This window comes from Prunus mume, linkage group LG7, assembly GCF_029339155.1.
Source record: "Prunus mume cultivar Tortuosa linkage group LG7, ASM2933915v1, whole genome shotgun sequence".
NCBI classification, from domain to species: Eukaryota; Viridiplantae; Streptophyta; class Magnoliopsida; order Rosales; family Rosaceae; genus Prunus; species Prunus mume.
This window is the reverse complement of record NC_142704.1, coordinates 18,600,608-18,661,555: the sequence shown is the minus strand read 5'-3', so window position 1 is coordinate 18,661,555 and position 60,948 is coordinate 18,600,608. Positions and strand designations below refer to the sequence as shown.

Below are 60,948 nucleotides of genomic sequence, written 5' to 3'. Positions count from 1 at the left end.
TAGTTTATCTTATGCGTCAGAAGCGTTACAGATGTCGTCGTAGTAATTTTAAGTAATAAGTCGGTAAGTTTATCAGTACTAACGTATTTACTTTCTACGTCAGTTACTTAATAGATTCTGTCGTTGGTTTTTCGCTCTGAGAATAAGACGACGCATTTTATTTATTGGAATCGTTGTGCCTCTAAAAAACCGCCCTAATATGTCTTTACTACGTTGTGAAACTAGAAGAACTGACGTTGTTATTACTTTATACGTCTAAAGGGTTGGTACGAACCGACGTAGATTCCTTTTGTTAAACGACGTTAGGTGTAATATAACCGATGTGGATGTTAATTTTTTTTTTATAAATTGATTTTTTTTTTCACGAGTTCTTTCAGTTTTAGTTTTTAATTAGGGTTCCAACTTCGTCTTGCCCTAGGCTCTGTCTCACCTCTTTGTAGGAAATTGTTTGGATGTTGATGTGTGTGTGCATTTGTGTATCTGAAAGACACAAACACACACACATCATCAACTTTGTCTCTCTGAATGCAAATATGTGGCTGTCGTCGTCAAATTTTAGAGGCAATTGTTTGGATGTTGATGTGCGTGTGCGTGTGTATCTGAAAGACACAAATACACACACATCATCAACTTCCAAAAAATTGTCTCTCTGAATGCAAATATGTGGCTACTGTCGTCAAATTTTAGAGGCAAATTTTTGGATGTTGATGTGTGTGTGCCATTGTGTATCTCAAAGACACAAAGATATACACATCATCAACGTCTAAAACATTGTCTTTCTCTCACATTCTTGGTTCGATTATGATGAGGAACAGAGTTCCCTCTGGTAAGATTTTGTATTTCTTGGGATCTCAGAAAAATCTGATTCTGTAGGCGGATTTCTGTATAAACCCTCATGGTTATTCTCAATTCTTGTCATTATGTTGATCTACCGTCGAAGGATACCAAAATCCAAGAATTAAATAGAAAAAAAATTAATATTAAGACGACGGTTTAGATATAAAGTTAGACATATAAAGTGAATAAATATGACTGTAATTTTAACTTGACGACGTGGTAAATTAAATATACGGCATTAATTGAACAAACCAACGTGGTTAGAGTTATAGATACTGTCGTAGTACGCTAAAAAAATAAGTCAATGAATTTATCTTTACCGTTGTTGTATATTTATTTAATACGGCGGTATTTTTTAATATACCGAAGTCGATTTTTTTAAAATTATATGGCGCCGACTACAAGAACTTGGTCGTGTTTATTACGGAATAAAAACGGCGGATGTTGTTGTACATCGTCGTCTTTACTTTCTACGTCGGTGGATTCATACCTTCTGCCGTTGTTTTTGGGCTTAGAGTTTACCTCTGAGGAAAACATTTTCAAAAAGATGACGCTTTTTTAATTTGGTGCGTCGTTTTTTAAAAACACCCATTGGAATCTCCATTTTTTAGGTGTTTAAGTTAATCATATACGTCGGTTTTATAACACCGTCGTCTTTTCAAACACAACGACTATTTTTCGTTAAATCGTCGTTTTTTTCTGGTCGTCTTTTTCACTTTTTGTAGTAGTGCTAGTTATTACCACGCAACATTCTTATGGGTTTAATGAAATACCATTTTTTCTTTAAAAAAAAGGTTGATAATTTGGTTATCTTCATTTTTCTGGGAAACAATGTATTCATTTGATAATAGTTCAATGACTAAAACTATAATCAATCTGGAAAAAGAAAAAAAAAAACAATACACCTATCAAATCATCATATTGCAAGAGAAGTGTTCATATTTCCTCGATCAATCATTTCTATCTTTGTTGAAAGAATTTCTTTTGTAATTCTTTACATCAGAGATTCAGAAACTACCGGATTTCCATCTACACAAGTAAATTGTTAATAAAACTCCCAATTCCTCATTAGACCGACGAGTGATTCTATAGTGAGGGCCTTTGTTATAATCCTTATTCTTAAAAATGTTAATATTTTATTACTTCGGTAAGTATTAAATTATAATTATAATTATTTTATGGAAGTCTATGTTTTATTTAATTGCTTCACCTAGTGCAAATTCATTCATTTTAAATTAAATGATTTTGATGATTTTCTAAAAAAATTACTTTTAATATTAATATTAGTGAATCGCATCTTGTGCATAGCTATCTAAAAATTCATGCATGAGAGTTCTTTTATACTCCACGTAGTCAGCATGTGTTAAACAATTATGCATTATATGGTTTACTTGTTTATTTACTTGCAAACTGATTATATGTCAATGAATTAGATGGTTGAGTCATCACTACTTGTCTTCACTATTTTTGTTCAAATCCTGCTATTGACTTGGAGTGAAGGAAAAGTTACTTAAGCTTTAAGAAATAAGGAGATGATCCTAAAAGCATGGAAGTTATGTCATAGCCACCGCCTTTGGAAGTCTATAAATACAAACCATGGTTTCTTCAATTCTCATTTCTCTCTTCAGAAAAATAGAGGCAGTAGAACAAAGAAATAAAATAGAAAGTGAGAGAGAAGTAGAGATAGAAAGAAGTAGAATTATCAAGAAAAAGAGTGGGAGACTGAATTTGTGAATGCGGTGGAAATTAGGGAATCATTTTACAATTCTAGCAAAAGCTTTGGTGTCAAGGTAGAGGTTTCTTGGGGTCCATTTACAGAAGATTGATTTAATTAAATTTCGTGAGCTCTATATTATGTGTGATATTGTATAATGTTCTTGATATAAGATATTTACGTATTGTGAACTATTTGAATAATGTTGGCATAATTATATCATGTCATGGTAATTGGTTGGAGTTGTTGGATTGAGAAAATAATGATGGAAAAGAGGGTAATGGAAATAGTCTTTTGTGTAGTTGAGTCTAACTCTTGGCAGGTATCAGGTCTCAAGGATCCCACAGTGCACATGGTTTTTATTGGGTGATTCAGGACTGGCAAAAAGGAGTTAGACAAGATGACTAACACAAGGGGAATTATGGGATGATTGCAATGGGTGTTAGTTCATATAAATAGGCATTCGAGACCAAGTGGTATAAGCATGGTATGGGACGTACAGGTCTGGTTGTCCAGTTATATGAATTAATGGGAGTAGATGAAGAGCATTCATTCATGCATTATTATTATTAATGTGATATTTGGCTGTGTGATTATATGTCACTTAATTTAGTTATATCAATCTACTGTGGTAAGGTCTCATGTCCCTACTGAGCTGTGGTTGCTCACCCCTCACTCTGTTTAATTTTTCATATGAATTAGTGGGCAAGAAAAATACTAAACCAGTTAAGGCTGAATTAGATGAGAGTGATAAAGCTTTATTTATTGTAAAGTTGTAAGATTTTGAATATTTTATAACAGAAGTTTATTTCAAACCCAATGTTTCGGCATCTTTTTATTTTATTTTAGTTTTTATTTTCTCACGCATCGGGTGCTGGGTTTTCATCAACCCCCAGGTTTGGGGCGTGACAGAATAGTATCATAGCTTTAGGGATTAAATACCCTTAGGAACTGTGGTATAGTATTACTACAAAATAAGTTTGAATTGATGAAGTGAGTTAGTGACATAACTTTTTTGGAGCATATTTATTTTTATGTTTAAGTGTAGTTTACGTAATAATTGTTTAGTATTGTTATATGTATATATATATATATATGGGTTTAATTTGGTAGAAATATTTGGTAAAGGTTCAATTGTTATGATAACTAGAGTAGATGGGCAACATGACAATGATAAGAATACTAGCCATTCAAGATATGACCTCTGCAATACGAATCAACATAACCAAGAACCCCATTAGGAAACTCAAGATGCTCAAACAATGAGTGTTAAAGGAGAAGGATGAATGAACAAAGAGTTCTAGGAAATCTGAAAGTGACCATTGCTTCTACCTATTTGGGAGGAACAAGGAGACCAGAATAGCTCACTCAAGGACAAGTGTATGCTATTGGACAAGTGGCAAAGCAAAGGTACATTTCTAGTTTTCAACTCGTGGGCTAGGATATTGTTTACAAATTCATTCCTATCTATTTCATTTGCATCTATTCTTGGATTAGAATATGAATTTATAAAATCTTCATTAATGGTTGGATCTCCATTGGGTATAAATGTGTGGAAGTTAATGAGTTGTGTAGAACCTGCCCAATAGATATATCATATCATAAACTTTTGGTTGACCTGATGACATTGGAATTCATGGTGTATGATGTAATATTGGGGATGGACTTGCTTACCCAATTTAAAGCTATTCTTGATTGTGGTAGAAAGATGGTGACTATGACTGTCAGTGAGGGGAAAATATTCAGTTTTTATGGAAATATGAATAGTTGCAAGTCTGAATCAATCTTGGATAATAGAAATTGTAATTATTTGAGATTGATTGCTCACATGGCCAATAAGGATCTGGGTGATCCCAAACTTGAGCTTATTCCTATAGTGAAAATTCAGAAGAATTATTTGGATTACCCCCATTACGTGAAGTGTAGTTTTCTATAGATATCTATCATGGCACATCACCTATGTCTATACCTTTACATCGAATAACACCAACAGAGTTGAAGGAACTCAAAACACAACTTCAAGAAAAGTAAAGGTTTCATTCGTCCTAGTACCTCACCATAGGATTTTTCTGCACTCTTTGTGAAGAAAAGTGATGGAAGTCTTAAGATGTGTTTTGATGCAACCTAACAAAGTTGTTGCATATGTCTCTCGTCAATTGAAATCACATGAAAAGAATTATCCTATACACGATCTAGAATTGACAGCCATTGTTCACGACCAAAGATATGAAGACATATTTGTATGAGGAACTGTTTGAACTGTTTTTGGATCATAAGTTTGAAGTATTTATTGACTCAGAAGGAGTTGAATTTAAGACAAAGGCGATGGATGGAATACCTGGAAGATTATGATTTTGACTTACATTATCATCCAGGAAAGGCTAATGTGGTAGCAAATGCTTGAAGTCGAAATCCCCAAGTTGTTGTAGCTAGTTTGTTTGATCAAAGGTGGAAGATGATGGAGTCTCTTTATGATTCTGACTTATATGTAGGTGTGCATGAGGGTTGTGCTTATGCATATCTATGTAATATAGTAACTCACCCCACTTTGATTGGAAGAATAATTTAGGCACAAGAATCGGATTTTGTGTCTAAAGACATTCGAACTAAGGTTACAATTGGAGAGACACCGTTCAAAACAACAGATTCCACTGAAAACCTTGGAAAACTTTATGTTCGGAAGATAGTAAGATTACAAGGGATTCCTATTTTGATTATTTTAAATAGAGATTCCAAATTTTGGGGAAGCTTACAGGAAGTGTTGGGTACGCAACTAAATTTTAGTAGCGCTTTTCATCCCCAAACTGATGGACAATCAGAGAGAACCATTCAAATTTTAGAGGACATGTTGAGAGCATGTATTCTAGATTTTGGGGGAAGTTTGGAAAATCATTTGGTGTTGGCAGAATTCGCCTACAACAATAGCTATCAATCTAGCATTCAAATGGTACCTTATGAAGCCTTATATGGAAGACCTTGTCGGTCACCTGTATGTTGGACTGAAGTATAAGAAATTGTATTGTTAAGACCTGATTTGGTACAAGAGACCACTGAAAAGGTTAAACTTATCAAGCAACGTCTCTTAACTGCTCAAAGTTGACAAAAGAACTATGCTGACCAAAGAAGGAAACCATTAAGTTTTAATGTGAAGGATTATGTGTTTCTTAACGCCTCACTGCGAAGAGGAGTAAAAAGATTTGGAAAAACTGGAAAATTAGCACCAAGGTTTATTGGACCATTTGAAATCTTGGAAAGGATTGGTGAAGTAGCTTATAAGCTAGCATTACCACCTCAACTTTCGAATATACATAATGTTTTTCATGTTTCTATGCCTCGGAAGTATGAGCCTAATCCAACCCATGTTCTAGATTAGGGAGAGCTCAACTTAGATGAAGAACTATCATTTGAGGAAAGACCAATGCAAATTTTGGATCACAAGGAACAAGTTTTAAGTACAAAAACAATACCATTGGTCAAAGTTCTTTGGTTGCATGGAAATACAGAACAAGCTACGTAGGAATTAGAAACTGATATACGTAAAAAGTACCCGAAATTATTCTCTCGTTCCAGTAAGTTTTAAATTTCGAGGACGAAATTTCTTTAAGGGGGTTAGATTGTTAGAATCCTTATTCTTAAAAATGTTAATATTTTATTACTTTCATAAGTATTAAATTATAATTATAATTATTTTATGGAAGTCTATGTTTTATTTAATTGCTTCACTTAGTGCAAATTCATTCTTTTTAGATTAAATGATTTTGATGATTTTCTTAAAAATTTGCTTTTAATATTAATATTAGTGAATAGCATCTTGTGCATAGCTATCTAAAAATTCATGCATGAAAGTTCTTTTATACTCCACGTAGTAGTCAGCATGTGTCAAACAATTATGCATTATATGGTTTACTTGTTTATTTACTTGCAAACTGATTATATGTCAATGAATTAGATGGTTGAGTCATCACTACGTGTCTTCACTATTTTTGTTCAAATCCTTCTATTGACTTGGAGTGAAGGAAAAGTTACTTAAGCTTTAAGAAATAAGGAGATGATCTTGAAAGCATGGAAGTTCTCATAGCCACCGCCTTTGGAATCCTATAAATACAAACCATTGTTTCTTCAATTTTCATTTCCCTCTTCAGAAAAATAGAGGCCAGTAGAACAAGGAAATAAATAGAAAGTGAGAGAGAAGTAGAGATAGAAAGAAGTACAATTGTGAAGAAAAAGAGTGGGAGACTGAATTTGTGAATGCTGTGGAAATTAGGGAATCATCATACAATTCTAGCAAAAACTTTGGTGTCAATGTAGGGGTTTCTTGGGGGCCATTTATAGAAGATTGATTTAATTAAATTTCATGAGCTCTATATTATGTGTGATATTGTATAATGTTCTTGGTATAGGATATTTATGTATTGTGAACTATTTGAATAATGTTGGCATAATTATATCATGTCATGGTAATTGGTTGGAGTCACTACTACAAAAAGTGACAAAGACGACCAGAAAAAAATGACGGTCTAAGTGAAAACCGTCGTCGTTTTTTAAAAGACGACGGTTCTATAAAACCGCCGTGTAATAACACCTTAGACACCTAGAAAATGGAGATTCAAATGGTTGTTCATAACTAACGACGTACCTAATTAAAAAACCGACGTCTATTTGAAACAGGATTTCCGCAGTGTAAAATCAAAGCAAATAAAGAACGGCAGAAGTTATGAATCGACCGACGTAGAAAGTAAAGACGACGATTTCAAAAAAAGCCACCGTTTTTACACAGAAAATAACACGACCAAGTTTTCGTATAAGGCGCCATATAATTACAAATAAATCCACGGCGGTAAAATACAAAATATCGCTGTATTAAATTAATGTACAACGACGGAAAATAAAAATATATTGACGTCTTTCTTGTATAGTTCTACGACGGTATCTTTAAATCTCACCACGTTTGTTTTTCATTTAATGACGTATTATAAAATTTAACATCGTATTTATTCCCTTTATACGTCATACCTTATATTTAAACCGTCGTCTTAATATGAATTTTTTTTATCAATTTATTTCTTTGATTTTGTTATCATACATCATACTATATGTAAAGATGACGCTTTTTATATATAAAAACGTCGTCTATTATGTGTAAAGATGAGCGATTTTTATAAAAACTGTCGTCTATTATATGTAAAGATGACGATTTTATAAAACCGTCGTCTATTATATGTAAAGATGATGATTTTTATTAAAAAATGTCGTCTATTATATGTAAAGATGATGATTTTTATAAAAATCATCGTCTATTATGCGTAAAGATGACAATTTTTTTAAAAACCGTCGTCTATTATGTGTAAAGATGACGATTTTATAAAACTGTCGTCTATTATATGTAAAGATGACGCTTTTTATAAAAACCGAAAAAACCGTCGTCTATTATATGTAAAGATGACGCTTTTTATAAAAAAAACCGTCGTCTATTATATGTAAAGATGACAACCGTCGTCTATTATATGTAAAGATGACGCTTTTTATAAAAAAACCGTCGTCTATTATATGTAAAGATGACGATTTTTTTATAAAGGGTCGTCTATTATATATAAAGATGACGCTTTTTATAAAAAATGGTCGTCTATTATATGTAAAGATGATGGTTTGTTATAATAACCGTTAAATCATGATTGTTCATTTATAACCGTCGAAATTTTTTGTCCCGTTACTTTATCTCTGAATGTTTATTTTTTTCGATTTTTGGTGTAGATGATCTCGAAGTATAAACAAACAAGTTTGACAGTTGGATCGTTGAAACTAGTTTCTTAGAATGCGTATGCCATCAAAACAATATATTCACTAACAATTAAGAGTTTATTTATACTTTCATTAAATATAACATAAGATTTTGTGGTATCCACTAGTGTAAATATTTTAAATTGAAGATCAAATTCAGTCATTGTATTCATATAGGGTCAAGGAGTGTAGCGGTAAAAAATCAATCAAAATCGGAGTTAAAATAACCGTTAAATCATGATTTTTCATTTATAACCGTCGAAATTTTTTGTCCCGTTACTTGATCTCTGAATGTTTATTTTTTCCGATTTTTGGCGTATATGATCTCGAAGTATAAACAAACACGTTTGACGGTTGGATCATTGAAACTAGTTTCTTAGAATGCGTATGCCATCAAAACAATATATTCACTAACAATGAAGAGTTTATTTATACTTTCATTAAATATGACATAAGATTTTGTGGTATCCACTAGTGTAAATATTTTAAATTGAAGATCAAATTCAATCATTGTATTCATATTGGGTCAAGGAGTGTAGCGGTAAAAAATCATCAAAATCGGAGTTAAAATAACCGTTAAATCATGATTTTTCATTTATAACCGTCGAAATTTTTTGTCTCGTTACTTGATCTCTGAATGTTTATTTTTTCCGATTTTTGGCATATATGATCTCGAAGTATAAACAAACACGTTTGACGGTTGGATCATTGAAACTAGTTTCTTAGAATGCGTATGCCATCAAAACAATATATTCACTAACAATTAAGAGTTTATTTATACTTTCGTTAAATATGACATAAGATTTTGTAGTATCCACTAGTGTAAATATTTTAAATTGAAGATCAAATTCAATCATTGTATTCATACTGGGTCAAGGAGTGTAGCGGTAAAAAATCATCAAAATCGGAGTTAAAATAACCGTTAAATCATGATTTTTCATTTATAACCATCGAAATTTTTTGTCCAGTTACTTTATCTCTGAATGTTTATTTTTTTTTATTTTTGGTGTAGATGATCTCGAAGTATAAACAAACAAGTTTGACGGTTGGATCGTTGAAACTAGTTTCTTAAAATGCATATGCCATAAAAAAAAATATTCACTAACAATTAAGAGTTTATTTATACTTTCGTTAAATATAACATAAGATTTTGTGGTATCCACTAGTGTAAGTATTTTAAATTGAAGATCAAATTCAGTCATTGTATTCATATAGGGTCAAGGAGTGTAGTGGAAAAAAACGTCTATTGTATGTAAAGATGACGCTTTTTATAAAAACCGTCGTCTATTGTACGTAAAGATAACGCTTTTTATAAAAACCGTCGTCTATTGTACGTAAAGATGACGCTTTTTATAAAAAAACCGTCGTCTATTGTATGTAAAGATGACGCTTTTTATAAAAACCGTCGTCTATTATATGTAAAGATGAGCTTTTTATAAAAAAACCATCGTATATTATATGTAAAGATGACAAATTTTTTTTTTTAAAAAGCGTCGTCTTTTAAAACACGCTAAAAAATGGCCGCTTAAGTGAATTCGCGCTCCATAAATTTTCAAATTTTCACCCGTCTTTGAAAATCATATATCTCATTAACAAGCGTCGTCTTTTAAAACACGCTAAAAAAAGTCTACTTAAGTGAATTCGCGCTTGTCAAATTTTCAGATTTTCCCCCATCTCTGAAAACCTTATCTCTCCCTCCTTGAAACCCTCATGCACTCTCTAAAACACCCTCATGAAACTCTCTACAAAATCATCAAAAGATCGATATTAATGAAGGAGTTGAGAGATTGAGGTCTTAGCAAATCCAAAAGATGTAGAGGGATGTTCTGTATTTGAGAATCAAAACTGGTTGAAATGTTTGATTTGAAAATCACCTAATCTCTTAATACCCTTCTATATCTTGCTAGTGAATTCTGGATTAGTCTCTTTGCGTTTTTGGTATGTTCTTTGTATCCCTAATTTCAGATTTTGTCTCTCTTGATTTGTCTGATTTGTTTACATATTTTTTTTTATTTCTGATTTCTTTTTAGATTTTCTGATTTGGTTATCAGGAGATGAGGATGAAGCTTGCAGATTTATAACTTTTTCTTTTGCAGGTTTTCTATGTGAGTCGTATGTTTTTTTGTTGTTGAAAATTTGCATGTTCTCGATGGTCTTTTTTATGCTCATTTTACAAGTTTTCTATGGAAATATGGACCAATGGTAAAATTTCTCTTCCACCTAATTTTTTATGTTTATAATCTTAGCTTTTTTTTCTTCTCTCTTTGTCATTTTGATTTATTTACAGGGATGATGGAGGAGACTTCAGTTGTGCATCATTTGTATGTTTGGATGAGGAATGCTTGGATTAGGAGTACGTAGGTCTTGTTAGGAATTATGTTTGTTGTAGAATAAAGATTGGTTAACTATGTAATAACTATTGAATCTTCAAGTTTTATGAAAGAAACTATTTTTGATAAAGCATTATGGTTGGTTTTCTAGTTAAAATCGTTGTATAGCATCATAGGAAATCAAAAAGCATTATTGTACGTAAAGATGACGTTTTTATAAAAACCGTCTTCTATTATACGTAAAGATGACGCTTTTTAAAAAAATAAATCGTCTATTGTACGTAAAGATGACGCTTTTTATAAAAAAACGGTCGTCTATTATACGTAAATATGACGCTTTTTATAAAAACTGTCATCTATTGTATGTAAAGATGACGCTTTTTATAAAAACCGTCGTCTATTGTATGTAAAGATGACGCTTTTTATAAAAAGATCGTCTATTGTATGTAAAGATGACGTCTTTATAAACAATCCACGACGGTTTTCATAAAAAAATCGTCATCTTCACATACAATACACGACGGTTTTATTAAAAACAATCGTCTTTCCTCCTATAATTAACGATCTTTACCTCTAAACAACGACGATTTTCTTTAAAAACCGTCATCTTTATTGATAAACAACGACGGTGAAAAGCCGTCGTAGTTTGAAACTCAAATAGACGGCAGTCGATTTCACGACCGGGTGAAAACCTTTTACACGACGGTGGTTTTCCGTCGTCTATTTCGATTTTTGTAGTAGTGAGTTGTTGGATTAAGAAAATAATGATGGAAAAGAGGGTAATGGAAATAGTCTTTTGTGTAGTTGAGTCTAATTCTTGGCAGGTACCAAGTCTCAGGGATCCCACAGTGCACATGGTTTTTATTGGGTGATTCGAGACTAGTGAAAGGGAGTTAGACAAGATGACTAACAAAAGGGAAATTATGGGATGATTGAAATGGGTGTTAAATCATATAAATGGGCATTCGGGACCAAGTGGTATAAGTCTGGTATGGGACGTGCAGGTCTACTTGTCCAGTTATATGAATTAACGGGAGTAGATGAAGAGCATTCATTCATGCATTATTATTATTAATGTGATATTTGGCTTTGTGATTGCATGTCACTTAATTTAGTTATATCAATCTATTGTGGTAAGGTCTCATGTCCCTACTGAGCTGTGGTTGCTCACCCCTCACCCTGTTTAATTTTTTAGATGAATTAGTGGGTAAGAAAAAGACTAAACCAGTTGAGGCTGAATTAGATGAGAGTGATAGGGCTTTATTTATTGTAAAGTTGTAATATTTTGAATCTATTTTTATAAGAGAATTTTATTTCAAACCCAATGTTTTGGCATCTTTTTATTTTATTTTAGTTTTTATTTTCTCACGCACCGGACGCAGGGTTTCCATTGACCCGAGTCCGGGCATGACAGCCTTTTATATATGGTCCTTAAGTGAGGTTCTATTTCTTAACTGTTGAATCAGGCTAACCAATTTAATCCAATGATTAAGAGATAGGACCTCACCTAAGGACTGTATATAAGACCTCACTATAGAATTCTTGTTAGAAAGACGACCGGTCTTACCGATTTAAGGATTTCCTAATAGATGTATGGGCGTCCATTTATAATGGGCTTTTATCTATGCCAATGCTGGACCTTTGAACACTAAAATGGTGTACAACCAGGTTAGGCTTCCCTATTCATATATAGGTTAATAAACACTTTCAAACTCTGTTACATTCTAGTGCCTCTCTTTTTTCTTCCTTCACGGTTTGAAAGAATGAGTTATAGGGTTATATATGTAATTTATGTGTCTATTTTTCTTATATCACGTGTTATATCACATAATAAAAGAGATAAAAACACATACGTCTATACAACCAATAAATAGAGATGAGTCAATAGACCTCCCGTAATAAAAATCTCATGATTAACATGCAGTCTACGCAGCTGAAACTAATTTCATCTACGCATGAAGTTAAGCATCGGATTTTTGGTAAGGGGGCAAGTCGACAAAACTCCACGGAAGATGACAACCCTCAAATATGGCCAAACATCGTGAGAAATGACAAGACCTAGCACCAAAGCCATCTTCCCACGAACAGCCCGAAAGCTACACTTGGCTCCTAACTACCCCATAAGTCATATGACCAAACCACTAGACCAAATCACAAGCTCAAATGTGGCTCAAATGCAACCGCAATAAATCTTGATTCCCTAAATTCACTAGAATTGAGCTATCCATTTAAGAACAATGTAGTATTCCATATGCATCCACGTACTTCTTGATGCCAAAACATGGAAGTTGGCAATTTTCAGAGTCTAAAATGGGCCTATAAATGTCCACCTTCTCTAGACATTAAATCCTCACCACCCTAATCACATTTATTCTTCTACAAGTACTTACCGCAAGTACAACAAAATATTTGGGGTTTGAGAGATGGCTTCAAAAAAACCTGCACTTGCTCTCTTCCTGGCTCTCAACCTCCTTTTCTTTGCCCTTGTCAATGCCAACAACCCTAGCCCTGCCCCAAATAGAATTGCCTGCCCTAGGGATGCCCTGAAATTGGGGGTTTGCGCTAACGTGCTCAGTGGGTTGGTTAACGTTAATGTTGGTCAAGTTCCAGTGAGACCTTGCTGCACCATCCTCCTTGGCCTTGTAGACCTCGAGGCTGCTGTGTGCCTTTGCACTTCCATTAAAGCCAGAATTTTGGGCATCAACCTCAACATTCCCGTTGCTCTCAGCTTGCTTCTTAGTGCTTGTGGAGATAAGCTTCCAGATGGGTTCCAATGTTCCTCATAAAACTACGTACAAATATCGTTTCTTTCTTTGATCTCATGCCGTTTTTTCTTGTTATGTATCATGCATGCGTGCGTGCAAGTGTCAAATAATAGTTCTGTGTAATGCGAGGATGAAAGTGGAATTTTATTCGTGCCTCATTTGCATGGTGATTAATTAGTAAATAAGGTTAAGGTCCCTCCAATGTTTACTCATAAAATTGTGTAACCTATCATTATGGGAATAAAATATTATCACAAGATTAATTTTATTTATACTTATGATATGAGGAGAGAAATTTGTATGAAGTTTTGGTGTGGAAAGTGAAGAACAATGTTAGGTATTAAAAAAAATATATATCTGAATTTTTGATTTTTTTTTTCAATATTTGCTAAAGATTTCGCTAAGTATGACTCGTGCGTGCCTTGCATGTGGGGCACGCGCTAACATTAAAAAAAAATTAATTTATTTGTTGGCATCAGCTCCTTTAGGCAACAGATCGAACTGATCTTGCCTGGGTTTGATGGAGCCCACAAGTTGCCAGGGCTGGCTTTGCTTGGTGGGGGGAGGAGTAAGGGAGTTTCAGCCCAGGGGGCCTTTTCATAGGATTTAATGTTTCCCTGAAACTTAGTGCAGCATATTTGTCGATCACGAGAGAACTACAGACTTTGGGAAGCTATGAACGCATATGGAGACAAAACTGTCGATCTCGCCCGCAAGGAAAGCAATTATTCTCCCTATCTATAAATTTTTGGAGACTTCCAAAATACATCTTGCCGCAAAAATAAAATCGATTAATAAACATCATATCACTGGCTAATCCCAAGATACACTTTTGACTTAATACCGATGGAATCATCGGAAATTTCTCTACAACGTGTGAATGGAAAGACAAACTTGTGTTTTAATTTGGAAGCGATCACACATATTTTCAAATATTGAAGCTCTGGTGGAGCCTATTGTAGGTCCAGCCTTCTTCTAGAGATGTACTGTCCGTGACACTTCCTTCCACCAAGAATCTGCCAAGAATCATGCATACTTCATGCGAGACTAAAATAATTACATATGTCTTATAGTTTTCTTCTACGTACCTTTCAAATATATATTAACCACTTCTCAAATAAATATATATATGTGTGTGTGTGTTTCTTTTACTCTTTGAAAGAACGAGTTATAGAATTTCTTTAATTTCTCATGTAATTGTATACAATTATGTGTCTATTTCACTCATCACGTGTAATGTCACATAATAAGGGAGATAGAAATACATAGTTGCATATAACACGTAATAACGAAGAAAGATTCATAAATGTACCATGATGACAACTCGTTAAAACAAAATGGTTGTATGAAACTAGTACTAGTGATGAGTTTATAGGCACTAATCTGGGACTGAAAATCTGATGATGGACTTCACACGCAAGGAGTTGCGTATGAAGTTAATCTTAAGATTTTTGGTTTGGCGGCAATGTAGACAAAACTTCGTGATATGCCAAAACCAACGAAAATGGCCAGAGATCGTGAGAAATGACACTACCTCGCCACAAACGGCCAGAAGGCTACACTTGACTCCTAAGTACCCCATAAGTTATATGACCAACGTACTTATTGATGCCAAAAAAAAGGAACACGGCAATTTGCAGAGCCCATAATGGGCAACAAGCCAAACATTTTGGATTTACATCTACTTATTCTGCCAGAGAAAAACGAAAACCATAAGCACACATGGAAACTCGGTTCATTAATTTTATTTTGCTGTATTTTCTATTAATATCAAGTTATTACACCTATAAATGTCCAATCTCTTTAGACATTAAGCCCTCACCAATCACCACTACATATATTCTTCTACGAGTACTAGTAATTACAGTAAGTACTAAGTACAATAGCACACAAGATTTAGGGTTTGAGAGATGGCTTCAAAAACCATTGCCTCACTCCTCGCTCTCAATCTCCTTTTCTTTGCCCTTGTCAATGCCAACCCTAACCTTGCCCCTAATGGAGTTGCCTACGCCTTCCCTAGGGATGCCCTGAAATTAGGGGTTTGTGCAGACGTGCTCGGCAGGTTGGTTACGTTAACGTTGGTCTAGTTCCACCTCGTAGACCTCGAGGCTGCTGTGTGCCTGTGCACTGCCATCAAAGCCAGAATTTTGAGTATCAACCTCAACATCCCCGTTGCCATCAGCTTGCTTCTTAGTGCTTGTGGAGATAAAGTTCCAGATGGATTCCAATGTGCCTTATAAAACTAACAGATATCATTCATTTCTCTGATCTTACGCAATTTTTTCTTGTTATGCAAGTATCATATAATTGCGTGTAATGTGCGGGTGAAATTGTGAGTTTTTTCTTCGTGCCTAATTTGCATGGTGATAGATTAGTGCATAAAGTTGAAGTCTTTCATGTTTGCTAATAAAATTATGGAACTTATGATTATGGGAATCAAATACCACTTCCTTTTTAAAAAAAATAATTCCCAGAACTAAAAGAAGAAAGATGCAGTAATCCCATATCGTAGATCCCACATAAGCAATGGTTTTTTTTTTTTCTTTCTGTGTACCTTTTATGATATACGTTATTTTGCCTGAAATTTTTATAACTGAAGAGGAGATTCAAAAATTCTGGAGGCCCTTCCGAAACATAAAATGTGACCTTTATATGAACTCAAATTCAACATTGTAGCATAAATAAATAAAACATTAATGTTGTGATCTCCAACCACTTATTTAGGAACTACGACCAAGAAAAACTGGGACCTACTGCTAAAACACGAGTCATCTCAAAGTTGGACATGGGCCTAAGCTCCTGGACCCAGAGACGTATGACCCGATTGCTTTACAAATTCCTATGACTTTTATAAATTCCATATTTACAAAATCTCATCCATCTTTTTGAATTTCTTGGAGGTAACAAATACTTGATTCAAACACAACCTTAATTTAATACTAGTAAAACTTGAAACATTTGGTTAGTAAATCTTTAGTAATGGGCTTGTAGTTCAAGTGATGAAGAGCAGTTTATCTTTACATTCGAGGTCCTGACATCCTGTGAATGTACCACTAGACCAAGAGCTAGTTGATTTGAACATTAATTCTATGACAAAGTTTTTAATGTGCCTAAAACATTGTGATTTTTTCAGTCCCACCATTGTCCTTTGATCAAAGGTTCAAACCCGAAAATCTTGATGCCGTATAATTCTCTGGAATTGAGGTATCAAGAACAGTGCATGATGAGATGCATCCACAGATTTGCGCCAAGACAGGGAGCCTGGCAATTTGGCAGCCCCCACCACACAAAAATACAAAAGTTTGCCTTTAATTTGCTTGCCCTGCCAGCTAAAATCACAAGAATACACATGGGATCAGCTAGCTCAGATTATTTGTTTAATTTATTTGTTTAATTTTCTGTTAGCATCAAGTTGAGCACCTCACCGTTTTTTAACCCTATAAAACCGCACTCCACTGGACCTTAATTCTTCACACTCTCACATATACTTGTAAGTTCTATTAGTTCTACTAGTGTGCTAACTTCAAGTACAAAAACTGAAAAAAGAAAAAGAAAAACACTTCTAGGGTTTGATCAGAAATGGCTTCCAAAACAACTGCCTCCCTTAGTCTCTTCCTTGCACTCAATCTCCTCTTCTTTGCTCTTGTAAGTTCTTGCGGCACGTGCCCCGGTCCTAACCCGAGACCAAGGCCAAACCCAAGGCCAAGCCCCACCCCTTCCACCCCTTCCACCCCTTCCACACCTTCCACACCTTCCACGCCTTCCACGCCTTCCACAGGCACCAAATGCCCTAGAGATACCCTCAAATTAGGGGTTTGTGCTAATGTTCTCAATGGGTTGCTTAACATTACCATTGGTAAACCTCCTGTAGCGCCTTGCTGCAGTCTCATCCAAGGCCTTGCTGATGTTGAAGCTGCTGTGTGCCTCTGCACTGCCATCAAAGCCAACATTTTGGGCATCAACCTCAACATTCCAATTTCTCTCAGCTTGCTTCTTAATGTTTGCGGCAATAAGGTTCCTAAAGATTTCCAATGTGCCTAAAACGACAATAGCCATTTGTTCGATCATCTTTGTGCTTTATCTTTCTCTTTGTTATTATCTTCTGGCTTGAAATTGTTTGTATTGTGTGAGTGTAAGTGGGAATTTCTCGTTTCCTTTGTTATGGCGGTTTCCACATGGGGTGATTATTATGAATAAGTTTAAGTTAAAGATATGTTTCTATTAATGTAATCTTTTGGAAACTAATATAATTTAATTTGCTTAACTTTTCATTTTGAAAATTCTGTAGGCATCATTTGCTGAACCTGATCCTGCTGATCCCTTCCTAGAAGCCCCAAAAAAAGAGGGGCAGTAACACTCACATAATTTTATTTGGCCTTAAATTTTGTATAACAAGTGAAATTTAGAAAGAAAATAAAAATTAATTTGGAGTTATATATGAAAAATTAATTTATTAATTACCAATTAATCTTCTCAATACTGTTAAGACTGGAATGAGAAGTTATTTGCACTTGGCCCAATAATACCACTAGTTCACATGCAGCAGCATGCAAACTTGCAGTGGATCGCTTGCTTAAATTTATGTTGATTTGCAAATGTAAATTAGGTCAGTTAGTTAAGATAGTATACTCACTCTCTTGCACCTGAGTTTAATTCCCCTTCTAATACGTACATTAGAGTAATTTAGCATATCGTTTTGTAAAAAAAAATATATGTATTTTAACTTGGTTAGACTTCAATTGGACTTTTCAATTAGCCTATTGGATACTTGAACCACTTTCACTTTTCAGCAACAAATATTCTTTCATAATTGGCGTGCGTAATTTTTGTGAACAAATTTTTCTTCTTTTTTTTAGTACTGATGTGCCCTCTTGATGATATGTGTCTCTTTGTACACATATGTACATATGTCAACTTCAATTTCAGAATCATTGAAAGTGATCACATGCATTATAAATATAATTCACATGCATACTGATCAGAAAAAAAAAACAAGGAAAAGAAAGAAAGTGGGCATGAAGTTGGTATGGTCGACTACATCTATTCAAGCACATAGAAATGTGCCCATGAAGAAAAGGTGGATCGTTAAAACATACCAAATGTCATCTAAGATGTCGTTTATTTGTTGGAGCACTTGGGAGTTAAAGAGATACGACTCCAACTTTTGGCACAATGCTACTTTTTAGTTCACTGATGGTCCCTTAAAGCAACCCTATATGACAATTATTTTCCACTGTTCAACCCGTGACTGATGAGGATGGGTTAAGCAAAAGAAATGCAAACCCATCCTTAGCTTGGAAACGAAGAAAAGGAACTTTGATTCATTTGTATGCGCTTTCCTTTTCAACGCTACATATTTTTTTTTTTAAAGGCAAAGGTCCCAACCCACTTGTGTTTGATTTTTAGCATACCAAATTATGTCATAATTTCAAGAAAATGATCATGATGCCCATCCCAGAGTGTTTAATACTTCCAAGCTATGCCAATAATCTTTTTTGGTTTTTGAGATAATTGGTGTGTCGGTAATACCTTACGTGTTGTTATAAGTTCACTCAAATTATAACGCGTATCGAATTATTGTATTCTATTTGTATCATTAAGAAGATTGATCACTTGGTATATAATAGAATATTTAAATTAATACTTAATGCTAATTTATACGAATCCAGCTCTATCTACATATAAATTTGTTACACGATTAACTGCTTTTTTACCTAAAGGACAATATTCTACATATATATACACAAATATATCTCTATCAGCTCATTAGGAAGGTTTCTCAGTTTGAACGGTAGAGGAAGGTGCCTTAATCTTGGCTTGATCCCCAAAGTAGATAGATCAGCTGGTCCCCCTTGCTTAACCCACCATCTCAGCCCCGTGAACAAGTTTTGGCACATTCAAATTTTCTATGATATCATACGAAGAAACGAGGGTTTCTTTGGTTGGTTCCAAACATGGATGATTGTAAGCAAAATATTTGTTTATGAACGGAAGAAAACAAATGTTCCTCCTGCAACGTAGAGTTGGTATTGATAGTCCAAAAAAAAAAGACAAACGCAGAGGGCATATTTGATCTGATTATTTCGTTATATAATGCTTAAAGTTATGAGATGGCTGCATATGATCTATCCGTCTTTCTCTTTCACATGGAAATGAGATCTATTTTATCTGCTATGATAAATATGTTTTCGTTTGTATCCAGAGGGCTTCAGGTTGATTGATATAAGAATCTCCGCAGTCAGGATATGTCAACTTGGATTGAGAATATAGGCAATAATAGTTTCAGATTATCAGGATATCAGTGTACTGTTGGGCCCAGAATCGGGTCAGGATGAGAACAAAACTAATTATGCTTCGGCAGAGCAAGAAAACGACCCTAGATCAGCACCAACATGGGGGTCTCTTACCAAGCATATCAGATTAACACCGTTAATTAAAGGGAAAAAAAATATAAGGGAGAAATTGCATATGGAGGAGTGCATGATGACCTTTTTCGGAATATCAATTTCCTCAAACCGCGATGTTGATGATGATATTTGGTTATAAAACAAGTGATCCTGCTGTCTAAGAGAAGAAATTCAATCTGAAAATCAGCCATATATATGATTATTATTGCAATGGATATAATTATTTTGTTATTAGCTTATGAAAGTGATGAATTGATTTTTTGCAAATATTTATCAAATTAAATTATACAATTTCTTGGGGTGCAATGCCGATAATGAGAGGGTGAATGGATTAAAGGCGCTTCATTTTCTTTTGCAATTGAGTTAATGAGTTTTTATGTAATTGTCTACTTAGTAGATATCAATCATTGTGTTTTTCATGGGCATCTATAAGTTTTATGCTTAGTTGCCAATACATACGTCATTCTTAATCAAACAAATATTACGTACTTGAATGTAATTAACTTGTCATTAGCACAAGAAAAGATATACCAATTCAAGTAACACGAATTCATACATCAAGAAACTAACACCATATTCTAATTAACCTGGCTAGAAATGTTAACCCCATGTTAACAAAAACGTACACTTAGAGAGGAGGGCATACAAAACCAGGGGGAGGAGTCTTCCCACAAGTAATTAAAGCTTGAAGAGCAAGAGGAATGAATATGTTTAGGTTAAGAAGCTTAAGCTTTATAGTAGTGCAAAGACAAATAGCTGCTTCAAGCTCAAGCAACCCTCCAAGAATTGGGCAGCAAGCATTCTCAACTGGGTTCCCAAGCCCAATATGCACCAAACCACCAAGCACGTCCACACAAAGCCCCAACTTAAGCGCATCAATTGGACATGTTGGTGACGTGGGCGGAGGAGGGTTTGGACCCGGAACACTTCCACCTCCACCTCCTCCACCACCACCACATCCACCACAACCACCGCCTCCGCCTCCTCCGCCTCCTCCTCCTCCTCCGCCCCCTCCGCCTCCTCCACCACCAGGAGGGCTGCCGGGGTAAGGCGGGTAGGGAGTGGAAGGGGGTGGGATTGTCACAGGAGGGTTAGTGACAGGAGGTTTTACTATGGGCGGGGATATAACGGGTGGGTTCTTGGATGGGGGTTTTGGGTGCGGTTTATGGTGTGGTGGTTGTTTTGGGGTTGGTGGGTTTTTGGGATGGGTTGGAGTGTGGGAAGGTGGTTGTGGTGGATGTGATGGATGATGTGGAGGGTGTGGTTTTGACGGGTGTGGCTGAGTACAAGGTGTACAAGCTTGAATTGGAGGCAATGCCAAAACCATGCAAATCAAAAAGATGAAGAACATGGCAGTGACCTTGGAACCCATGATTTTACAAGATCACTAGCTACTAGTTATACTTTACTTCTGGGTTTTGATGGGTTTGACGATCCAGAGGATTATATATAGCTGAATTTTACGAGCAATCCGTGAGTTTAGTGTGTGACAAATGGAAGGGAAAACAAGGACTATATTTAAACGTGGAAGAAGAACAACAAGCTGTGGTAAAAAACATGAGAGCTGTGGAGATTCCAAGTGAAAATAAAATGCAGAGTTTGGATTGTTGTTGGCGGTGTGCAAACTTCAATAAACAATCCGTGACTAGTTGACAGAAGCGCAATCCGTGAATATGCATGTGTTGGATTTCAGAACCCACCGGCTTGTAATTCGGCTTCACAGAGATTACAGATTTTGCACAGACATGAGAAATCATGTTTGGTCCATTCCCTATTTTCTTTCGTTGGCGGGTTATGGAGGAAAGTTATCTTGCACAAAAAAAAAAGGTAGAGCTAGCTTTAGGTTTGCGGTACAGAAAGAAAGTGCAATTATTTTGGGTACATTCCACGATGTGAACATGTGATCTTTCTATTTACCAAACCAAAAAAACAAAAACAAAACTCGTAACTGATAGGATGAGAACGAATATCGCTCTTCTCCGTACCTACTGATTATAAAGATAAATATAACTCCTTCTCCCAACAATGCCAAGGGACTATACATATCCGCCGACACATTTACAATATCAGTATCCTGGATTAGAAATTTGGTGCTGAAATTCGTATAATAACATGGTTAAGATCACATTATTGGGAGAAGTTATCCTACACTAGTCTAACACATTAATTATAGTAGCATGTATATATATATATATATATATATATATAATATCTAAAAAATAAACGGTTTGGATGTCTCTCAAATAAACTTATTTGAGGATTCCCTCTAAAGATTTTTGTATATATACATGCACACACAGTATGGTTGCGAAAGCAATGGGATCGATGATATAGTTTTTAAACTTAAGCATGTGCCGAGAAATTGTAATAATGATGTCCACTTGATAGGATTTGCTTTTGATTGTGATGAGCTTATTTTTGTTCAATATAGGATATTCTTCACATCCTTATACACGCTTATGTATGTGTGGTGAAATTTCAAACATAACACATGAATATTATATATTGAGTAACGTGTAACAACGGAAAATCACCTTAGCTTGAGTCCACCCCAATAATAGTCGTCATTGGCGACAATAATATTATATTTTTGCCGTTACCATATTTATTTAAGATGAAAAATGACTTTTTTGACAAAAACAAAAAAGAAACTCAAATAATTCCCGTAAAATTACAAAATTTTAGTCAAGGGTTAAAATCGAGTTGTCGTTTTGCTGACTTTAGCGGGCTAATGATGAATCCATAGTTTGTTGATCTTACAGGAAACAAGAGCTACAAGTTGGACTTGACCCATTTGGCCAAGTTGGACTGTTGGAACTTGTTTTCTGTCACCTGGGACGTAGGATTTAAACTTGGGATATTTTCCAATTAAAAGAAATATAAATTAAATTAAATTAAGAATTGTCTTCACCATTGATTTGCAATGTATTTATGCTTTAAATTTTGTTGTAGAAAATTTTTAGCTGCTTAATTATGTTCTCATTTTGTTGATATATTAAAGGCTAAGATCATTTTACCCCCTCAAGATTTGAGATCACTCTTAAAATGGGCCACGAGATTTTAATTTTGTCAATTTACGCCCTAATGTTTTAAAATTCGACCAATTTACACATACTGTCGATTTGACCTATTGATCTTCTGTTAAGTGATGACGTGGCAAACGTGGGTTAACTGATGACGTGGCAAACATGGGATCCACCTTTTTATCTTAGGTGTAATAAAATATATAAAAAATAATTTATTTTTTTATTTAAGTTAATTAAAAATATTAAATTCAATTATTTAAAACCGAAAAAAAAAAAACCAACATTCCAACCAAACCTCGTTACCAACCCCACCACCAAACCCTCTCTTCTCTTTCAACCCAAACCACCTCACAACCAACGCCTGCAAACAACCCAAAATACCTCACAACCACCACCTGCAAACAACCCACTCTCCCCCTTCCCAGGGGCGGAGCTATTCATAGGCCTGAGATGGTCTGGGCCCCCCCACCATCTTCTCACCTCTTTGACTATATAAACAGTGTAGTATAGATTGCACAAAAAAATCCCATAGTTTTAAGCTTGTGCCCCCCCAAATATCAAACTCTACCTCCACCACTGCCCCTTCCCCAACTCATCGCACCCCAAATCTGAAACCATTCCTACCCCCAGTCTCCTTCCTTTGAAGGGTGGAGATGAGCGTAGGCGTCTGAAGGAGAAATGGGTGTTGGAAACGAAGGTGGGGATAGTGGAAGAGAAGAAAGAGGAGGAAGAAGAAGGATGGTGGTAGTGGAGATGCTGGGTTTGGAGTTGGTTGGTGACAGCTGGGGAGTTTGGTCATAGTGTTGGGTTTTTAATTATGTTTTTTTTTATTGTTTTAAATAATTGAATTTACTTAACTTTAAAAATAAAGAATTTTTTAATATTATTTATTACATATTTTATTACACTTAAGCTAAAAAGGTGGATCATCACGTAACAGAAGACTAAACGGTCAAATTGAAGGAACGTGTAAATTGGTCGAATTTTAAAACTTTAGGCCGTAAATTGACAAAATTAAAACTACGTGATCCATTTCAAGAATGACCCTAAATTTTGAGGAGGTAAAATGATATTAACCCATATATTAATTATTGATTAAATAGCTAACTTTCAATTCGAATTTACGATTGACAGGCTAGCATATACATGATTTATCTGGCCAGTTGGATCTACAAACTTTGGGCCAGTTTGTTCATTTATCTTAGTAATATTAACATGATTAACTTCAAAATTCATTCTCGGTCTCTCTAAATTCACGGTCTGAAATTATCTAGAAAGTTGGATCTCTAATAACGAACGGACTCGTAACCCATTTGTGACTTCTTTTATAGGAAAATTTGCCCATAAACACTTTTTCCTAAAGTGCTTCTATTATTAGAAGAACGTCAAAAATTTTATTAAAAATTAAATTATTTATATAAAAAAAACATTTGAAAGTGATTCTTGAATGCACTTCTCCAGAAGTAGTGCCACACAAGCTCAACATGGATCATTAAAGCTTGTTAATATCAATATAATAATTAACTTCAAAGTTATGCTTATATCTAGCCACTTACACAAGTGAAATGTGCGATGAATCAATGATGCTATAATTCTTCATATGTACGACCAGGAAGAATAAGGTCAACGAAAAGCATGTGTTGATTAGTTAACATGTCTTGATAAAAAAAAAATCTCTCAAAATCAATTTGCAATGGCTAGAGAGGTCCAAGATCTTTTTGAATATAGGTGATAGTCTAAACTACAATATGTAAAGGGTTTCTAACACACACACTAACAAAGTGTCATAGAAGTTAGAACCTGAGATTACTGATTTGCAAGTCAATGTCTTTTTCCATTGAGCTAGACCCCATTGGCAGGCCAAAGATGTTTTAAGCTCTTACGTTAAGGTTCCATCTTTCGGCTCTTTAACAACTTAACAATTCTTAGAAAAATCACAATCAATTTTGTCGCTTCCAACTATTATTTTGAATAAGAGATTTCATGTTCCTCACAATGCATAGGAGACAGAAGTACTAATTAGGAGTAGTGCATATACCCAGAAAATAAAATTGTAGTAGTAGAACGAACATTGCAAGGAACTCAAATTCAATTACTTTCTGAAACATCACAATTCATTATTTCAGCTCAATGAATAATATTTTCACTAAAATACAATTGCTATAGAGGATGTGGAAGAAGGCAAGTAGCCTACCATCCATCCAATCCATCAAAACAATATAGAAAGAATTATTAATAATAAGAATGTATAATGGAATATACCAATAAACATCCCAACAAAGCTCTTAGGCACACCATGATGAAAATGAGAAACAAAGGAAATTAATTAAAACCCAAGTGCTAAAAATTGAGAGCAGTACGGATAAATACTACTTCAAATTTAAGCACACTCGTAGCCACTTGGGACCTGCTTCCCGCAGTAGTTCAAGAGCAGGCTGAGTGAAACGGGGATATTTAAGTGGATCCCCAAGACATTAGCTTTGATTGCAGTGCAAAGGCACACAGCGGCATCAAGATCAACAAGGCCCTCAATGAGGCTGCAGCAAGGGAACTTTGGTGGACCAACAACAAGGTGCACCAAACCATTCAACAGGTCAGCACATGCCCCCAATTTCAATGTGTCTTTGGGGCACGTGGCAGGCTTAGAGGGATTAGGGTTGGGTAGTGCAGGACTTGCATGCTTGGGCTGGTGTTTGTGACCCTTTTTCTGAGGTGGTGGGCAAGCAACATTGGTGGAGGTGACCAAAGTGAAGAAGAGGAGGTTGAGGGAGAGGAGGAGAGCAGTGGAAGCTAGAGCCTTGGAAGCCATTTGGGAAATTGATTGGCTCTTAGCTTTTGGAGGATTTATAAGTTGAGAGATGTGATGTGTTTGAGATTGGTAGCTAGCTAGGGCTTTTATAGATGGAGAGTGATGTAGGGTGGGGATTAAAATAATTAGAATGACCCATATGGGCACATTGGGTTGGAAATGATGCCTAGGGTATACAACCTGGCAAAGCAACATGGTGGGATTAGCTTTCGGGATTATGGAGTTTGGATTTTTGTGTGTTTAGTTATAAAAGCCAGGTCTGCTTAATTCTTGTCCCCTACGAAACAATGTTCTAATAATATTCAACAATAGCAGTGTTTTGATCTTAATTATAGTAATTTAAAAAAAACAGAGTAAAATGATATTTACTTGAAGTAATTGGTCATGCATTGCGGCCATTTCATTCATATATGTAATACATGCTGACTGTTATTTACATGTTTTGCATGTTGATAATGCTGGAGACGTCCAAATCAAACGTACGACATGTCATCCTCTGCTACTCTTCTTGTGTTTTAGCTTGAAAATGAACTGGATTTTTATTTAGGGGGTCATATTGCTCTATATTCACACAATTTCGGAATGTTAGAATACACTGCAGGTTTGTATGGTTATCCAAGAATAATTTTTGAGCCACTACATTCAAATATGTCATGTCATTACAGAACTTGTGCTCAACTTGCCGATGCCAGTGAGAGGATAGTAAAATGAGCTAGGATTATATCATATCGTTCACTCATGTCATAACACGTAGATTTGTTGTACCACACGACCATTATACTGCACAAATATTATTCAGAGAAAAGACCCCGTTGGATTCATTTGATCCTACAGACAACCTCCTCATATGGTAATAGTAGTGGTGGTGGTGGTTGTTATGTATCTGTGACGAATACATGACAAAGAGGAAGCACTGATTGGTAATTATCAAACTATATCAAGTATGGTGGCATCTGTACGTACATGTCTTATATGATATATAGAATTGTTCAGTTGTCCAATTTGACTCTTTCTAGTCGGATTATCCCCGTCCGTGACCTCTGTGATTAGACCACTGAAATGATCAGGATCACTGAAATTTTATACATGCCATGTTCTGAAAACACCAATTTGTTAATCAAATAATCTATAGAATACGAAATGTCTAATAATACAGCTAAAACCAACTTTATAATAATTAAGCTCCCTCGTTAATTTTTAATCACTTCTGAATAATAACATCCACTGTAGAGAGAGAGAGAGAGAGAGAGAGAGAGAGAGAGAGATTCCTGCATACGCGTCACATGCGTATTCACAGTTTTGGAAAGGGCCTAGAAGCACTGAAACTGTGATTCATGGACGAAACAGTGCAACACAAATTAACAAAACTGACGGTGGAAGTTTGGAACATGCAAGTATATACAAATATTGTGCATGTTTTATATATATAAACCATATAGGTTCCAAACTTGTACAAGACGTTTGAGAATGTTGAGTATAAACCATATAGGTTCCAAACTTCTTCCAATGTAACCTAATTAATGAGTATAAACATTAATTCAAAATGAATTTAAGAATTTCGGAGTTGAAATGTTGAGAGTATTATCTTATACCTGAGAAAGTAAAGCCTTACACCACATGAATATGTAATATTATAGATCTTAATTAAGGCTCTCCACCTAGTGTCAAATGATTTTATATTGGATACTCTAATTTCATCATGAACATAATATTTAAAGGTTGCAGTTGATTTGGGGGATCATTGATTTTCTTGTTTTGTGTGTTTCCTTATTGGATCAATTTTTGGCCGAAGATAAGATGGTGATGACACATCTTTTTATAGTAATTAAGGGTCCGTTTTGGACTACTTTTATAGAAGCACAGTACAAAATTAAACACCTAGAAACACGTCTTCAAAAGCAATAAGAAATATTTTTAGAATCGAAAGGCACTTTTAACTTTTTCTTAAAAAAAAATCGCTTTTGATTATATAAAAGTTGTTTTTACTTATAAAAACACTTCTAAATAAGCACAAAATGTAGAGATGTAAACATCTTGTAAATGACCGGACACCTCAAATGGGGAAGCAACCTCAGGTGTCCATTCTAATCTTCACTGACGAAAAATTCTGACACCAATCATTTTCGAGGGAGAATTACACCAAGAATTAATTGACAAGCGGATGAGTTGGCCCCCTTTCGACGATGGAATTTGTCCAAGGGCAAGACTCGAACGAAAGTAAAACCTTTTTATTTGAACCCCTCGAATTGAAAGCTTCAGCAGGGCTTAGGCTTACTAATAGGGACTAATTGCTAAGAGCATTTCCAGCAAGCGGTGGGGGAGGGGGCTGGGGAAAAGCTTGTTTCAGCAACCCAAAGCTGCCAGGCAAGGTGTGGGCCCCAGAAAAAAATTTGCTGGCTAGCCTCGGCAGTCCAAGCAAAGAAAACGAGTTTTGGGCCTCGTCAGCGACGACGACGTTTTTTTTTAACGTTGGCGCGTGCAACGACGCCAACATTAAAAATTGACGCGCCGCTACGCCGCCAACGGATCTATTCCACGTGGCGCGCCTCCGATCGAGTTTGTTCAAAATCCAACGCTTCTCATTTTTCGCGAATAAAAATGAAAAAAATCGGAAGTTGCACCCAACGGCTCTCTTCCACGTGGCGATGCTCTGGCGCTCCGATGAAGTTCTTCCAAAGAATCCAACGGCAGCTTTCAATCTGCCAAAAATAATGAAAAAAAAATCGGAAAAAATTTGAAAAAATACCCAAAAAAATACTGATGTTTTTTCCTATAAATACCAACAAATACTCTTCACTTTTAACACCACCTCTTCATACATTTTCTTCTCATTCTACCATTATTCACTTTCTAGTCTAAATTTGTTTCACTTTGAAGTTGAATTTTTCTAGAAAAATTTATGGGTTCTTCTAGTGAAACCGGAGGGGCATGGAGTGTCATGGAAGATGTTAGCTTGTGTGAGTCTTGGCTCCACATTAGTCATTGTCCCGTATCGGGCAATGAGATGAAATTCTGTCATATGTGGAAAAAAATTCATCAGATTTTTGTGAAAGGGTGTCAGTACGACCCGTACAGATTAAGCACTATCTAGTATGTGGAAAATTCTTAACAAAGAGTTGGCGAAATGGAGGGATGCCTTGGCAAAGGCGATGGACAACCATAGAAGCGGGAAAACCTTACCAGTGAGGTAAATTATTTGTAATTTTTGTTTTATTAATTTCTATGTCATATTAAAGTTAATTTAAATATTTCTTGCAATTTATATATTTTGTTAATATTTCTTGTATTTCCAATATTAATATGAATGTTTGTTGTAATATTTAAATTTTGTTTTTCATTTCTAATAAATTGTTAAGGTTTCTTGTATTTCCATTATTATTTTTTTATACTTGTTGAATTGCCAATAATTTTTAAAGTTTCTTGCATTCCTATTTTTTTATAGACTATACAAGCACAAATGTTTTTTGGTGCTACTGGGCAAGGAAAAAAAAGCTTCAACCATACCCATTGTTGGGAGGTGGTGAAGAATTGTAAGAAATTCCAAATTATTCCAACGGGTCCGACGGTAGTCTTGAACGAGACGCCACTCTATGAGACACCGGCATCGGATTCACCTATGGATTCCCCGATGAGTCAAGACTCACCTATCGAAAAGGAGCCGAGGCCTATTGGGAGGAATGCGGCGAAGGCGAAGAGAGGGAGTAATGCTACCAAGTCATCATCTAAATTTTTGGAGGAACTTTCAAGGATGCAAGCCATGAGAATTGAAATGGACATGAAACAACAAGAGCACGATAGGGCAATTGATGTAGAAAATGCAAAAGAAAGGGAGTATGTACGCCAACAAAGGGAGTATGCACGCCAAGAAAGGGAGTATGCACGGCAAGAAAAGATTGAAAATAAGGATCGGGAAACAATGGCCATGGATACAACCCATATGTCCCCTGACACAAAACAATATTGGAAGCTAGAACGAAGGGATGTTATGAGACGAAGACTTTTTCGTGACGATAGACCTAGCAACATGGATTGGTTAAATGATCAAAACAATTAAGTTAGTTTGCTTGCCTTTCATTTCATTGTACCATTAAATTAGTTTGCTTGCCTTTCATTTCATTGTACCATTAAATTAGTTTGCTTGCCTTTCATTTCATTGTAATTTTTTTTTATTTAAAAAATTAGTGGTAATTCATGTATTTTATTTTATGAGTTGTATTGATTTTCTTGTAGTGAATGAAGAAAATATTCAACAAAATTCCTTTTTATTCAAAACATTCCATACATAAAAAGCAAACCACAACCAAAGCATAAAAAATAAACAAACCACAACCAAAGCATAAAAAATAAACAAACCACAACCAAAGCATGAAAAAAACAACAAAGCATAACTAAAAATACAACATAAACATAATGCACTAAAATAACTTCTTCACTTGACTTCATTGACCTTCATTGCCTTTCACCGCCCACAAATGCTCCATCAAATCAACTTGACGGTGTTCATGAATATACGACGATTGCATCTCCGTGTAGCGCTCAATCATGCGATGCATGAAAGTACCGTCTCTAACTAACGGATCATGCTGCACTGGTTCTCCATTTGGCCCCATAGGTTTTTCATAAATTCGTGTTAAGGTCGTGTTCATGGGATCTGGCTCATACACTTCCTCAACATCATAATCATACTCATCTTCCACAATCATGTTGTGGAGGATGATACAAGTCATCATTATACTTCTGAGCACCTCCTCGTCAAATAGACGCGCCGCGCCCCTGATAATAGCCCACCGAGCTTGAAGGATACCAAAGCACCTCTCCACATCTTTTCTGTACCCCTCTTGATAGGCAGCAAAAAATTTCCTTCTCGGATCGGGGATGTGGAATTGATTTCACAAATGTTGTCCATCTCGGGTAGATACCATCAGCTAGATAATACCCGTTCTGATACACGGTATTATTGACTTGATATGTGATATTTGGGCATTCACCTCTCAAAATATCATTGAACACCGGGGATTGACCCAGGACGTTCAAATCATTTTGAGAGCCGGCAACTCCAAAGAAGGCATGCCAAACCTGTATCAAAACCAGAATCGCCGAGGATGATGCTTTTCGCCCTTTCCGATTACCATAATCCCCTTGCCAAGCATATGGACAATTTTTCCATTGCCAGTGCATGCAGTCAATGCTACCAATCATTCCAGGAAATCCACGAGACTCAGCTTTTTGTAGAAGTCGTTGCAGGTCCTGGCGAGGTCTGCAGGTAGTCCATGGTGTACAGATTTTCCACTGCATCACAAAATCGCACCAAGCTCTCCAAAATAGTGGACTTCCCCATCCGGGCAATCTCATCCACTTGATCAGCAGATGACCCATACGCCAACATTCGTATCACAGCTGTGAACTTTTGCTCGGGAAGCAGCCCCAAATCTCCAGCACAATTTTTCTTTTGAACAAAGTAGTCATCATAATTGCAAATATCATGCATGACTTTATTGAACAAATGGGGTTGCATTCTATATCTTGCTCGAAAATGAACATCAGAGTACAGAGATTGTGGGATAAAATAATCTTCCAGAAGATTCTTACCCCGAGAATGTCTATGTCTGTCCACATTCGATGCCCGGCCTTCTCGTGAACCACGACGGCTCTGGTTTTCTTCCTCCATCAAAGCAACGGCCACACCAAGTTGCTCATCTAGTTCTCTCTGCGCCCTTTTGCTTGCAGCTCTTCTGCGCATTCTTGCTCGCCTTTCTCGCTCTTGCCTATCCAAAACATCTTCCATGTCTGACATTGAGAATGGAGAATGAAATCTAAAATCTGAGAAATGAAATCTAAAATATGAGAAATGAAGATGCAGAGAAGATATGGTGTGGGAGGTATGAGCTGAGCCTCTGGTTTTATAGAAAAATTTAGACAGATAGAGATGACACGTGGCGCAATTTTAGAGGATGAAAATCTTATCTGAAATTTGAAATTCAAATGAAATTTGGAATTGGTAATTTATCTGGAATTTGAATTTCGAAATGTATCTGAAATTCAAATTTTGAATTTATCTCAAATTTGAATTTTGAAATGTATCTAAAATTTGAAATTTATCTGAAATTTGAAACCGAAAATCTTATCCGATATGAATAGTATTGACACGTAGGAACCCAAAAATATTATCCGAAAATATTATCCAAATTAATTGTTTAAATAAACAAAGTTGTGAAAAAAACAAAAAAATGAATAGTATTTGCCATGGCAAGGGGCTAACTGCTGGAAACACACATTTGTTGGGAGCTAGGGCAGCCACTATTCACGTGAATAGTAATCGCCTAGGGCTCCTTGCCATGGCAAGGGCTAATCGGTGGAAATGCTCTAAGAGCTCACCCGAGTGGGATAACTTAAGTACGGCATTCTGAAAAGTAAGCCAAGTTCAATGATCCTCGTTTCTGATTTTTATCTTTGTCACATAGACAACCTCTCACAATGAAATAAGCCAATACGTTTTCTCATGATAGAGCTTGCTAGCTAGCTAGCTAGATATGTCATTTCAATTTTGCCTTTGGCAAAGACGAAGATGCCATGCTTGAAGACCAAACAAAAGAAGACCAATGTACTTTCGTCTAATCTCTTCATAAAATTGTCTTCTTTGCCAAAGGGTCAAGCTATGTGAAAAATGGTCTTGATTTTCATATTAGTGGTCTCAAGTTCGAACCTGCATGACACCTTTGAAGTATGTATGAGAAACCATTTCCCCTTTATAATTTAAACTGTCATTTGTATTCAAAACGAAAATTGTTTTCTTTTCGGGCCGTTAAAATAATTGTGCCAAATTACATGGCCCATCGATTAGTTCTTAATGAACTTACGTAGAGATTGTGATTGGTTCACGAGAGTTTAATACGGGCTAAAGTTTTTAAGTTGAGTGGTTTATGTTAACAAGAATTAAAAGCCTCGCTTTGGTTAGCCCATTTAGAACAAGGAAACAACCAGCCCACCTTCTCTCTTTTTTTATTTTATTTTATTTTTTTGGCTGGACCGGCTCAAGTTTTCAGAAAAAAAACAAACCAACCAACCAAAAAAACCATTCAAGTGATCAACCTGATCCATGGCCAAGGAGAAATCCATTAATCAGGACAGGGGCAGAGGATATCAAACTTCATTTTTTGGATTATAAGCCATTTCTCTGTGCCAAATGCCAGAAATGTCTCACCAGAAACTCGAATACATGTGAAGGATAAAGTTTTGGTGAGCATCTCTAAGGAAAGAGGCCAAAGAGTAGGTAAAACTTGCATTACCTAGTCCCTTTGTGTCACTAGCGGATCCAGGAATATTATAGCGGAAGTGCAATTTTGAAAGGCTAAAAACTCTTTGTGGATTGAACATCTAAGGTTTTTTACTTAGATTGACTTTAGGTCCCTTCATGCATTCATATCATACATGAAAAATTATTTTATGTAAAAATATTGACTAAGTATGAAAAATTATTTTTCAAAATAATCACTTTCTCAAAATAATTTTTGGTTGCTTTTATTCCTTACACATGAAATAAGAAAACTTGATTTTATTGAATTTTATTATGAAGTATATATTGACTTAATGTGCCAGCATTTTTAGCCTAAATCGTATTTTGCACTAAAACCGATTTCTCATATTTTGATTTGGTGGAAATTTGATTTTCTAGTATTTTTATTTGAATACAAATGGGGAGTACTGTCAAACTTAGGAAAATATTGAGAATATCAAGTAGAGAGAGTGGAGAGTGCAGAGAGAATGAGATGAACACAACATTTTCTGATTCAACTTCTTAATTTACTTTGTAACTTACAGCAGGAATTTATACAAGTAGTAAGCTTGCTAACCAAGCTCAATATTAATTACAAGTAGGTTTCCTCATTATTAATGGCAGCAGCCCGCCATAGTCAAGCTAACCTCATTAGTGCAGTCAACCTCATTAAGGTAGCCAACAAATTCAAGCCAACCTCATTAATGCAGCCAACCTACATTAATGAGGCTAACAATTCTTAGATATGCTAACAAGTACTTCCTTATTTATATTGTAAACTTAAGTAAATGAAGTAATATAAAAATAAATGAAAGTAAAATGATAAAGACATTTACTTAAATGCTAAAAATAGAAATAAGGTGATATGTGCATTGTGCAACTGTGCACCACCACTAGCTGAGTAAATAGGCAATTTGCAGCTGCACCTCTTTGCGCCTTAATAGGCCCGCCACTGCTTGGAGTGATCAATCTTTTTTATGAGGCAAATGGATAGACAACATACCACCTAAGTTGTTATAGTACAATTTTGCCTATTTCATTTGCCTCTTCCTTTGGAGATACTCAATCGAACTAGTTTTTCCATATCCTTTAAATTTGATACAAATTTGATTTGATATTTTACATTTCCTAAATTATTGGCCAGCTTATTTTTACTCACCACTCTAACCTAAGATGTACAATCACCATCTTTCTGAACACTTGACACATGTTCATGAGCATAACTATAGTTCTATAAATACAAAGTAAAGAGCTAATTATAGTTAAACTCATGAACACGTGTCAAGTGTTGAGAAGAATGGTGATAATACACCTTGAGTCAAAGTGGTGAGCAAAAATATTTCACCGCAAGACATATATTCTTTTTTTCTTTTTTTTTTGGTCGAAACAAGACATATAATCTTAGTTCTGTTCAAAGGTAGTTTCAATTCATATATAAAACTAGTCTTAAAAGACATACAATCCAACTGCTCGATTTAATATTTATTACACGAGAAACAAAACAGAAGGCCACAGTAAGAAGCCAGAACCGCATTACAACGTGAAGATACCATCTGTTAGTTGAAGCCAAAAACTGGACAATTGTTGCCTTCGAAAAGAACAAACTGAAGCAGAGAAGTGGGAACTAAGATTGATGAGATATCAATCCCACCATGTTCTTGGTGATCGAATTCATAATCCCAACTGACTCAGCTGCTCCAAGATGGTGTTAGCCGAGTCCCTCAGCCTCTGAGTCTCCTCATCAGTCAAATGCACATTGGTCACCCCCAAAACCCCACCTCTCCCGAGCTGTGCCGGCAAGCTCAAGAACACATCTCCACCGTCCACCCCGTAAAACCCCTTGGCAAGCACCGAGACTGGGTGGATCTTCCTCTGATCTCTCAATATGCTCCAAGCTAGCGCTGCCACGGAGTATCCAATTGCCCAAGAAGTATATCCTTTTAGACTGATCACCTCATATGCACTGTCTATAACCACCTTGTGGATGCTCTCTAGCGTCTCTTTCTCGTACGCTATTTCTTGCTTATCTAAGAAACTCAACACCGGCACTCCCCCTACGCTAATGCTCGACCACAATGCCACTGAGCTGTCACCATGCTCCCCAACAATGTAAGCCTACAATCCCATAAGAAAAATACAGAAATTACTTTAATATAGAAATATCAAACAAGATATGATCATAGCCCAGAAATTACATTAAAATCCGGGGTTTTATCTACTAAAACATCAGTATGGAGGGTCTTAAAATACAGAAATTTCAATTAAAATATCAACTACCCAAGAAATTACATGAAAATTTGGACTAATATCTACACACAAAATTCAAAAACAAAAAAAAAAAAAAATTTGTTTGTCTCCATTGTCAGTGTTACCAAAATACGAGGGTGTGAGAATACAGAATACCGCTAAAGTATCAACATCAAGGGAAATTATATGAAGTAGAAAAATGAATAAATATAGTGATAATTTGATTCTCCGTCACCGTAGTAAACAGGCGAGAAAATATAATTTTTTAGGCAATGATTTTCTACTCTTATTTTATCCACTTACATTTCTTTTTTAGTTATAAAAAAAAAGTGCAAGTGGATGAAATAGGAGAAAAAAGAATGGAGAAATCACCACTCAATTTTTTACCATGAGTTATTTATTGGATACTATTTCGCTCTTTTCCTATTTGTTAGGCGATTGTTGTTTAACTTTATGTCTTTTCTTTTGTTTGCTACGTTCTCTAGTCTAATTAAGGGCTTGATTGAGAGTGATTCTACATTCTATAGCAATATATACTAAACGAAAAAACAGAACCATGTTTTATCCAATATTGATACTCATAAACCAAAAAAACAAGTGAGAAATTTCATATCAAAACCCACCTGCACATCCTGAGCGTTGACATCAAGATGATCAGCAATGAGGAATCGAAACCGCGAAGAGTCCAGATTGGTACCCGACCCGACAACCCGATTGCTGGGGAACCCGGACAGCTTCCAGGCCACGTATGTCAAGATGTCGACCGGGTTCGACACGATCAGCAGGATCGTGTCGGGCGAGTACTTGGCGAGCGGCGGGATGACATTGCGGAAGAGGGCGACGTTCCGGTGGAGCAGGTTGAGCCTGGACTCGCCGGGGATCTGGCGGGCCCCAGCGGTGACGATGCAGAGGTCGGATCCGTGGGTGACGGCGTAGTCGACGTCGGCTATGATCTTGGTGCGGGGGAGGAAGGCTGCGGCGTGCTGGAGGTCGAGCATCTCGCCGCGGAGCTTCTCGGGTTTGGCGTCGACGAGGACGAGCTCGTCGGCGAGGTCCTGGGTGAGGATGGTCTGGGCGATGGCCATGCCCACGTTGCCGGCGCCGATGACGGAGATCTTGGTATGGCGCTTGATGGAGGAGGGTGAGGCGGCGCCGGAGATGGGCTTGAAGAAGGCCTGGGTTAGGTCGAGGCCGCTGGGGCCTAGTGAGCCAGAAGTGCTTTTGTGCATGGTGACGAATTGAGTTCAGTGAGTTGTGGGTTTATGGCGGTTTGTTTGTTGCAGAGAGTGGAGGGATTTGTGGGGTTTGTGGGGTTTGTGGGGTTTTATTTTATGGTGTCTGAAAATGAGAAAAAGCTGGAGAGGAATGACGATGAGACGTTTGAGTGGGGAGGAAGTTTCGGGTCAACGTTCTGGAAGGACTGATGGAGACTTTACTTTTACACTTTTTGACCAATCAAAACCGTGGGCGAAATAGACAGACAAAGAAGCTGTGGGAAACTATCTTGGATTGGAACCGCTACACAAAACTCTTGATCATTTGATTTTAGAAGAATGTTAGCTAGAGGTGTCAATCGGGTCAGGCTAATTTAAATTCGTGTCTTCAAGGTACTCGCGTCGTGTCATGCCAGCTCATTTAATTTATCGGATCGTAGCTTTAAGGTGTGGGTTTTACCTGAAATATGATAGTTAAGATTCTCTATTATGTAAATATGTATGCAACATGATCTTCACAGCTGCTAAAAGTAGAGCCACTCTGCTGAATCACTGTAATGCTAAATATTTGGATGAGCATTTGATTATGTGGTGGATGGAAGAGATCGGAAAAAAAAAATGAACATAAAAAATGGAAGCTCCCAGATTTCCAAAATACTGTCTCCCCTGTAGCTAGCCATCATCCAGTCCAACTTACATTAACTGGATGTTATTTACACGACAGTTTTCGATTGAAAAGGTCATTGCTATAGAAAATCAAAGACAATTAGCCTATAGGATTGTAGGAAGAGACTTGTCTGGGATGAAAATGGGACTACTAACAATGTCTGTCATGTCATCTAAACTGGTTAGTTGTCAAAACCAAACTTTCAAGACTATATTATTGGTCATAACATGAACAATACCAGACTGCCCACTGCAGATGTTGAATAAGAAGGTATAAAAATGTGGAACTTGTCAAATCTCATACATATGCAATAGAAATGGCAATTGACTTTGTTTTTCCGGATTGATTAATTTTGTGTCATTTTTAATATTAGTTTACTGGTGTTAGGTGTAGACTGCTTACTGACAACCTGTATGAACACTTTCGATAAAATTGCTAAGTTACAATGAGCCTTCTAGATTTATCTGTCTTATGGTGCTGCGCATGAATGCTACAAGCCTGAATGTTGTCTTCATGCGAGGAAACAATGTGCTTGAAAGTTGTAACATAATTTTTCGTATAATTTTCGCCCAGAAACGAAGTAGAAGTCGCTGTACCAATGTTCCAATCTATGAAAAATAAACAGATTAAAGTATTGATGGCTACTCAGATATTTCACACCAGTTGCTAAATAATGCATTCTTGCGAGGAAAGAGAAGGAAAACTCCACCATTCATGCCATAGCTATGCGGCATAGGAGGTTCGTTATAAAGTTTGGTGGTTCATCATCTACTTATAAAGTGGGCCAGGCTTGAGCCATACTTGAAGTGGGCTCGGGCTCGTGCCGTGCTTGAAGCGGGCTCGGACCAAGCCTAGCCTGGTCCATTGGACTCAATTTTTTAATCCGGCCAAGTTCAATCTTTCGTGCCATGCTGAGCAAGGCCCACTAATATTCATACTCGTGAGGTGTCGTGTCGTACCCCATTTAAATAAGCTAAGCTCGTGCCATGCTAGGTCAGCCCGTCCCATTTGACACCTCTAATGTTAGCTGCATTCCTTTTGAATTTTCTTTTTTTGTCTTTCCCATTAAATTTATGTCAACTAAATTTTACTCACATATATCCATGTATTTAATGCAAAATTCTAATATTTTGTTGTAAAGAGAATAAAGAGTTTTTAAATACATTATATATATATATATATATATATTTACGTGTAAGTGAAATACATGATAGAAAATGAATAGGTAATATAAAAGACGGAGAATGTAAGGGCTCGTTTGGTTCATGGATTGAACTTCTTGGAAATGAGCTTCCCATGTATAATCCCATGAGATGAAAATGGAGGATGTTCATTCTCATGTTAGAAACATTGGGAAATGATGATCATGAAATGTCATTTTATCTATTCCCATGTTTAGTTTGTGCAAATTTGGGAATGAAAATTTGTTGAGTTTTTCAACAATGCCCTTAACTTTTTTTTTTTTTTTTAATCACAAAGAAAGAAATATGAAGAGTTTTTCTAAGGTTAAAACTAGGGCTGGCAATGGGTCGTGTCATGTCGGGTTCGCGTTGTGTCAAGATTATATAAGTGTCAGGAATGCTTAACCCAAACCCAACCCATTTAATAAACGTGTCATGCATGGGTTGACCCGTTAAGTTCTCATGCAGGTTTCAAGTCGTGTTGGGTTGACCAGTTATGTGGTAACAACTAAAAGACATTTTTTAAAAATTAGTGGGTTGGCGGGTTACATGGGTATTTTAGAGGGTTGGAGGGATACATAGGTATTTTAGAGGGTTGGCGGGTTGACCCGAAACCCACTCGTTTATTAAACAAATCATGGCGGGTTGACTCGAAAATGACCAGAATTTTAATCATGCGGGTTAAACCCGCTAAATTCTCGTGCAAGTTTCGAGTCGTATAACGGGTCATGCCCGAAATTACCCCTCTAGTTAAAACATTGTATTTTAAAAATTGATTAGGGGTAAGTTAGTCATTAAAATTTGCATTAACTGTCCCAAGTGGGGGGAAAAACTTCCCAAACTTAGCCAAGGATATAAAATTCCTCCCATGGGAAGTTCATACTCATAAGTCCATAATTGCATTTCCAAGAGTACACTTATCAAACATGGGAATGCAATTTTAAACTCATTCTCAAACTTCTAAACCTTGAACCAAACAAGTCCTAAAAGGGGAAGGTAGCTAGCTTTTCAAACTCGGAAGAGTGCCTTATGTGTTGTTTTTCCCTTTTTGCATTTCCCATTCATTTTGTACCACGTATATTTCACGGACATATGAATTTATATATTTAATGTGTTCAAAAACCATTTAATTATTTTTTTAATTAAAATATTAATATCTTACATTACATATATAAGATTTATGTGTAAATTAAATGCATGTGACACAAAATAAATAATTTTTTTAAAAAAAATAAAAAAAAATAAAAAAGGCAATAGGTCCTCTTTTTCTATTCTAAAATACAAAGAGTCTCTGCCAATGGCAAACATTCCTACCGCCACACCACGCAATTTTTTAGCCAATTGAGAGAATGGATGGAGACTAAAGATGAGTAAAGCAGGGAAAAGACAGTCATGTACATTATTTAATGGGTAAACGGCCAAATACCCCCCTAAACTATATCGACTATCGAATGTCCCCTCCGGATTATTTTTTCAGCCAATTTAGCCTTCAAATTATTTTAAATGGCCAATTTAGCCCATGCCGTCAAATTTTTAGACTTCCATTCAATTTTCTATTAATTATAAGGGTAAGTTTGTCATTTTACAAGAACAATACCAAAAAATAATAAAGAAAATGTAAAATCATAATTTCTTCGCTCCTTTTTTTTAATGTTCTTTTTCCTTTTCCTTCTTCTTCTTCCATCTCTTTTCTTTCTTCTCTCCCCGTCTCTGGAGAGACTGCTACTCTGTTGGCAAAGTACAGGTTGTGGACTAGAACTTTGGTCTCTTTGGTTGTTGGGTTGTAGCTCATCAATTTGCCATGGGGTCTGCCCCCTAAAATACCCGATGTTGCTTTTTCACTGGAAAATACCCGATCTGCCATGGGGTTGTAGATCATCAATCTGCAGTGTTGTAGAGGTGGGTCTTCTTCTCCATCTTCACTGTTGCTATTTCACTGAAAAAACATCTGCAGCTCTTTCACTAAAAAAACCTTACAGAAGTGGGATTGCAGAGAGAGGGTTTGGGGGATGGGGTGGGGAAGACGTTGATTGCTAGGGGTTTTTTGTTTTGTTTTGTGTTTTGTGTTTTTTTGCTTCTTAAGTTTTTAAAGATTTAATTATTTTTAAAGGAAAATTGGATGAAACTACATGGAAACTAACGGCAGGGGTTAAATTAGCCATTTAAAATAGTCTGATGGTTAAATTGACTGAAAAAATAATTCAAGGTGGACATTTCAACAAGCGTTATAATTCATGAGGTTTTCCGCACCGCAATTTACCCTTATTTAATCGACCGGTTGTCGTTTACAATCGTAAACGACAATCAGAAACGCGTCGTTCGTATGGCTAACCAAAGCTCGAAAATTGGACTCAGGTGAGAGAGAGAGAGAGAGAGAGAGAGAGAATGGAAAAATCACTAGCAGAGCTGGAGCGAATCCAAACCCAAATCCTAGAACGCGTATCAAAGCTCGAGCTCGCCTCCTCTGCCTCTCTTCCCCAACACAACTCTACCCCCATCCCTACCTCGACTCAAAACGATGCCATCGGCGCCACAGAAGCTCGTCTCTCCGCCATTCTCCGCGCCAATGGCGTGAAAGACTTCGCCTTCAAGAGGGTACCTGCCGATTACTACGATTGGTCTCTCGATGACCGGCGCGACGTTCTCGGCGCCGCCTCCGTCCACCATCTCTGCAAAAGCATTGTCTTGGTACCCAACTCATTCAACTCAAATCTCTTATCTAAAATCCCTTTTCAATTCCACTTGCATTCTGCTTTTTCTTTTTTGAATTATTTATTTGGACCTTGTATTGCATTTCCCAGGTTAACACTCAAGCCCAATCTAGTGTGGTTGATTGTAGTGACCGCAACAATTCAAAGTATTATGTTGTGGTCGTTCAGGTAACCTTTTTTTTTTTTTTTTTTTTTTTCACGGATGTGTTTAAAGTTAAGGCATTTATAATGCTGGTGTATGAGTTGCGTGAAATTTGGACCCTTTTGTTTTGGGTGCAGTATACTGCTCGGTTTAATGCTGAAGCTGTAAAGAACTTCTTGTATTCGCTCAACGAGGGGAAGATAGCCAAGAAAAAGTTCAACTGTTAGTTCTCTTGTTCTATTAACAATCAAAGACTTCTTAAGATGTTCTGAAGTTTTGCAATTTTTGTATGCCAAAATGGGATCTATGCTGTTCGCATGTTGAAGTTAATTTTATTTTTCATTGTTCAGAAATTTTGGATAGCCGTAAATGCATTTAAGTCCAATGTTAAAAAAAAAACAAAGAATGGATAATACCAATACTGTCAAGTAGGTGGCAAACTAGCAATGTGAGTTAGTACTTATTAGTACTTAGTAGTAGGTTTTGTGTTCAGACTCTGGTGATATTAGATTTATATCTTTTCTGGTGAATGCATTATTCGTACTACGAAAATTGGCGGAAAGATGGGTGTTTAATGTCACATAAAAAGAACAAATAGCAATGTGATTTTGGGGTAGGTGATTGTGGTGTGTTTAGATGCTGATGTTACTAAATTATGCACCTCATTGTTTGATAACATGAGAATGGTCCAACTCTGTTCTCTGTTTCTTTTGTATTACTCCATTTTAATGCTGTTATCATCCCTTCTTTTGAGATCTACTGTAAGAAGTGTCTTAAAATTTGCTGAAATGTTTGGCTTTTCTGGTTGTACTATTCTTCAGATGGCTTTATGCATGACCACCTCAGATTCCTCCTATTTCTTTCTTCAGTTCTCAAAAAACGTTGGTCCAACTCTTCGCACATAGTTCTTCTTGGTAACATGTTATCCAACAAAATGGTTTCCAGGATTTTATCTGTGCGTAAATCAAATAAATATCCTTTCTGCTTGAGCCTTCTCCTCAAGTTCATAGGAGATGCATTCCAATGCTACTGGATAACATTTTTTCATAACCATTTTTGCCTCAATCAAAAGTTGACGGAAAAAAATGTTATTCAAACTCCATTTTATGTTTCTTTTCTATTCCTTCTGTTTATTCTGTAATCATTTTTATATCCACTGTATAATTATTCAGAAAATGCCTGCAATGTTGGCTTTTCTAGTCCAACTGTTTTTTTGATGGCTTTATTCGTGATCCTCTTAGATTCCTCCTTTTTTTTTCTCACTCTCTCAAAGAAAGTTGGTCCAAATCTTTGCACATAGATCTTCTTGGGAACCTAATCTTCCAACAAAATGGTTTCCAGGCTTTTATCCGTTCGTAGATCAAACTAGCCTTTCTGCTTGAACCTTCTCCTTAAACCCATGGAGATGTGTTCCAATGTTATCAGGTAACATTTTTTTCTTAACGCATTTTTGCTTTAGTGGACAGTTGATTTAAAACAATAAAAAATTTGCTCTACGTCCATGCTATGGTTCTTCGGTATTAATCCTGTTTTATCCCTATGGTCATCCCTCTTTTTCACATCCACTGTGGAAGTATTACAAAAGTTCCTTCAATGCCAGCTTTCCTGGGCGAACTGTTTTTGAGACGGCTTTATTCCTATCTTCTCAGATTCCACCCATTTCTTCCTTCACTCTCAGGGGATCCCGCTCTTTTCACATGGTTCTTCTTGGGAACTCCAAGAAAACGCCTTCCAGGATTTTGTATGTGTGCAAATAAAAATACTAATAATTTTTGTGTGAGCCTTCTCCTTTAAATCCATAGAGACATGTTCCAATGTTATTGTATAACATATTCATTTTTAACCCTTTCCTGCCTCGTTGGACAGTTGGGGAAGAAATAAAAAAAGATGACAATCCAATTCCAGTCTATGTTTCTTTTGTATTACTCCTGTTGTTTTATCATAAACCGTCGTTTTGTATTTCTAAGTATATACTGTGGAAGTGTTCAAAAGTTCTCTGCAAGGAAAAAAAAAAAGGTGTTCCAAAATATGCTGCATTGTTGGATTTTCTTTCTGTTCTCCATTGTCAGTTTTTTTAATATGTTTATATCTTCAAGGTTTACGTTAAATTTTTCTTATTGTATTTCAGAAGGTGATAATGTTTGTTATTTGATTATGCAGTGAGGCTTGCACCTGAGGAAACTTCAGTAGAATTGACTGGATTTGAGCACAACGGAGTTACATGCATTGGCATGAAAACAGACATTCCGGTGAACACTTGTTTCTTTCATTTATTTACTATGTATTTGATGCCCTTTGGAGTTGGAATTGTTTTTTGTGGTCTCGTGGTACCAGAATTATTTTTGCTTGACATGTCACTCAAGATCCTTTGCCTTTGCATCTGCCCCTTGAAAATTGTAAAACCAATTAACTGATTGCTCAGAAGTCCGATGTGATTGATTAGATGAAACTAGGATGGAAACTGTATCTAAATTGTGGTCCATTTCTTTTAAACTTTCCGTAACATGCTCTCAAGGTTTCATAAGCTTATACAACAACTGTAAACATTACCTCCCTACAACTATAAGCTACACCTGTGCTGTCCTGTGTTCTTGAGACAAACTACTTCAGTGCCCTTTCATGATAAGCTCCAGCACAGGACCCGAGGTTCAATTGCCAGGAACCCTGTTTATAAGTTCAGTTGTGCCAACCTTCATAACAGCTGTTAAGCTGGTCCACTTTTCAGATATCAACTGTCTATTAGTCCGAAAGTGTCAAGTTTTGGGTTGTCAAATGGTGGTCCATTGTATTGGTTGTCTTTGATCAACGAGTGTCTGCCAGTCTGCCACATCTTCCAAAAGAAGGGAGTTATTTTGAGAGGTAGATTATATAACTAGGTTTGTTAGACAGCAAACACTCTTTTGCGTGTGTTTGCACATGCATTAGTGTAGGGAGTGTATTATAATGTCTGAAATACTTAGAAAATGCTTGAACAGTGGATATTCATTTTCCTATCATGGGTCATATGATGTATCATAAACTAGAAATCACAAAACATTATGAAATGACATTGTAGTTATTGTCTGTGACGACCACGACCTAGCACTTTCACACTAAATTTTAGTAAGCATAAGATTAGATGAATTTGCATATATGTGTGTAGACAGATTTTGCTCTTCTTAATGTGATGATGTATGGGTTGGTTTCACTTTCAGGTGATCTTGGATGAAGCAATTCAGAAACTCCGTCCTGATTTCTTCTGGTTGGGTGGTGGTGAGATCGATCTGAAGCTGGGCATCAGAACCTCTGAATTTATAAACTTCGTTAAACCTTTTATTGTCAGCTGCAGCAGTACTTGATTAATCTAAAGAAACCAGAATCCAAATTTATAAAAGAATACTTCATCAAACAAGAGCGCATATTGAACCGCTGGTCCGGCCAATCTTGAATATTGATTAGCTTATTTTTGGTTGAATATTTGTGCTACCAAACATAAATATCTAGTTACTACCATGTAGCTTTTACTCGCACCAAAGATCGATTCATTTCAAAACATTGTGGCCCATAATCAACCACTGTAGTTTGTGTATAGAGCATGTGCTGGTTTCTTGCCAGCTTGTGAAACTCAACCCCTATCTGGAAGATTTTGTGAATTGCTACTGCTTTCTTAAATACCAAACATAGGCAAACGTATAATTTGGCTATTTTGTTTTATACCCCAACACTTAAGTAAATTTAGGTTTTAGCCAAAAAAAAATTTCACTTTTGGAAAAAACCAAAGTTTTTTCAAAATTAACAGAAAAACCTCTCAACTTTCAAATCAAAAACATGCAAATACAAATGAATCCTTAGGAAATTCAAAAATAAATAAGGGCAATTTTGTCTATTTTGGCTTCTTTTACAAAATTTCTCTCTCCTTTGTGTTTTTTCAAAGTCTCCTTTTTACTTATTTCCTACCATTTCCAAGTCACCAAAATGGAATATGGAATTCATTGTAAAGTGGGGGCATGGTGTCAGCAATTTGTGAAACATATCCCTCTCTGAAGTGCGGTTATTAGAAAGTAGGTAGCCATATACTTTCAGAGGAGGAAGGTTAGCGTCAGCTATTGATGCATATAAACCTCACAATGCATTAACAACTTAAAATAACAACTCAAAAACGCTCATATGTACATGCGCGACTGAACCTAGCATAATTTCGTCCCCGACAGAAAAGCAGCGAGCCTTAGCAACCAACTAATTGAACGTGATTATTTTGGATACAACTTCCTGGTCTTTTTAACATGCAGCTTATTTGACTAGACCAATCACTCGAAATGGAGAAACCTAGAAATACCACCCAAATGGATGACAATGACAACACAAGCAAGGAGGGTTGCCATGCGACACATCCATGTAACATGTTTCACTTAGATTACAATCATTTATTAATCCGTCAACATAAAAACACACATAGAAACAATAAAAAAGAGGAGCCATCATCCATCAAATCACCATTTTGTCACTACTGGACTTCTCTCTGTTGCAGAAAAGGAAAACACTTGTTCTCTATCAATCACGAGGACAGGATCTTTCTTTTTCTTCTTCTTCTTCTTCTTCTTCTTTTTTCCAAGGTTTTGCAAGAGATTTTTTTTTTTTTTTTTTTTTTTCTTCTATAGACCAGGTAAATTACAAATACCATTCCCACCAACCAAGGACAAATCACTATATAATTTTTCTTTGGGCTAGCTAGCTAGAAATGAAGTAAACTCCATCAGAAGCAGAAAATCCGGATGTGTCTAGGACTTTCTATTGTGAATGGGTGGCTTCCTGTGAGGTTGTGCATAATCCATAACACCTACGTCCTCAATAGCTTCATCTTCCTTCGAATCTTTGTCTTCCTCCATGTTATGTGTTGCAGATCCCAGTAATGTCCGTGCCTGCCTCTTCAATCCCTAAAAACATACAGCATCAATATTCATATGCATTAATTTCCATGCAAAATATAATTGATATAGATACATATATACGTAAAGGTTATTTTATCATAAGTCATGACAATCGCGAATACTGAATCAATCTGATCCATCGATTAGGTTCTCTTAGCATATTAATATGTGATTCAGATTCAATCTAGCTCATAAGCATACGACTCATAACATAATTAGGTTCTAAACACCTTTTTTCTTCTCAGCCCTATATATATATATATATATATATATATATATATATATGTATCATGTATCTCACAAACGGCTATATGTACAGTTCATGCATGAGCAGACCACATGCCCTGATTTCCTCACAGGGGACATGGTTACAGTAGATATGGCCACTTGCACCACCAGTGTAACAGAGAACATTCAAAACAATCTATAAAAAAAAATACTAAATTGCATCCAGTAACTTATGTACCTGCATTTTAATCAATTTCTTCTGCTCAACCTGGGAAGATGATGTAATAATATCATATCCTGCACACCACCGTACATATCTTCATCATCAACAAGAATATATATACAAAACCAAAAAATAATTACCTAATTGATTCGAAGATTTATAAGAACCTGAGGCTGGCCCATTGGCATGCCCTTGTTTCCTCAAAATAGCCGTCGGGATACTTTCATGGGTGAATGTTTCAGCGTTTATTTGTTGTGCTTGGTATTCAACTGAGATGGTAGGCATCATCGATGACTTTGAAGTCTCACTTAAAACTTTCTTTACATCCTGCACCAACCCTAAAATAATTAGGCCACTTCAATAAGTTAAAGCTAATAATCACTTAAGTTATTACAATTTCTTTCATATGTTTCGCACGTTGTATGTGTCTATCTTTGTCAGCACGTGATAAGGTCATGTGATGAGACACATGGTTTGCTTGCAACCGGTGATGGGGAACAATTAAGTACTCCAGATTATCGCATGCAGTTCTAACAATTCAACAAGATACTATGATGACCAATTTTTTTTGGTTACATAACAATAAATAAGGCATGTATGCACCGCATGATGGAATTAAAACTTCATGGCAGAACTTCTCAAAATATTATGTACAAGAATTTAATCAGATGTTGAAATATTTGCACCCACCTCAACAGAATGGTAGGATTTACTGCCACTTTGCTTATCAAAGAGGCCTAGAAGTCGGGCATTGCATGCATGGATAGAAAGACAAAGAAAAAAAAGAAGAACAATGGAAGACATATTATGAGAGAGACAAAAGAAATTGGAGATTATGATCTGAAGGATTTGAAGACTTGAAGTCACACACAGACGATGAGAATATGTAATGGAAATAACTGAAAGTCTTGTGTATGTGAGTGGGTTAAGTGTTAGGTTTTGCAGAGTATTTGTAGTGAGAGGGGAAGGAAGAGCAATAAATGCAGGTTGTGTATGGGACTATAACCGTTCTTAAAGAGAACATGCAGGTGTTTGGGTGATGAACCTGTAAAACCAAACTTGAGATATTGGGGCCTCCCCTTGTCCCCTTTTCCCTTCATCTCTCACTTTTTAATCAATTGGAGGGCCCTAAGAAGCTGAAAACCATTATTTGAGCTACGTATCCAGTAGACATAATGCATGGGAATAGATATAGAGAGAGGGAGGAAAGTGAGTTAACTCCAAAATTAATGTAAATATGTATCGGTGTACCACACTTAGGAATCACATTATACATCACATTTATGATAAATGCGAGATCCACTTGTATATGTGAATTTTACTCTTATTGGAGAAGTATTCATGAAGTATTCATCATAAGTAAATATGATACATGTAGCATCACCAGATGATTTATAAGAATTTATTGGCGAGATGAAGATTTGAGTAAATTTGGTCTCCAACCCATGTATTTCTAAAGGATCCCCCATTCCATGTTTTTTGGTTGAGAAAGTATTATTACATTATGGCTTTCTACTTTTCACCTTAACTAACATATCTTTATATATTCTAGTGATTTTAAGATGCCTAATTTCAGTCAATTTTGATTACATGAAAAAATATTCAAATTCGAGTATAGAAGGATGAGTACATTGTGTTATCCACGTATGCCCCATTAATTACACAAATTAAACACAAGTTATTGTAACTAGTTAAGTTAAATGAGTGAAATTGACTTGCGTAAGAGATTGTATGAAGTTGTAAATGAAGTTTGGAAGAAATTGAAAGGACCCATAAGTGTCCAAGAGTGTAGTGGGAGGTAGGGACATGGTATGTGAGGGGACAAAGGAGCATGGCCAAACCGTCAGATGCAGCTCCTTTGTGGACATGGAAAGGTCCACCTTTCCCCACCAGCGTCGGTTTTAGTATGCACTCTACGTGGCATGTACTCCATGTGCCTCACACTTGCTTTTCCCTCCACATCGCCCCCTCCTTGGCCAAATAGTTTGGATTGTTTTGTTTTTTAAGTTTAACAGCTATTTGGGCCTCGGCCATTTAAAAACCTATGGGTCAGCCTACCATGATCACGAACGAGCCCAATTCATTCATAGTATTGCTGGGAGGCTATACTTAGTTTTAAATAATAAAAAAATTGTCTTTCATAAATAGTATAAACGAGCGGCTATAGGCTTTTACATATATATACACATATTTTTCAATAATACATTAGTGTTCTATACAAGTCTCACGTTTTTAAAAAAAGCAAAGGTACAATAGTTGTATTGTACATGTACATACGTATTGCTAACATTTAATACACATAATTTTTACCCAATTTTCATTTAGACACACAAAATTCATGTATTATACAAATAATTCTCACATATTATAAAAAAAATATATTGAAATATTATATATGTTTGTCACAACGTAAACTGTCAACAGTTAACAATTATACAAATTTATAAATAAACTCAATCCTAGACATGTATTTATAAAAAAACCCAAGCACTATTTAAACATAGAAACACACCCAAAATCAACCCCAAAATCAACAATTGTATATTTTTTGGGTGTGTTTATAAATGGGTTTTGAGTGTGTGTAATGATGAGTTTTGGGTGTGATTATAAAGTGTTTTGGATGTTGGGTTTTTTTATAATTTCAGCCCCCATTTTGGGTGTTTTAATGAAACTCCCTAACAATTACTCACGTGATGTTGACTTACTAGCCTTATCATTCGTTAACTATTGCTCATGTGACGTTCGATTACTTGTTCTAGCGTTCTTTGTGTGATACGACAATTTTTTTTTTTAAAAACATAGTTCAGCCGGTCGGCTATACTTATTTTTTGACACGTGGCTCCTAACGGCCAAAGGCAATCCTTTTATTATTATTATTTTTTATAATTTAGTACAGCCGAACGGCTATCGCCTTTTTTCAAAAAAAAGAGACTTCTGACACGTCGCAAATATGGCTAGGGTCCACTTTTTATATTAAAAAATAGTATAGCCGGCCGGCTATACGTATTTGTTTAAATTTTTTCAAAACCTTATAGCCGGCCGGCTATATGATTTTACACGTGGGTGCCTTTGCGCTCTTCAAAGTATAGCCGTGCGGCTATACGGGATTTTTTTCAAAAATAGTATACCCGGTCAGCGTTACTGTTTTTTTTAAATTAAAAATAAATTATCTTTCATAAATAGTATAAACGAGCAGCTATAGGCTTTTACATATTTATACACATATTTTTCAATAATACATTAGTGTTCTATACAAGTCTCACGTTTTTTTAAAAGCAAACATACAATAGTCGTATTGTACATGTACATACGTATTTCTAACATTTAATACACATAATTTTTACCAAATTTTCATTAAGACACAAAAATTCATGTATTATACAAATAATTCTCACATATTATTGAATAAGAATAACATATGTTATAAAAAAATATATTGAAATATTATATATGTTTGTCACAACGTGATTTGTAGCTCATACGGTCAACAGTTAACAGTTACTCACTTGATGTTGAATTACTAGCCTTATCATTGGTTAACAATTGCTCATGTGACGTTCGATTACTTGTTCTAGCGTTCTTTGTGTGTTGCTCTTGGCTCATATCATGCATGTTTGTACCATATCTGACTGGCCTCTCATGCCATGAGACGTGGAAAGAACCTAACACCAAACAGGGTCCAAAAGCCGGGCCAACTGCCTTATGAGCGGTGGGTGCCTTCAGCACCCATTACCGATTCTACATTGGTTGACCCACTCTCGCAGGCTCACAATCGATAATTTGCAAGTGCACTAGTCACCCCTTGCCGATTCAGCCTCCCAGAATGTATCTTGCAGGAATCTATTAGGTTCCTTATTGGTATACTCCATAGGACTTGTGGCAGCCCCCAGGTTATTCCCACAAGTCCCACATCGAAAGTTAACGCCAAGTGGACACCCAAAACTTCTATAAATAAAGCCCATTGCCCATAAGGCACAAGGTAGTAGTTACTTCACACTTATGACACTGCCTTGTCAATAACTAACTCATCTCTCCTTCAACTAACTTTAGTATTGCAGGCCCTTTGGCCAGTACCACACCAATACCTTAGGTCTCACTCCTTCTTCTTCCCTTTCTCTCCTTGCAGACAACTTTTAGCCTACCGAAAGGAAGCTCTTACCGAAGGCAAATCACACAACATCATATTTTTGAGTTTGGGCTTACTTCTAGTCATCTAGTTATGAGCACAAATGAGGCACAACCAATTTGAAAAAGTTATTTCTCAAAGATAAATTGATCTACACAAGCAAAACAATAAAGTTTGGCTCTTTAAAACTAAGGAGGAGCTCCTCATAAAAGGACCTACTAGTGTAGTGGTTTGGAGCAATTGGAAATAAAATTGACTAGTGTTAGAATCCGATTTGTTTTGAGGAGGTGTTTCTCCTCAATTTTAAGGAGTCGAGCTTTTTCTTTTGACAAGTATCTTAAGCTCTCAAAGTTTTTCCCTTGGCTCGTAACAAATTTAGCTTGTTTCAAGAGTTTAATGAACAATTAAGAAAGTGTGTTTGGGAAAGTACAATTTCATACCTACAAGTCATCTCCGAGTTTAACTAGCAGAAGCTCAAGTCCAACAAACAATTAATAAATTGTGTCTAGAAAAAGAAAAACATATAATATCTACAAGTTATCTGCTCTTAGAACACTTCCACCGCCAAGCAACCAAAGGCAACTCCAGCGCAAGAGTTCCAGCCTAGGCAAACAATGGGCCCCAGCAACCTGGGCAAGGCCATAAGCAAGTTCAGTCAGAGCTGCTGCCTAGGCAAAATGACACAATACTGACATCATAATGATGTCGACAACCAAAAAAATTGAAAAAAAACCAAAATTTAGGATTTTTTTGATAAAAATAAATACCTAGCCATATTGTTTACTTCCCACACCAAAAACTCTATATAAATTCATCTCCTCATATCTCATGTGAGTAAAAATTGCCTTTACCCTAGCCCATAAGAGCAACTCCAACTATTAGTGGACCTGTGCAGGCGCAAGGAGGTGCACATGCACCTCCGATCGCCGGAAAACTCCATAGAAGTTGCTGAAGTTGCACCTCTGCTCATGCACGGAAGCTGTTCGATGAAATGCCCAAGTGAAGCGCTGCTGTGATTTGTCCTCCACAAGGCTGCAATGAGCTTTTGGTGAACCACTTCTTCGAAATAAGAGATTATTCATCGAGTTGATTTGTCATATCCCGGACAACTTCAAGGAAGTGGCTTTGACTTCAATCTACCAAAAAGTTTTTTTTTTCCTTTCTTTTTCGAGGGATAGGATATGATTTTATATTTAGTTTCAATGAATAGATTTTTTCTAGAACCAAAAAAAACAGGTTTTGCCTTGTTTATTATGGGATTTGAACTCGAAAACTCCTCCAACAAAATGAAGACCTTGAGGATTGCATTGATTTTGTTCCAATTGTTGTCATGGCTTCCTTTAAATAAATAAAAATAGAAAAAACAGTAAAATGGAAAAGAGAAGTCATCCCAACAGCAGCAGCAGTAGATTTTCTTGTTAACTTTTTGTATCAAATTTGAACAGAAAACTGAACAGATCACAAACACATACTTGTCTTAACAGTTAATTAACTTCCCCAATATATCTATAGATTCATTAAACCATGTATAGTATGTAGCCCTTTTCTTCCTGTCACTCATCCCAGCACATAAATATGACAATGCAACTCCACATGATATAAAGCCGCGTCCGCTGCTCCCTCATCACCTCGAGCACTTATCCCACAACCGTTGCTTGATTGTCGAACAGAGGACATTCATCCTGTAGGGGTTTTTTGTTCCAAAGCTGACGAATGGGCTTGGGTTGCCGTAAGAAGACAGCGAACAAAAATTCCCCAAAAAGCCTGAGTTCGAAACCAAGCTCTCAAAAATGTTTTTATAAAATCTGATGAGACTTTAGAAAAACACTCTTAGGTTCATCTCACTAACACCAAATAAGCATGATATATCGATTAACGGCTTAGCCTGAGGAGCCTGTGGCATGGGAGCTAAGCTTTCACAAGTTTAGCAATTTGAGAGAGAGAGAGAGAGAGAGAGAGAGAGAGAGAGAGACATGAATTCCTTATAGAGAACCAGAGCCTGAAGTGAACAGAGCAAGATCAGAACGATTCCTATCCTAAGAGGGAGAAGAAAACGAACGAAAGAGGAGATTGGGTGTCTTGAGTGAATTCTCAGATGCTTTGACAAAGCTTGGTTAGGCCTCTAAATGGGTTGGTTTTCTAGGTAGCAAGAGCCCTCTTTTATAGGCATGAAGAACCCTAATTTCGTCTAATCCTTTTCCTCCCTTTCTCGTTGCTTCCTTCCACTTAACCTTTTGGGTGAAATTCTTCCGTTCGAGATGCACGGGTAAGGGACTCTTTGTGGTTCCAATGGTTTGACGCAGCTGGACCTCCCCATGAGGGTGAGGCGCCACCTACTTTCTCTCTTTGGTTTTCGAAACGAAGCTCAAAATGGAAAAGGGGACGGGTAGAGCCTTTTGTCCGATGGGTGTTTGTCCTTCACCCATGAATCTCCGCTGGTTCTTGTCATAGCTCCTTGTCTGACTTGTTTGGAGTCCTAACAGGGATAGAGCACGACACCAGCTTTTTAGAAAGCTTTGGGCTAGGCTTGTGTGTATAGTGTCGGGTTATCAGCGTGTTATCTCCAGCATCTAATGGGCTTTTCGTCAAGCTGCTGGAAGTGACTTTAGTTTTTTTAGGCATTCTATTGATATGGGCTGGGCTACTAGATGATTTCCTAAGGCTTTGGACCATTTTCTCTTGGACCATTTTCTCTTCTCTCTCATGCTAACCCATGTGTTTGGGTTCTAAGAACGGGCTTGAGTTTTAATGCCCCCAAGTGGCTTAAAACGTGCGTTCCTCGAACCCTCAATGGGCCCTGTGATTGCTTGTTCCCCTCCATGCCACAACCTTCTCAGTAAGCCCCTGTTTAATTTTTGTGGCTTGGGTCCACTTGTGTCATAGCTTGGTGTTAGAATAATGGCTCTTTTCGCATGATGCCTATGTTTGCGCTTGAGTTTTATTATTCCGGGTCAAGTAACACCTAATGAGCATGTGAGCGTGATTTTTGTAAAGTTGGTGTGTTTTATTTGGCCCCTTTGTATGTGCTTGCTTGGCATGACGAGTGGCTGGTAGCATGTATTAGCGGGTCCCACAAATGCCATTTTGTTCCGATTAAGCCCCTTTTGTATCTTCTTTTCTGTGTTGGGCTAGGAATTAATTTAGGCTTAACCCTTTGGATTTTTGGGCCTCAACATTAGCCCCCTTGATTATTAGGGTCATGAGCAATACCTTGAGATGGGTCGAATAATCAAACCCGGCCCAAAAGCAAGAAAAATCAAATCCCTGCGGCTAATGTGACCTTCTCGTTTCCCGCGTGTGTGCTGCCATAATTATCTTCCAGCAATTTCTTACGTTCCCCAGTGCACGCTTCCATCAAATCTATATATATATTTTTTTTTTCTTCCCTCTTTCTCCTTTTTTCATACCAGACCCAAACTTCTTTCCATCTTTCTTTTCTTCGTTCTCTTCCCTTCCTCCAACAGGCTCGGACTGAGTGAGAGTGTGAGATCGGGCAGAAATCGTCTGCCTTCAACCGTTGGGAAGAAGCCTGAGCCGAGTTTGACTCCGCCATCCCTCATTTATTTGAAGGAGTCCATTCGTCGCTGCTGGAAGGGACCCCCTTGTACGGATTTTCTTCCAAAGTCTCGATTTCTTTCCTTTTCTTGGTGCATTCAAGGTCATCTCTTGGGGAGGGACCCCCTTATTTTGGCCGTCAAGCACCAAACCCTCTTTTGACCTATTTTGTTATTGCAGCAATGTGGATGTTTATAGCGTGGGTGCTAGCAAGGAAGTGTATGCACCAGTCTTCTGAGATTCCCTTCTTTGATTTGTTCTAGCTGCTGGAAAGGTACCAATTTTTTTGTGGAAGGAAACCGTTGGCTTGGGTTTCTCCTTTTTCTTTTTCTTTACTTTTACCTTGCACTGATCTCCTTTATGTTTATGGAAAGGCTAGTCTTGGCATGACGTGCTTTCTCTTTTCTTTATTTTTGTACGAGTGTATACGTCTCAGGCATAAGTGAGGGCAGGTGCTAGAAGCCTTGACGTTTCTACTGCTGGAACCTTCAAGTGTACCGATTTGGCAATTTGGATTTCTATCTTGATTTCTCAGTAAATAGTTCTGCTCCTTCACTGGAATCGTGAGTCTTTCTTTTGGCCTTGTAGGAATAAACATAGACTGGTATTTGGCCTAGGCTTGTTTTTCTTATGAACACACGCTTGATTAAATATGGACTTTTCTCTGATCTTATGGAAATAGAAATTGACATAATACATGCTCTGCAATGCTTGAATCTTTTTGCATTTTGAGGGAGAATTTGCTTGTCATAGGAATTGCTTGAGAATTTTGCTTGCCATGGATAAATTGCATGCTGCTTTGATATTTGCTTAAGCGTTTTCTTTGGCGTGAGCTTGACTTTCTATGCTTGGCGTATATTTTGCGTGTGCTGCGTTCTTGACCACCTTTTTTTGGTTGAACTATATGCATGACAAGCATATGCTTGTAACCACATGATTAATACATAGGGTAACCGCATGATTAATACATAGGATTAAAGGTTGTTGAAAACTGGAGGAAAGCACCATTTGTTTCCTTTTATGAGCTTAGAGCTTGGACATGGATAACTATTTATTTTTTTAGCTTTATAGGGATAGATATAAACATGTGTATGATGGGTCTGCAAGAATGCCATGTAACTCATAGGGATTTTTCTTGTTTTTGTGAAAAAGGTTACTAGGAGGTAAGTGGTGTTCAGTTTGTAACACTTCCTTTGTGAAAGGGTCTGCTGGAATGATTGATTGAGCACGGAATGGGAACCTTGCTTGTCATAAGCTCGAGTAACAGATTGCATGATACTTCAAAAATTTTGTTGTTTATGCATTTCGCGTGGCATGTAAAGTTCATATGGCTTGCATGCTAGTGTAGAGATTTCTTGGCTTTTAACACAAAGATGCTTTGCCATTTTGCAGCATATTCTTTGTTGGTAATTCTTGCAGGAATTCACATAATAAGTCACAATGATTTCTGTGATCAGTGGTGGCTTATTTCCCCTTTCACGAAGGGTTAAAGCATGGACAACTACCTTCATAGCTTAGAAACACTTGCCAAAATTTGATCATAGGCACTAGGTAAACTTTGGAGGCTACTCTCATTTCCAGGTGCTGTATAGAGAAAATGCATGTTTCCGGCGGCTACCCTTGCAGCATCACTAAGGGCTGGCCAGAGTGGTTCGAACGCGAGTTGACAGACCCAACTACCAAAGATGTTTTGCGGATGATTGAAGGTCGCAAAGGAAACATCATTTTTTTAATACCTTACAGCAGCGTGCTGGAAGTGCTTGAGCATGTGTCTTATTAGGACCTTGCGTGGACCTCCTGCTGGATACTTAAAAGAAGTTATAGCACACACTGTTTTTAGAGCACGGGCTGCTTTTAGCATGAAGATATATGCATGATCCCCTTAAGCAAGAGTTGTTAAGCCTTCAGGAACATGAATTGGAGAGCCAGTGTCGTAAGCTACGAGACCTTCTCCTTGACAAATGACCGACTGAGAATGGCCCTTGGTGCATGGTGGAAACATCGAAAGGATCATCTTATAGCACTTCTTAGTTAAGGTACCTGATTCTCCTTCTTCGCACTATAATATATATATATATATATTTCTTTTAATAGAAAAGGCATATCTTCCAGCACCATATTTCTTTAACACTTGTCCTTATTTCACTTTGCAGGTTACATTTCTTTGTTGTAGGGGCTAACTGGCTCAGTGTGTAGTAGCTTTTCCTTTTGAAACTGCATGGTGTATCGATCTTTAGCACAGTTGACTGCATTTGGGCTTAAGGTGTACCACTTTTTTTTTTTGGAGAGCTTAAAGCTCATGTTGTTGGAAACTTGAAACAAAGCTTTGTTGCATACTTTATGTCAGAACTTTTGATGTAGAATGCTTGAGATATTAAGCTTCGGCATGTTTTGTATACTTCGCTTGGTTGGAAATAATGAAATGCATGAATTGTTGAGGTTCGGAATGCATTGAGATAATGATTTCCAGCTTGTTCTGTACACTTTACTTGGTTGAAATGCATGAGTTGCTTGAGATTTTAACAGGTTGGGTTGTGGTAGGTGCAAGGTACATGCTGCCAATTTTTTTACAGGATCACAAAAGTGTTTACCCCATTGCCTCTACGTTTTTTTTTTAATTTATATTTTTTATACTTCCACGAGGCCTTCCTCATGTGATCTGATTTTTCTTCCACAGCACCCCAACACATACAGTATCTTCAAATATTGCAAGGGCTGGGATGATTTTCCTTCATAGCATGACCTTCCCCTTTTTTTTTTTCAAGTTGAGAGCATCTCACAAGTCGCAGAGGATACACTTCATACTCCTCCTCTTGGGACGTCCAGCGTAGCTGCCGACACTACTCTATGCCTTCCAGTAGCGCAGCCTCCTGCTCCTCCTTTCCTATGCATATCCGACACAACTGCGGCACCTCTCTACAGCCTCCAACAGATCGCCTCCTACTCCTTCTTTCCTAAGCACATTCGACATAACTGCCGGCACCTCTTCACAGCTTTCAGCGGTGCTGCCTCCTACTCCTCATTTCCTAGTCGCATCCGACACAGCTGCTAGCACCTCTCCACAGCTTCCAGTAGTGCCGCCTCGTGGTGAGATTAATGATGACAGCCATAAGGACGGTGATGTTTCCACCTCCGTGAGGCATTTATCGGAGAAAAACATGTCTTGGCAAGATTAGGAAAATTCCTTCATGGCGTTCAAAGCCTTCTTTGATGGTGGTGCTAAGATCCTCCGATCAATCGAGGTGCTTCTTCCGCTCTTTTTGGGCATTCTTCATAGCCTCCAGGTACATAATTCTTCTTTTTTTTTTCTTCTTTTTTTTTTGGGCTACTTCTTCCAGCATCACTTAGTCTTGACACAGGCCTACTACTTCTTCTTGCAGGTTGTCTTTCCTTGGCATGGTGATCGATTATCTTGGCACATGGTTTTGTTCCCTTTGAGACCATAGGATGCATGGGTCTTTAGCATGTGCAGTTTTATCTTGCTTTGACTGTATTTTTTTTTTTTTTTTTTTGGGCCACTCTAACGACTATGTCGTTTTGACTTTGTAATGTAGTATTGAACCATCGGAGCTTGTATTAATTTATGAATGCTTGAGGCAGGTTGTAATCTGCATGTCTCATATATATATATATATATATTGCTTGGTTTGCAAAATCTTTTTTTTTTTTTTTTTTTGTGCACTGCTTGAGATTTTCTGACAGGTTGGATATCTTTAAAAACAAGGTACATGCTGCCAAAATTTTGTCTAACCACCGGGCCTGAAAAACACCTTCTTGGCATGCCTAAAAAGGGCAGACTAGTATGTGCATGGTTTTTGCCAAGGTTTTGTAAAATTCTCAGATGTCTTGCATATTCAGGTTGCTTATCAAAAGGGTATAATGATTTCGTTGTTCCAGCAGCTCAAGAATGCATGCCCCATATTATTTTGCTTAGGCATGGTGCTTGTTGATGGTCCGGGACCCTATCCAAGTGACTTCGTTTGGCATGTCTTACTGCTAAGTAGCGTGTTTTGTTTTATTTTTTTGTTTCAATGTAAAGGAGGTTTAAAATGTATAAAAATAAAATTCCAGAGACATATATATATAGTTTTTTTTTTTTCAAAATAATCCTTTATTCTCATTGCAAAGCCCCTGCTACCATGATGGTGCACCATGCAAAAGAGTCTTTTTTCAAAATATGCAATAAATGAAAGTGTTTGACATAAGATTAACTTAGCAGTAGTAAGGCTTAAGCAACTTTGCATTGATGAATACTCCAATCAAATCAAGCCTCCAAGTATGAAGGGGCCAAGGAGTGTGCATGATTTTCAATAGCATGAAAGCTTGTGGCTTAGGGTGGCATGTATTTGGCAAGTGTTGTACAATGCTGCCATGCTCTGTAGAGATATTTAACATAGCCTAAGCTGCTGCTTTACTTGCATGCGGTTCATACCTAACTAATCAAAGAGTGATTTGTAGCTCATAACCCATTGTACTTTCTTCAACCTCTGTGAGGTTATGAAAGGTTACAACAGCTGTCTCTTGATAATCTTGCTGACCAAATAAAGCCCCCAAGTGGTGTTCTTCCGGCATGTCCAATATGAATACTTCGCTGCTGGGACCATCCTCCCATCCATCAGCAAGTGGCCATGGGGTGCTATAACTTGAAGGTTTTGAATATTTACAGTAGTAAGCTTTCTCCATATTTCCACAGGGTTTTCAAGTACCCTCCAATGGCTTTGGATCATTCTTCCATGGGTGACGCAATACGTCGTCGTCAAGCAAGTCACCATGGCATGTAATAACAGCAGCCATCTCCTTTCCCCTTCATTTTGGCAAGGGGTCTTCGTCAAAAGCTTGTTTCCTAGAGGGCAGCTCAAGAGTTCCGTCACGCATCTCGGCGTACAAGATTTTCCTCAAAGTTTGACAAGCAGTGGTTGAATGACCCACAAACTGATGATAACGACAGTACCTAGGATCACACTTTTCTTCTCTGGTAGGAATTTTGTAGGGCTTGAGGGGTTCGATTGCACCATGGACAAACATTGTATCAAGAATGGCATGGAATTCTCCATCTTTGCACGGCAGTGACGGGTACGTCTCCCTGCCTTCTCTTTTGCATGAATTATAGTCATTGGATGATTTAGCATCCTTATCCAATGTCTGGTGTGCTTCTATCTCTTCACTCTTCCAAGCTTCCTGCCCATTTAGTTTAACTGAAATGTTTATTTTCCTCACTGCTTCCTGCAGCTAAGAAAATTGGCTGATGCCAATATTCTCCAAATAAACTCTATAATCTACCACAATATTGCTGATGCAAATTTCGACAAGCGTCTCCTCATCTTTCTCATCGTAGCAATCCAACGCTAGGTCCCAGAACCTGCGCACAAAGTCCACGGGATCCCCTTCATGTTTTTGGCGAGTGTTGTTGAGTTGAGTGGTAGTAACTCTTTCCTCATACTGGAAATATTTTTACAGAACCTGATTGCTAAATCCTCCAAGAGCAGATAGAGCCTGGTGCCAAAGTTGTATACCACGTATAGGCATAGTTGGTAAGGCTTTTCGAAAATTCTCGAAGCCGGAGATTATAATCACCAGCATGTGGTCCCAAGGCATCAATGAAACGGTTGATGTGCTCCTTTGGGTTCCTTTTCCTTCCGTCGAAAAGGACCATACTTGGTGCTTCGTAGCCTTTAGGATATGGCTACTGGAGTAAGCTTGATAGATACGGCGGCTGAGGAGGGTACTTCCAATCTTCCTGGCTTTAACTTAGTTCTTTCTCCAGCATAGCGATGACGTCTACTTGGGCGACAAAAGATGGTCCCTTTATTCGAACCCTTTTCGGCAGCGGCAGACTCCAAGTTATCATTTTTATAGTGACTGTGCTACTTGAAAAGCTTGATATTGTGATATCTAGTTTGGCTTGCTTGAAATGATTGCATTAAGTGAAATGCTTGAGTTGCATGATTTTGGAGATGGATTGTTTCTTCTTGGCACGATTCCTCTTGAGACCACCTCCTATGGCACAATTTTGTTGTTGGCTTGGCTCAGCGCCACTGAGCGTGTTGAGATGCTGATCGGTACAGGAACATAAGGTCCCATGCTCCTTGAGGCTTAAGGTGTAGAGGAATGTACTCATCGTCTTTATAAGAACAGAGTGCTTGACAGATATATAATTTCTGCATGACCAAAACAGATGGTGGTTAAAATAATACATGTGTTGCAGCTTGTAAACAAATATAATAAATATTTGTCGATTTTAAATGGATTTCATCCAACAACATTAACTTACGAATGAATCATACATCAATATGAAAACCAACATAGGTAGCTTTTAGTAATATGCAAGCATGTGATGCTTTGGTAATTATTAAAGCATGTGATGATACTCGTGCTTTTGGTAGTGTGTAAATGCCTAGTGTTTGTATTCCTTTCAAATTGAAAGACAAGAAATAAAGGAAACTGAATAGTCCAACTTCACTCTATTGGTATTGGCCTAAAACATGATTTATATATATATATATAAGAAAGAAAATTTATCAGTATATGTTTAAATTTGAATAGATGACATGCTCGTGCTGCTTTTACAAGTATGGCATATGGTATGATAATATATATTTTATTGTGAAATCTAAAAAGGTAGGAAAGGAAAAAAAAAAGATTCTCTTATCTTTGGCCTCTAATAGTGAGCATGTGGATTGTGGGACTGACATTGGCATAGAAAGTCAGGGCATCCTATGGGCAGTGCCAAAGATGGAGGCGATGCAAGCAGTGTTCCGGAGAGGACTTGTTCAATTTTTAGTTGAAGCACATGCGTAGTTTTGTGCCA

At 36.9% G+C, this 60,948-nt stretch overlaps 5 protein-coding genes and 3 pseudogenes across 8 annotated transcripts; 4 read left to right on the top strand and 4 right to left on the bottom strand.

The window, feature by feature from the left end:
- The first annotated feature begins 13,003 nt into the window (after positions 1 to 13,003).
- Positions 13,004 to 13,696, top strand: LOC103337192 (14 kDa proline-rich protein DC2.15 pseudogene; annotated as a pseudogene).
- Positions 13,697 to 15,181: 1,485 nt separating this feature from the next.
- Positions 15,182 to 15,753, top strand: LOC148915656 (14 kDa proline-rich protein DC2.15 pseudogene; annotated as a pseudogene).
- Positions 15,754 to 16,884: 1,131 nt separating this feature from the next.
- Positions 16,885 to 17,688, top strand: LOC103337191 (lipid transfer protein EARLI 1-like). Its single transcript, XM_008240342.2, has one exon. It carries the CDS (start codon positions 17,004 to 17,006, stop codon positions 17,463 to 17,465), a length of 462 nt encoding a protein of 153 aa, XP_008238564.2. The 5' UTR covers positions 16,885 to 17,003; the 3' UTR covers positions 17,466 to 17,688.
- Positions 17,689 to 20,317: 2,629 nt separating this feature from the next.
- LOC103337190 (uncharacterized) lies at positions 20,318 to 21,564 on the bottom strand. The gene has a single exon (XM_008240341.3). The coding sequence runs from the start codon at positions 21,201 to 21,203 to the stop codon at positions 20,460 to 20,462; it is 744 nt and encodes a 247-aa protein (XP_008238563.2). The 5' UTR covers positions 21,204 to 21,564; the 3' UTR covers positions 20,318 to 20,459.
- A 3,385-nt stretch (positions 21,565 to 24,949) lies between these two features.
- Positions 24,950 to 25,739, bottom strand: LOC103337188 (14 kDa proline-rich protein DC2.15 pseudogene; annotated as a pseudogene). The gene has a single exon (XR_016122144.1). The product of XR_016122144.1 is annotated as a 14 kDa proline-rich protein DC2.15 pseudogene (transcript).
- An 8,605-nt stretch (positions 25,740 to 34,344) lies between these two features.
- On the bottom strand, positions 34,345 to 36,544 carry LOC103337187 (L-lactate dehydrogenase B-like). The gene is made up of 2 exons (XM_008240339.2): positions 35,810 to 36,544; positions 34,345 to 35,054 (listed from the first exon to the last, which is right to left on the bottom strand). Exons 1-2 carry the CDS (start codon positions 36,413 to 36,415, stop codon positions 34,611 to 34,613), a joined length of 1,050 nt encoding a protein of 349 aa, XP_008238561.1. The 5' UTR covers positions 36,416 to 36,544; the 3' UTR covers positions 34,345 to 34,610.
- Positions 36,545 to 39,929: 3,385 nt separating this feature from the next.
- LOC103337186 (YbaK/aminoacyl-tRNA synthetase-associated domain-containing protein) lies at positions 39,930 to 44,759 on the top strand. 2 transcript variants are annotated; one of them, XM_008240338.3, is made up of 6 exons: positions 39,930 to 40,147; positions 40,604 to 40,936; positions 41,050 to 41,127; positions 41,239 to 41,323; positions 43,262 to 43,350; positions 44,296 to 44,759. In XM_008240338.3, exons 1-6 carry the CDS (start codon positions 40,076 to 40,078, stop codon positions 44,437 to 44,439), a joined length of 801 nt encoding a protein of 266 aa, XP_008238560.2. In that variant the 5' UTR covers positions 39,930 to 40,075; the 3' UTR covers positions 44,440 to 44,759. The 2 variants fall into 2 exon arrangements, with proteins under 2 accessions (XP_008238560.2, XP_008238559.2); XM_008240337.3 differs by lacking the exon at positions 39,930 to 40,147 and having other exon boundaries at positions 40,320 to 40,936.
- Positions 44,760 to 45,434: 675 nt separating this feature from the next.
- On the bottom strand, positions 45,435 to 47,423 carry RGF6 (root meristem growth factor). 2 transcript variants are annotated; one of them, XM_089042102.1, is made up of 4 exons: positions 47,150 to 47,423; positions 46,627 to 46,786; positions 46,475 to 46,533; positions 45,435 to 46,005 (listed from the first exon to the last, which is right to left on the bottom strand). In XM_089042102.1, the coding sequence occupies exons 1-4, from the start codon at positions 47,261 to 47,263 to the stop codon at positions 45,859 to 45,861; spliced, it is 480 nt and encodes a 159-aa protein (XP_088898228.1). In that variant the 5' UTR covers positions 47,264 to 47,423; the 3' UTR covers positions 45,435 to 45,858. The 2 variants fall into 2 exon arrangements, with proteins under 2 accessions (XP_088898228.1, XP_008238558.1); XM_008240336.2 differs by having other exon boundaries at positions 45,435 to 46,014; positions 47,150 to 47,420.
- Between the last annotated feature and the right edge of the window lie 13,525 nt (positions 47,424 to 60,948).

What these genes read in the sequence shown, in the direction of transcription:
- RGF6 (XM_008240336.2), bottom strand. Translation starts at nt 47,263, where the DNA reads ATGTCTTCCATTGTTCTTCTTTTTTTTCTTTGTCTTTCTATCCATGCA. An exon ending in AATCCTACCATTCTGTTGAG is followed by an intron (nt 46,787 to 47,149) that starts GTGGGTGCAAAT and finishes GGGTTGGTGCAG; the next exon opens with GATGTAAAGAAAGTTTTAAG. An exon ending in AGAAATTGATTAAAATGCAG is followed by an intron (nt 46,015 to 46,474) that starts GTACATAAGTTA and finishes GTATGTTTTTAG; the next exon opens with GGATTGAAGAGGCAGGCACG.
- LOC103337186 (XM_008240338.3), top strand. Translation starts at nt 40,076, where the DNA reads ATGTTGCTTTTTCACTGGAAAATACCCGATCTGCCATGGGGTTGTAGA. An exon ending in ATTATGTTGTGGTCGTTCAG is followed by an intron (nt 41,128 to 41,238) that starts GTAACCTTTTTT and finishes TTTTGGGTGCAG; the next exon opens with TATACTGCTCGGTTTAATGC. An exon ending in GCATGAAAACAGACATTCCG is followed by an intron (nt 43,351 to 44,295) that starts GTGAACACTTGT and finishes TTTCACTTTCAG; the next exon opens with GTGATCTTGGATGAAGCAAT.
- LOC103337190 (XM_008240341.3), bottom strand. Translation starts at nt 21,203, where the DNA reads ATGGGTTCCAAGGTCACTGCCATGTTCTTCATCTTTTTGATTTGCATG.
- LOC103337191 (XM_008240342.2), top strand. Translation starts at nt 17,004, where the DNA reads ATGGCTTCCAAAACAACTGCCTCCCTTAGTCTCTTCCTTGCACTCAAT.
- LOC103337187 (XM_008240339.2), bottom strand. Translation starts at nt 36,415, where the DNA reads ATGCACAAAAGCACTTCTGGCTCACTAGGCCCCAGCGGCCTCGACCTA. An exon ending in TCAACGCTCAGGATGTGCAG is followed by an intron (nt 35,055 to 35,809) that starts GTGGGTTTTGAT and finishes ATGGGATTGTAG; the next exon opens with GCTTACATTGTTGGGGAGCA.